This window comes from Ostrinia furnacalis, unplaced genomic scaffold (genome assembly GCF_004193835.3).
Source record: "Ostrinia furnacalis isolate ACB-3 unplaced genomic scaffold, ASM419383v2 OfSCF7311, whole genome shotgun sequence".
In the NCBI taxonomy this organism is placed as follows: Eukaryota; Metazoa; Arthropoda; class Insecta; order Lepidoptera; family Crambidae; genus Ostrinia; species Ostrinia furnacalis.
Window position 1 is genome coordinate 784877 of NW_021137550.1, and position 63978 is coordinate 848854.

General features: G+C 36.5%; 3 protein-coding genes across 3 annotated transcripts in view; all 3 read right to left on the reverse strand.

The window, feature by feature from the left end:
- LOC114363803 (putative mediator of RNA polymerase II transcription subunit 26) overlaps positions 1-5694 on the reverse strand; it is a 19873-nt gene extending 14179 nt beyond the window's left edge. The window contains exon 1 of the mRNA XM_028319628.1: positions 5586-5694. Within this exon, the coding sequence (XP_028175429.1) occupies positions 5586-5594 (9 nt within the window). The 5' untranslated portion in view covers positions 5595-5694. The remainder of the gene's footprint in view (positions 1-5585) is intronic.
- Positions 5695-12688: 6994 nt separating this feature from the next.
- Positions 12689-25439, reverse strand: LOC114363829 (uncharacterized). The gene is made up of 9 exons (XM_028319660.1): positions 25394-25439; positions 21544-21688; positions 18619-18741; positions 16502-16685; positions 15745-15818; positions 15582-15674; positions 14962-15506; positions 13230-13302; positions 12689-13124 (listed from the first exon to the last, which is right to left on the reverse strand). Exons 1-9 carry the CDS (start codon positions 25423-25425, stop codon positions 12966-12968), a joined length of 1428 nt encoding a protein of 475 aa, XP_028175461.1. The 5' UTR covers positions 25426-25439; the 3' UTR covers positions 12689-12965.
- Positions 25440-28944: 3505 nt separating this feature from the next.
- On the reverse strand, positions 28945-58989 carry LOC114363814 (decaprenyl diphosphate synthase subunit 1 qless). The gene is made up of 6 exons (XM_028319641.1): positions 58830-58989; positions 52258-52399; positions 35815-35904; positions 33497-33628; positions 31718-31912; positions 28945-30045 (listed from the first exon to the last, which is right to left on the reverse strand). The coding sequence occupies exons 1-6, from the start codon at positions 58883-58885 to the stop codon at positions 29824-29826; spliced, it is 837 nt and encodes a 278-aa protein (XP_028175442.1). The 5' UTR covers positions 58886-58989; the 3' UTR covers positions 28945-29823.
- Positions 58990-63978: the final 4989 nt, after the last annotated feature.

Here is a 63978-nt window from a genome sequence, read left to right on the forward strand (position 1 = left end):
GCTAGCGAGTACGTCAAAAATCTCTATGAAGATTTTGTTTCTTGAAAGTAGCCGCTAGGGGCGCTGCACAATATATCATACTATTAATGTCATTTTTTTACGCAGTCGCTAGCGAGCACACGTAACGTAAACTCATGGTAAGCACACTGAAGTATACGTACTACATAGTATGTTTTTTTAACAATTTAATAAAATAGTGTGCACGGGCATATGTAACAAACATCAAATCAATACATTACAATTTGATTAGCCACAGTCATAATTTTTTAATACTTATTTTACCGTTACAAAATTAATTTATTCATACCAGCCTACGTATTAGGACACGTTTCATAAGTCACATGTGTATAGGGCATTAATGTCGTAACTATCAATTAATTGGAAGAAATGAGGCTGATGAAAATTAGAGATAAAAATAACATGTCTTCTGCATAATTAATCGGTCGCCACCCAGTCTGGTGTCTCGCATTAGATTAAGCTCGAACAACCCATTCATGCCCATTCACAAACTCGTATTTGTATCTTTCTGGTGCTAATATCGACAGACTATTATCTAATCTGAAATCTGTCTTTCACTTCCTTAATGTCGCCACGATATATTTGAATATAGATCCGCAGACTCACAATGGTTGTGATTTGCAGTGTCGTCTGGGTCATTCAGACTTAAACTACTACTCGGAGGATGATTGGCGTATTTAGTTTCAGCTTCGTTTATAATCTCGTGTACGTAAGTTGTATTCTCGCAAGATGGTGGTTTGAAGGCATTGTTCGCTTTGCACGCTTGAGCTGGCGGCAATATCGCTTAGGATAATGTTTTAGCCCAAGGTAGAGTAGCATAAACACATGTTCACACAAATCGGATAGTCAAAGAGTCAGTAAACACATTGTCAAAGATGTTATTTACCATGTACTTTTACCGGATAGCTCAAAGACACAAAAATAGCACTTATTGAAACTATTTTAGAATCCACACTGTTTAGCTAAAATATGCTGTTGTCTGTAGTACAGACTGTACATTTGACGACAAAATATGACCAAGGTCAAAACAATACCTAGGCATTGTCCAGTGATTGACAGTCTCTAACAAGTGTGAAATCAAGTTATTCCGCTAATGGTTATCCAATGGATTATCCATGTCCGGTTCTCATCTATTTTGAATTAAACTGTTTTCCCATAACATATCGATCCACTTGTGATTCCATATTTTCAGTTTTGAGTTATAAACAAAAATCTCAACGTCCAAATTTTTTATTCACATCTGGGTTTAATAAGAAGATACCTAATAGTTACTCATTGCCGAGGAGAAATCAGAGGATTACTTTTAAAGTTTGTTATCGAATACTTCAATATTGGCACCCGCCCGGGGCCAAATTATTACATTCCTAAGGTGCAAAGATCACCTCGGGTTACCGGTCACGGTTTCAATTGAGAAATTACAACTAAGTACTCTAATCAAAGAATAGGCATCGTTTATCAATAAAATATCACGCGAAAAGGTGATGGTAATGAAATACGACATTAGGTTTATTTAATTGAAAAATTATTTCAATTAAATAAACCTAACCTAAACTAACCTACCTATTACGCTACAGCTGCAGCCTAAGAGTTACTTTTTGTGTTTCAGGTGCACTTATACAATCCATCATAGTCCATGCTGCTGGTACTGCATATAATACATTTTTGTTTCTGCATAGGTGGAAATTTCCATATTAAATTGTTTTATTATTAATTGAGGAATGTGGGCTGCACAATAAAGCAAGTTGCACAACTTACATAAGTCTAACCTTTGTAGTAACCGAAATAAATCAAGCTTGGGCAAACTTGTGAAGAGAAGTCCCCTCGGGCGTGTGGTATTTGGAGAGTGCTCCACAGGAAAGCAATTTGTAACGTTGGATAACCAAATCAGAGTTAGAAGCACAGGCCAAGGCTAAAATATACGTTGTTGAGGAACAAATGGTACAAGTTATTTATCATTGTCGAGTTAAACACATTAAAGTGCCTACTTCAATCTTCAAAGCTTTAACCAAATGCCATTTAGCGATATAATAATTATGATTGTCGACTAATTTAGAGTAAAAAAAATGAACTGATTATGAATATGATTGATGAGTTATTTTTAGATCGAAAGTTTTGTCTTTTTTTTTCTTTTCAAATACGATTATAGAAAACAGTTAACACAAAGAAACTATGCACAAATGTAAGTTAATCAGTGGTAAGAGATCGTGAGAAAAATATCAAAATTATATGGCTATCTCGGGCTTTCACTGTCTCACGGCAAGATGCTAGAAGAGTCGAGGTCTGGGAGCACGGCAGGTAGTTTTTACTATTGCGTCTATCTGATGTGCTCGACAAATTAGGCATTGTAATTAAAACCGTTTTTTGGTGGAAAATCCGTTTTATTTCTAGAGTTCATCTTTCATATACCTATTTAGTTTTCATTTGTATCTACCTACCATAGTGTACCTACTTATACGCTACAGTAGCATTTTCAGAAAATGATATCGCAATGTTTTCGTAGCAACAGTATAATTCATAAATTACTATTGACTATAAATTTATCATATGTTTTGAAAGATGTGTGAAGAACTTTATTTCTATTACAATCGTAAACATACGAGCATTTCAGTAAGTATTTGAGAGAAAATAGAAATGATAGTTTGTTATTAAAATGAAAAGCATTTATATCACTACGAAGCCCTTATACCTACTTTAGAAGGCAGCAAGGTTCAAAGGTAAGCCGTTAGCTTGAAGATAAGCTGGTTCGTTTAGTAAAGGCTTACTGGTTGCATTTCACCGAAGCTTTATTAGGTAACAGATCTCTACAATAAAGTAAGTCTCTCTTTTCTCGCTTAGATAGGTCTTCTATCAAATTTGAATGTTTTTATATGAGTGTCTTTCTCACTGTGTATCAAAAACAGGCATTTCCCTATAATTTAGTTCTTCAAAGTTTGCATTAGTATTCTATAATACCTGTTGCTATATTCTGAGGATAATAAGATCTCTTAAAACGTCACGAAGGTAGGTACAGAAAGCAGAAGTGGGACTAGGAAGCAGTAGTAAGTTCTACATTTTAGCAATTAAATAACATTTTAAAATTTATTTTAAACTTTAAAGAAAAGTTGATAATAATTCTAGAAACATCATTAGCGGAAACGTAAAAAGCTTTCTCACGCTTTATAGTTTGATACAAAGAAAACCATAAGTCTTTGTTATAAAATCAGCAAGCTATGGGTAAAAGTATGGGGCATTATATGCGTAGGCAGAATTAAGTCATTAAGTAGTTATAAATTGAAATCCAATTGTTAAGTGCGCAAGCTACTGCCATCATTATGTTGTTGTTGATTGTCTAGCCATTGTTTGATTGTATGTATGCATCTGCATTTACAATTACAACACTTTTCCTATTATACTCGTAGTACCAACTGTTCAAAGGCTTTTGTTTTTCAACAATCGCCTACATGACCAACATATTTTATTTGTTGATAATTATTATCCTTGATTTGTAAATAAATCTAGTCCAATGGAACTCCATTGAATATGCACTAAATATGTATAAACATTTTCTAACGTTTTACTAGAAAAGTTTTCATTAAAAGCAAATTAAGTGTTCGATCGTTTGGGATCTGATTCTGCGAATTCATTAAGTAATTTATATAAGTAAGTGTTGAAATGAAATACACGCGAGCGAAGTCACATGCAATCGCTATTTTATAAATAAAAACATACTACGAAACATAAACGATGAAATGCTGAAATAATACTACCTACTCGTATAATTACATTGACTGCGGTTATTAATAAAAGATTACTTAGCGATAAAAAGGCGAAAACTAAAGTGAAGACAGGTCTTGCAGATGTACTTACATAGCAATATTATTGCTGACGAATCCATAATCTCGCATTACGTATGTTGTCTAACGACAGGTAGGCAAGGGGCTTTGGGTCAATTAGTCGCATCCTTACATAATACGGCAAGTTGTCCTGGAGTAGGTCCTATCCGGCATGATGGCTACCAGTTTTGATTTACTGCTTAACGGCATATATTACAACCTACACGTAAACTTTTATGTGAAGAAAACTTGTTGGTATAGCTGGTATTATAGCATGAATAAAATCTAAGATTTTGTATAAAACACTATTTTATCAAATAAACTTGGATACTTTCGCCTAATATCTACAAAGAATTAGCTTACTCCATAAACATTAAACACCTTTAAATTGATTTCCTTAATTAAATTAAAATTGCATAAATGCACCAAAACACTAAAAATAGCTTGTCATCAAAGCTCATGTAAGAATCTAGTGTGTCCGTTACATAATGTACGATGTTAGTCAAATTACTTTTTATATTTGTTTATTTTCTGCTGTTCTTTCGTAACCAAAGAGATTAACGTTTTCAATAAATTCACGCATCGCTCGTACTACTCAGCTATGTCGTAAAATTTTATTTTACCTCCTCTACGGTTGTTCGGGTCTCAGTTGAGAATGAAATAGAGGAAGTCATAAGAGCTTTTTATTATACACTCGCTTAGTTTCGTTTGTAATATACACGCACTATAAGCTACTACAACCGGTACCTATCTGCTGCATTATAGGAAATATGATATGAAATTATAATGACAAATATACTCGTAAATGAATCGATTAATGGGACTCTACATTTTGGAAGATGTAATTTCAACCATATTGTATATTGCAACATAATTATGAGAAAAAAATTAAGTTAATGCATGAACATGTAACCTAGATAGTGCTAGCTTCAGATCCTAATACTTCATAGCGACTTCCGACAATTAATGCAAACGAGCAGATCGCATCATCACGTGCATTGCGTCACACGCGGGGAAAGTGCATCACTTGTGGATTTTTGATAAAAATGTCGTCAAAGGAAAAAACATAACGTCACTTTGGTGATGCAATGCTTATAACAAGCTCAACATAGAGAAGCTATTGTTTAGGTTTATCTTTGGGAAAATGGTCGAAATATGCAAAATAATTTCAAGACTTTTTATGTAATCACAACTTGCGAGTAAAAGACTTTTCTCTCAGATATGATCGAAGTTCTCACTTCCACATTCACGATTCTGTCAACCCTCCTTTGCCATTATCAATATCATAATGCACAAATAATATTCGGTCACCGCATCCATAAAACAATTCCGTAGCGACACTCGACCATGTAGTGAAAGGTTAAATTTCATTTGAATAATAAGCTATAATTTACTACGTGAGAGAAAACTCTTCGTCTCTTACAAATAGCCATATTAAAATAATAAAGGAGAATCAATTTACATCATTAACGAGGAACACTGTCGGTGCTTGTTCATCTTAATTGACTACATGTATTACCTAAAAATGTTAAATTAACAATGGTCCATAATCAGGTGCACTCCATAAACAATTTTAATTGATATTAAACAACTCTTGTAAAACACATTTCACAAAAAATGCGTATTGATAATTAATTAATTAAAACACGTTAACTCACTAATATAACATAAAAAGTCCAATTATGAACCATTGGGAATTAGCACTTAATGCTCACTATTATTAAGCACCTTTATGGTATAAACACAGGTACTCACAAGCCGCATGGTGTTGGTGTCGTCCTAGTCGGTAGTCGTTCCTGCGGTAAGCCTGGGCACCGTCACTCGCGCTGGTCCGTCGGTACGTACTGCGAGCCGCGGCCGCCGCCCCGCCAGCTCCACCACGGATTGTGTAAAATACCACATCCGAACGAGGATGTGACACTTTACACTGTTTACAAACCTGCCCCTCGTCAGTCATTGATGGTACGCGATATGTTATGTGAGGGAAACACATTAATTAGGTAGGTCGAGTTATACTCGTAGATAGAGGGGTCATCTCAAAAGCATCGTATAACCGAACCGCCTAGTATTCGATTTTTCAAAATACTCCCCAAACACACAAGTAAATAAAAAAAATGTAATACCTACTATAGGTATATTTTAGGTAATTACGAGTAAGACTAGTAATTAATACTACTGAAAACTTAAAGTTGCAATTTACAATGACATGATATACAAGTCACCTAGAGCTTAAAAAGTTTCAATCGCGAGTCATCTACGAGTAAAATCACCAAACATGTAATTTTACAAGAAAACAAAACAAGTGGCTTGTAACCAAAACTAATCAATTGTAAAACAAGAGGCTAAGAACAGTGAGTTAGCGCATTCACGCTCATTGAGAAAGTGTGGATAGAAAAAAACGGCCAGGTTCGTGAAAAAAGCTTACCTACATTTTTCAAGAAAATTAATTTTTCATGTTTCTTTCTGTCTTAAGGAAAATTGAAACTGATCCAGAACTGAGTCAGGAAATTAATTGGGCTTTTTTATGGATTTGGCTCTACACAACTTTCCTAATTTTGAGGGTTGTGACTCGTGAATTAGCTTGGCCATTTTCTCAACTTTAGTAACTAACTAATATAAAACAATTGACGATTTTATGTTTTCATTCACCTTTATTTTAATTTTATAAAGAAAAAAAAATATAGATATTTAACAATAAGTAATTCACACAGGACTTGACATGATATCCTTAGATTTTACCATAATAATTTCTGTCATCATGTCATGCCATAACATAAGTGCCCAAATGCCAAATGTTTTTAACCGACTTCAACAAAAAGGAGGAGGTTCTCAATTCGGTTGGTATTTTTTAAACTATAGAATGAATTGGAACTTGGCTATGAAATTACCTTGGTGTTTAGTCTACCGGGACATTCGGCACGCTCATGTAACGTCAACAGGTGCCGTGTTTATTCCCATGTTGGCAACAAGTCGGCCACTCGTACGAGCCGCGGCCAATCGCTGTGGCTAATAAGGCTGCACTTGATCGCCGTCACAGATTAATGAATTGCCGCAACTCTATCTGTTGTCGTTGCTGACGAGTTAAGCTTCTTATCGTGAATAAGGGCGATAAGGCATGATGCCATTAATTTGTCTTGGTGTTGACGGATTGACACAATAGTTAATGTTCTCTGCTATGGTGTATTTATTATGCGACATCTCTTACAGCAATATTATTTAATTTATCTTGGTGTCAAGACAATCGTGTAAAGTTCGGTGGATACTTATTTATAATTAGTTAGATGGTTCTATTTGGCACTATGGATTAGTTAGACATATTATCTGTTTGTTTATTCAGGAAATGAACGGCGCTACATTACCGATAGTAACCAATCACTAGTTATTATAATATTATATTATAGAGCTAACTAGCGGTCGCCCGCGACTTCGTACGCGTGAATCCCCTTTTACCCCCTTAGTTTCCACTCCATCCGAGTTTCGTAAAATCCTTTCTTAGCGGATGCCTACGTCATAACATCTACACAATCCGTCCAGTGGTTTGGGCTGTGCGTTGATAGATCACTATGTCAGTCAGTCAGTCAGTCACCTTTGAGTTTTATTTATTTATATTATAGGCTATCATAAAAATAAGACACAAGTAGAAAATAAACAGCACTAATAAAAAAGAGAAACATTAGTAAATTCTGAAAGTTAAATTTTCAAGTAGCAGCATCTCTGATTGACAGACCTGTTTACGTTTGTCGGTTTCTGAGATATTTCGCGTTGTGTGAGAAAAGCGGATGCCAATTAAGATGACGGAAAATTATGAAACGACAAACTGACACAGTAATGAAGGTAGAGGATAACTGGCCATTAAACTGTTATAATATCGGATACATAATAAGACACCTTATATTTTAAAGCAGTAAGACTTTATAGAACAGATCTTGTTACAGCTCATTTTGATGTCCGATTGTAAGTTTCGTAGTTCCGTCTCTTGCGGGCGCCGCACGATATTTCGATATTAGTCTCACTGGACCGATTACTTAACGACTGTCGTCTAGAGAATATTGCACTCAAAATGTTGATGTTACAAACCAAACCATAACAATGAGGTTTATGAAATACAATTATTGAAGAAATTTTAGACATATTATCGTAGTTTAATCAATTCGCGTATGTAGATAAAGGCACATCAAATTATCGAGGGGCAACTTCGCCATAAACTTACATACATACTTACTCGATTTTAGATATATAAATCGCATTTAAATATACCGGAAGGTCGCTACGTAATAAAGACTTCAACGCGTCACTTTACGACGTCAGTTATATTCTCTCGGACGGAACAAATTCATGTAATTACATTCAACTTGAGATGGATGTAGGCAAAATAACGAATTCTTATTCATCGTTACTGGCTAGTGGTCGTAGTCGTAAAAATTCGGATGTGGAATGTGATAAGCGTGCGAAATGACACGTTACTCAAGAAAGAGGCAAATTGAAATACAATAAATAAAAAAGTATACAATAAAATACTTAAATGAAGTGTGGTATATTGTGTTGGGGTCAAAGCTCAGCGACCGGTTCCCTCGTGGACTTTCTTTTCCTTAACCTTAGGCCACGCGCACACTGCGCTGCGCAGGCGCTAACTTAGCGACGACTCGCGTGACGTAACCGCGCGCGCGCATTGATCCGCGCTTTAATAACATCTCGTGGGACAAATACTCGGTGATAGTCCGCGTCAGTAGTGCCTTTAATTTTCTACCATTGTTGCGGTTTCGCTATTTTGCAAACGAGCTTTGAATACAGCAATTTGGGAATTAAGTAGTCGGTCTAGATAACTGGTGCTACCATAGACATTCACATTGTTGTCTGTTTTATTCAAACCAAGTTATTACAATGCATGTATGTAGGAATAAGAAATTTCAGATTTTGAGTGTGCATAATCGAAACGGTATCGACTTAAATTGAAATAGATGATGACTGTGATGAAATTCAAAATTTTTGATTGCGTAAGAATTGAAAATGATATAATCTGAGAGAGCCTTGTACGGATCTCCACAGAAAAGATTTTAATAGTAAACGACATGATTGTCTGCGGTTAAAGTTTCGTTTACGAAACAGATTTTGATATTTCAATTACACGAATTATTCTTTCATTGAACTGCACACGTGTTGCGACAAATAAATTATTATATTGGTACCGAAAGTATCGCTAATGAAGGTTTACGCCTATTAACAATTATGAGCCTAAGGCGAGATCGTGAACTTTACTGGCAATATTTCACAAGTAATATATTTTCGGTTTTATAGTCCAAAACCTGTTAATTTATTTTATGATCCTCGATGTTGTGTGAGATTTTCTTCTATTATGACAACCTTTATGTTTTGAATGCTATTGAGGTTATTGTGAAGGTAAAGAATAAATCGGAAGTTCTATGCGTAAGTTTGATTTGAAACTTGCACACATTAACAATATTTTGAAGATTGAAAAGTGTGTTAATGTCAGAAATGTCTATCTATTTATGCATGTTGCATTTGAAACATTTCTCAATTTATTGTGCATGCCTCAAATATGCAGATTCAAGCAAGTCTAGGAAAGAGCTTTCCTTGAACTGTTCACATGAAATTTTGAAATTGAATAAAACAGTCATAGCCGCACCCTCGACTAAAATGTCAGTTTTGTCTGTTTTATAGATGTCACCGGAAAATAACAAGACTCGTAAATTGATCAATTTTCTAGGTAGTTGATCAACTCTCGGAAAATAATAAACGGCATTTGAAATGTACTATTTAACGTATGTATTTTAGTAAGTTGATTAATTTACGGCGTCTTGCCGTTAAATCATCCGACAAAGGCAAGGTGCACGTTGATTGGTTAAAAGACTCACGTGCTTTTATACCGCTCCCCGCCACCCGCCGCCGCCATTACCGGTTTAAACGTAAACAAATCTATCTATTTTCTTTATTTACAGTAGTAAAATTAGCAATTGTTGTTTTGTGTGGTAATAATTCTCATTATAGGTAACGCGTCATTTTATTTATGATGAGTGAAATGGAGTCTGTAGTGGTAGAAATAAACAAACTTACTTATTATTAATATAACTTACAATAATAAAACTTTGAGCTCCAATATATTTTTTTAAACATTTTTCATTTATTACTATATAGCATAGACGAACTTTAATATCCCTATCTCTAAAATGTAAATATTAAAACAACATAATCTAAGTGTCTGTCGACCAATCAGAGAAAAGTGTATTAAGTGACGGATAATAGTGTACCGTCAAATAGTACACTGGGCAACGATTGGCCCATTTGTGGATGATTTTACTTGTAGCAATATAGTTAATTATTAAATTACGGCTAGGTACCGTAAGTTGACCAATTAGCGAAAATTCGATGCGTTAAATAGTACATTTCAACTGCCGTTTCTTATTTTCCNTAGACATTGCGTCATAATACGAGGCTTTCTCCTTATTCGGCATTTACATATAGGTACGCACTTTTCTGTTTGCTCTAAGAATTTCACCGTGACCGACCGTGGGCTGCGGTCATGGGGGCCGGCGGTAGGTAATTGGTGTCGCGGTAATTAACGGTTAGCCGATGGGCAATAAACACCTGTTAACGTTATTAAGTAAATAACCCTTTTTTAATTAATGCACAAGTGCATAACACATAACATCAATTAAGTTATGTTGTCAGATGATCGCTGTTTTTTATTACGAGTATGTTTGCAAAGTACGTAGTAGTCAATTGTTTTGCAATACTTATTAGTTTTAATTAATTACCGATATCTATTGTTTCATGTCATTACAATCTTACAACAAAAACCTCTTCAAAACACTTTTTTAATGTTAGAGGTCGTAATTACAGAACAATATTAATTTGATTAACAAAGAAAGGCTTAGAACACATGTTATCTCTAAGAAAAATCTTTTTAAATATCTTTACACGGTTCATTTACAGAGGCCATTGTCTACGTGTGTCAAGACGTCATAATGACAAATGAACAGCATACCAACCACTGTTACTGCTTACCATAAATCTTGCGGTGCTTTTAAAATTTCATAAAGGTCAAATATTCTTACACGCATTCCCTGGTAATGTACGAGTACAATAGGTCACTATTTCAGAAACACTGACACTGAACACCAATCAATAATATTCGACTAGAATTATGTTATTGGTTACCACCTCAGTTTAAATCTAGGTGCATGTGCAGAAGTTTATTTATTTATGTTTAATACGCTTAGGTATAAACAGTAGCCTTCCACATCTCTAAATTAAATAAGTGCCTAATTAAAGTTATGTATTTTTCGTCACATTGTTTTTTGGGTTAGATATTATTATTGCTGTGAGATTTCATATCTGTCTTTCAACATCCGAGTGCACAGTGAATCTCATCTCTTGTCAAATGCCTCACGTATCTTTTCACAAGTAACATACGTTGTTGACAAACTATCAATCAAAGTAATTAAATAAAAACTCGTGGAGATAACAGTAGTCCGAAGACCGGAATCGAGCTAGTCCATCGGGTTGATTATGCGAAGTGGCATGGTGGCCGTAAGATTCCATCGATGCATTTGGATGCAATTGCGCAACCAGCGCAACCGATGCGGTGGGTCGGCGGAATGCGCTGCCCGTTGCCACATCCTACAATACCAGTTCAAGGACGGCGTTATTATCAAATACAGTTTCATGAACGCACGTAACGTAAAGCTTTTGCGGTAACGTTGTATTAGATTAGGCGCTTAGTACCTACGAAGTGGAGATGCAATGTTTACACCAGACGTGTGAATGTGTTTAGCGCCTGATTTATTACTCTCGGGTAAAACATACAAGGTAAGTGTTAATAAGTAATATCTGAAACTTATTTCAGTTACCATTTTTTTTACTTTCGTAAAAAATAGTCAGCAATCGACCGAAATTACAGCTCAGGCGTTATCATAAAAAATGCTTTGCTTTCGCTTGTTTTTAATTACAAATCTGCCATGATTTTGCATTTTTGCATGCACAATCCTTTGAGTTTAAATTGTTTTTCGCAAGGTATCACGAAATAAAACAATTAAAATTGTGAAAGTTAGTGTAATTATTCCGAAAACATTATTGTCACATTGTGGTTACAATTAAGACATAATTCAACACAGAAAAGCAGTTGAGTATTATTAATTTTTAACTATTAATTCTAATAATTTGCAAGATTTTTATGTATGCTCGTGAATATTGTTTATTATGTGACTAGGTAAAACTCTGCAACATTAATTGGTATTTTTTACATCATCTCACTTTTATGACAGTAAGAAAGAAAAGTATACCTAAGTAATATCTAAGATATCCTAACTCTACCGCCATTTCATGAAGATTAATTTATTGGCACTATTATTATACTTAACGCTAGAGTATCTACAATTTGATAATTTATTCGTGATTGCAAAAAATATGTAATAGAGACATGTAAGGTGCTGATACACTTCAATGGTACCACATACATAGGTACCATCATAGAAAATTGTTCTGCGAACTATTTTATTGGAAAATAAATAAGTGTCTTTAATGTTTTTTTTAACTTTTAAGATAAGATAAGATAACATTTATTTCCAAGAATATGGTACAGTAGTTTGATCATAAAACCGGTTTTCTAACGTCTCTTGAAAGTGTGAGCTTTATAATAAACGCTAATTAACTAATTAATTATTATTTTTTGAATAATAAACCTTCTATAGCAATATACACGTTCCTATACATTTCATCTCAGTTTTATTTTATGAGCGCTTTAAGGGACAAGTTCGTAGCCGACTGCACGCAGCAGCAGCACGATACGTCACTTTCTTTGTATTTTTATGAAATACTTTCAGGCGACGTGTTGCTTACTACGAATGGTATTTCATAGAAATACATAGAAATCAGTAGAGTGTCGCTGCGACACGTCGTCTCCTGCTGCATCATGTCGTCCGCTTCCAACTAGTAAGTATCTTTAGTATTTAAAGAGATGCTTACACCAGCGTAAGGTTGAGTATGGTCTAAACCTAGAATACCTGTACAATAAAGAACTGTGCAAGGTTTCTTCTTACAACTTTGCTAGGCCAACCCTATAAGCGGTCAAATCCTAGGAGTAGTGGCGCCCTAACAGCCAAGCCATTGTAATGATATTTACTGGGCATTAGCAAATGGGACAACATAAAGCAGCTGCGCCAGATTGCTTCTTGCGTACTTCCCTCGCTGAGGGGCGCCGTGGCCAGGCCGGCCCCACAATGACTCCCAAGTCTCGTGGTGGCGTCGAACACTCTCGGCTGAACCCTTACGCTTTTCCTAAAAATATTGAAAGTGTATAAAGAAAATTGCCTAAAGTTCTGCAAGGTATCCGATAGTTTTTGCCCACAATAGAGATACTCCAATAGTAAGTAAATTATTTACCTCAATTTGTTCACATTTCACTTGCATTTGATGTTTCAAGTCTATCAAATATTGAGCGTCAATTTCTCGCCACCTGCAAAGAAATAAATATTAAGGTCTAATGTACTTAATGGGGATGTTGCCTGGGTCAAAAAGCAAGAGTTTTAATTAGTCCGTCAGTTAACTTATCAAAAAATACTCTACACGTATTTTTCACTTTTTCAAACTAATGAAAATTTAAAGAGATAAAGCGCCCCAAAGTTCATAAGAAGAGGCCCGTGACGTCAACGCTTGCTTAAAAATGCCGCACGTTGTGACGTCGTGCGCAACTTCAACGCACCATAACTATGTAATTATTTGTTAGATTGACAAATAAAAATATATGTGTCCAATATTTTTTGATATTAAACATTACGGACTAAAAAAATTTTTTTAGGCAATTCTCTATTCACATTTTAAACACCTCCCACGTACTTTACACGGCAATAAAACGGTAATAAAGAAAAATAACACTCTAGCCTCATCTAACCCATCAAATGATTAGCAGATTAACTTAAAACGATTAGTTTTACTACAGAAAAGGTCGGAAAGTTCAAACGGGTCTTCAAATCAGTATCATAATCTCCCAAATAATGTCAGTTATAGTTATCGGGATCCATCTCTCGCCGTCAAAGATCGTTATCTTGGAACGGTGGCGGATAGATTACTGTGTTAATGAAATCCGTAAATCTTCACATGCGGTATACCACGGTAGAAAGCTGTGACGCAATGCCATGTATCAATGGCGGTCGAACGTGACCACCGAGCGCTGGTGATGGTGGCCCGTCAATAACCGATGATTATCGGCGGGTCACGGTGACGAAAATGAAGTTCAAGTGATGAATGGTTCTGCTTTACACTTTTTGATTGCAGAATGAAATGTCTTAATGTAAATAATTAAAGCTAAACACGATTTCGGTTTATAACACCAACTGTACCTACTTCTTATGAATGTTAAGTTATTGATAAGAAAGCTAACAAACATCCGTAATGAGCGTGGGAGAGAGACATCGACGTCGATGACCCTAGTGTTTTAGTGTCAACTTGAAATAAATTCTTCGACAACGGCGTTTACGCAATATTTCCAAATTCATAGACCATGATTTAGAGAACTAAGCCTAGCGTTCACTAGAATTAGGCAAGACTTTTGACAAAAATTAATTTGAATTAGTTTTATACAAAGCCAGGGACATACTGTGAAAGAAAGATTTGCATATTTGCAATGTAAGTAATAATAATAAGGTTAAACTGACAAGGCTAATGTGTAAATATTGTTTTTAATATTAATATGAAATGGGTATGTTTGTCTTGTTATTATGCAAAAATATCTCAAACTAAGAGATTAAGCGACTCTGTTAATTTTTTTTTCTGAGTCTTGCTTAAGTTACATTATTTATTCGCAAACATGTTAGCTACTGGTACTATCTGAACTAAGCTTTAAAAGGCATGAGCATTATCAATTTCTTTTTTAATACGAGTACAGTGTACACTGGTTCGCATGTATAATCATTTTCTAAAAAAAAAGAGTCGCATCTCTGACCTCCGAGAATTAAAAGACTATTCTTTAAATTCACGTGCTTACATAGTTCGTAGGATTGCGCAAGGAATATAAATAGCGTGTCATATGGCAATTCTTTGAAACTGTCATCTAATGTCGTTTCGTCTCTTTTCATTTCATCACACGTTGTTTGATTTTTTATTGTTTGATACTTACTGGCAGTACTGGTCGGGAGGTCTGGTGACGTCACTCGACGGCAGCGTGCGCGCGCCGACCCGCCTTCTCCTCGCCAGGAGTGGCACGAGCTCCACCCCGCCCGTCACGCGAAGAATTGTCGCTTCTGGAGTCGGCTTCTTTTCTCCAACATTCACCGGCTCGACATTTTGACCCCTATCTACAACATACTCGTCGGAATCCTCGCTAGGCACAAACTTTTGGACTCTGTCTCCATTCGAGAGTCTTTTTACGAATTTGTTCTTCTTCGGACTACGTTTTCCTCTTGTTTTAACATTACTAGGCACTTCTTTTACCTCCTTTTCAACAACAATTTTCTTATGTTCTGGACTACCACTTTTTGAATGTTTGATCTCTGGCAACTTTTCTATATTTGAAGGTTTTGTATTTTCCTTTTCGGCTGAATCTCTCTCTTGTAGCTCTCTTGCATCATCGTCTCTCTTTACTTGAGGTAAAGTTAGCGAAGATCTTTTATAGAGTCTGTGATCCCCTTGAAGTTTTGTGAAAATTTCGTTATCTGTCCAACCCTGTAAACGATATGGAATATTAAAACTCTTTTAAGACTTTATCAGTGATAATTGATTGCTTTAAAATACCATCACCATAGACTTTGAGAAATTTAGACCAATGTCTCGGGGGTTCCTCCAAACTGCTCCGCCCGGGCCTGGTTTTCCCCAAGGCCCATCCAAGGTGTGCTGAAATTATTGTTATAATAATTCAGTATACATTTCACACACATAGTTTACATGATTTTGTTATTTTTACCATTCTGCGTTCGTAGTCCAGAGTCTCCTTGATTTCGTCTTTCATGGCTCTCCTACGGTTTTCAACCATCTCATCTAAAATCATTATTTTTAAAAACTTAACTTACAATTATCATAAAAAACAATAAAACGTAATCATTATAAATTCCGATGATTAGCAGTCCTCTATGGTATACGGCACGCCTACGAGCTTTCTTCTTTAGTAAATATTCATGGGCTTATTATGACAAATTGCTTTTAGCACAACATGGCTATTGTTATTTGATACCCAAAGGTATATATTTAAATAAACATATTTCAAGTCGGCTTAGAAATTTACTTGTATCGGTCACGTTTATCTACTTCTCAAAGAAAGAAATGTTTGACTTGTCTAAAGAAGAACCTTTAAAATTAATAGGTAATTTATTCATTTGTTATTATGAAACCAACATCCAGCAATGGACTTTTTGAGGCGTTGGATTTGTTTAAAAAATTTAAAAGTAAAAACTAAATAATGCGACTCTACCATTAATTTTATTTATTCGTAACTATTAGGGCTGCAAGATGCTCTTAGGCTGCTCTATTAAAATTACCGGTAGAGTTTAAGTTTGCTCTGAAACCTCTTGCTAAAACAAGAATGGGTACTTTTCTCTGGGATGTTTTCCCTCATAACTGCTTTAATGAATATGCTATCGTATTTCAGCGGCGTTGAAATCTAATGTATTAGTCCTTTTAGCCTAGTCTTGTTGCTCTCATTCTAGCCTTGATGTCGCATGTACCTAAGATTTCCCTGTAGCTCTGTTGCTGAGTGGGCGTCTGCTTGTACCGGACGTCGTTGTCGATGGTCTTGCGCAGGTTCTCGGCGTAGCACAGCTGCGGGTCTTCGCGCAGGCGCAGCGGCGTGCGGCGGTAGCGCCGGCGCGGCGTAGGGAAGCGACGGCACGCCTCGTACAGGGCTGTGCCCTGGAATATGAGCGCAAAATAGTCTTAAGCTGAGTTGCACCATTTTACTTTAACTTTGACAAACGTCAAGTCTGTCAAACTCCATACAAAAAACACCAGTCATCATCAAAGTTAGGTGGTGCAACTCAGCCTTAAGCTCTCAATAAGTTTCGTGGCTCAGCCTAGTCTTTTCCTTCTATGGGATCTGCCAAGTTATCGTTCGTTTCAGCTAAATTACGTCCATTGCTGGACAAAGGCCTCCCCCAAGGATTACCACAAGGACAGGCCCTGCGCTGCCTTCAACCTGTCAAGTTAATTGTATACCAATTTCGTATAATTGGTTTAAAGTTTAAATCGTTGTTGTAAAAATAACATACAAAAGTAACATGTAAAAAATGATTCAATTTGTGTCAAATACTTAGTCATTGACTGATGTGCGATTAAAAATAATAAACTTACAACCACCATCATAATCGTCGCTATGATGACATAAAACGAAGGGCGTGCAGCAGAAACTTTCCGCAAATAGTTTAGTTTGGCAAGCAAATATTAAATAATGTTATTATTAGGTACATACAAAAAAAAAGTGTTATGTCAACAATTTTCATATCCTCTACCAAGAATTGGTCGCTCAATTGCGCGTTTCTTTATTCATTGTAGTTACGTCACAATACGGAGCCTCCTGGTAGTACGCCAGTGACCCTTTACCATAAGAGATTTATCGCTTTCGCATATTTATGAATATACTAAGTGCCCATAAGCCAATATAAAGGAAAAGCAACCGCACAGGATGATCGATTACAAAAACTTGCATGTTCCACAAAATTATGAAGACAAGCAACATCACGTAATCATCTCTTGACATAAATAATGATGAAAGAGCTCTTATGTAGGTTTATTGAAAAGCTCTACCGATATCAATTTTCACGGTACCTAGTTTGCATGGCATGATTCATTAATACGAGTACTTATCAATAATCGAGCTTATATTTTAATAATGATATAAAAATCCGTTTAGTAGTTGTCGAGAATCCGTTTAGGAGGGAATACTACAATTTTGAATATCAAAAATTTAAATGTTCAAATAAGACCTTGACACCAGTTTTCACTTAATTGTAATCAATGTATAGAATCATACTGCCAAAAGTTATATGTGCATACTTAATGATCAATTAATTAATCCCCTTGTTCATAGAGTAGGTACTATAATTTATTCTCATATCAAGCAGTTAGTGCTTAAGTTCAACAAATGACCTTTCGTTACCAGCAATAGGTCAAGCATATCGATGCCATGTCATATCGGTTTCATTAATTTAATTCGACTCCAAATCAATAACAATGCATACTTTATTGGAATAATTCATCAAACCAATACCAAATTGATTTCATTCATCAAAAGTAAGTGAGTACTTAAGTTAGTCCGCGCCAAAAAACTTCGCGCAATCTTGTAAACAAATAAGGCCTCTTACATAAAGACCGAATTATCAAGGTGTATCTGTAAATCTAAGTCGTTAGATACGTTTTTTTTCCAGTAAGATAATGATGAATTTAACATTTCATACTTATATCAATTTAAAGTGGATTTTCTATAGATTCTATTCTTTGTACCTACTACAGTAGGTACTACGTCGTATGAATCTACTGTACGCCTGTTTCCCATATTCAAATTTAATTCAGTTTTAGATTAAATATCTACAATTTTCGTTGCGTTTACACTTTAATATTGTTTAATAAATAGTCTTACAACAATATAAAAACAAACAATATAAAATGAAAAAATATTGAAAACCGAAGATATTTGGACCAAAAACATATTGAAAATTGTCAGTTGACGGACGGATTTGGGTTAGGATTGAATAGAAATCCAGCATTAGTCGACAGTGCTTTGACTCTGTCATCATCTCTCCAACTTATGGATGGAAAATCTTGGGTAGTTTCGATGGTAAAAACCTACCCTAAGCTCGTCCTCAGGGTAGATGCCCCTGGTGCGAAGGTTGGTGAACCGGACGCCGCGTGCGTTGGGCGCTCCGCCCCCCGCGCGTCCCCACGGCTCATACGACGCCAGCTCTTCTCGGGCCTGCAACAGTCAACAAACATGCTTGTCGTGGGTGTGGGTAAAGCCTACATTACAATCTAATTGAGGAGCTGCTCCTACTACCTACACCCACTTAACTACAGTCAAGCGCTCATAAATATTATGTAGACAAAACGATCAGTTACGTTACTACTGGCAAGTTGTCATTTATATCATTTACGCTCGTGTGTGCTTGTAATTATTTAATTATTACATTATTTCATTGAAGAAGATGTCATTCATTATCCATTTTGAGAAAGATAAATTAGCGGGGAAAAAAGCTGAAGTCAGAATGCAACCTCACACGCTTTATAAAATTCAAGCTCTCCTTACTTGGGTTTTAGATTACTTATTTCGTTTTATCCGTTGTTACTTGAATATTACTTGCATCTAAACAAAGCCAGTTTTCTATAAGGAGTTGTTACAAAATAACTTCAAATTAGGTATACGTGTATTATGCACCATAATTTTTGGTGTAGTTTTAGGAACGCAATGAAGAAGTTGATTGACATCCATGTACGGAAGGAGTACCAACGCATTCCAACTCCAAGTGACACAGATTTAAGTGGGTCAAGGAAACACAAAGGGCGCGTGGTAGGTAGTAGGTACCTAGTAACAATCAGAACTTTACAACTGTCTTAATGTTTTCAAAGTTAATTAAACAGAAAATAATTTACTAAGCACATCGAGCACAATTACTTACTAATTATGAATTATTCGTATGCTTAAGTCCTTTTGTGTCCTCGTACGATCTCTAAAAACAATTTAGTTACACAATGGCCTGTAATAGAATAGCGAAATTGACTAGTGCAATGAACTAGTAAGCCACAAATTGCCAGCCTCTACCATGTACTGGATGTAACGAGCTGACATCACCACATTTCTCTGGTTTCTCTGCACGTAACGTGTCGTTAAAGGCTGGCGTCCACACCTCCCGCCTACGCAATATTAAGTGAATCTGCTTTATTATGGTGCCGTATGTTTTACAATTTTATAGAAGGAAATGTGTAATCATGGACATCTACTTATGTACGGAGATTATACAATATCAGTAATGTGCTGTAAATACTATGTATGTTAATGTGTGTGTGTACCTACCTCTCGTAGTAAATACTTAGTAAATTAAATGACCTTGCATGACATAATTTAAATCGTGCTCTATTTGTAAGCAAAATTATCATCACAATTTTGATCGTTTCATGGATGGCAGAATGTTCAGAATTGATGCAAAAATAAACGACAGTTACTAAGGCTGGGTTGCACCATTTTACTTAATTTTGATAAACGTCAAAAATCTGTCAAACTCCATACAAAATACACCGGTTATCGTCAAAGTTACGGTCAAAGTTAGGTGGTGCAATTCACCCTAAGACTGGTATGAAAACTTTTAACAAACGTTAAATTTTTTAAAATTAAATAAGGTAAACGGCTACTAGTTCGTGATAGTACGTAAGTTCGTAAGTTTTTTTTCTAGCTCAAATAATAAGCAAATGGAATATTATTTATAAAAATTCTTCATTACTACAAAAACTCTATTATTTAAGCTATCTAAAAAACCAAGTACCAACATTGTGGCGCCAAAAATGAGAGCAATACGAAGCTTCAAACTCTCAGAGAGCCAAAAACAGCCGTGCGGTGTGCAAAGGTTGCTCTCACCGTAAGGTTAGCGCTCCAACTTCTTAAGCTTATAAAAAGGCGAAGGAACGTCCATTTAAATAAAACTTGTAATAGTGGTTTCATGTGTTCCTTGACAATTGATTTGGCTTAGAAAAAAGTTATATGAAAACGTAGAATTCCTTTAAAATTGCGATTAATTGACTCACGAAATAGCGTNATCGACAATTTCACATAATTATTTTATTCTAAATTTTTATTATCGTTTTTAAATTTATTAAACCCTTAATCATTACTAAAATATCCTAACTGGATGCATAAAACCTTATCCCGAAATAGGGGACATGAGTTCACGAACTTAGAAACAGAGCAAAATTTTGTCACGAAACAGGATCCAAACTAGAGGTCCGCAGAACAATTAATATAAAAAAAAGTTCAAACTATATAACTATAAATTATGTATTAACTTACTGTCAAAAGACCAAAGTTTAGCATACAAAAGCTTTCATACTGATATCATGCTTGGTTATTTTTAAATAAAATGTTAAAGTCGTAAGAGCCTTAATATACCGAAGTAGGAGGCACTTACCTTATTGTTTTAAATGTGATGAAAAAATTGTCGTTTTAAACCAGTTGTTTTTTCAAGATTTTTCTCATTATTGGAACCTATTGTAGGTAAACAATGTGTTTTACGACCTCCAATGCTCCGTCGAACCAAGTTCCTCCTGTTTGTGTGACTTAACGCATCGTTATGAGTAAGCTTTCACTGTTGTATTGGCAGAATACACAATTGGATGTTGAGGTTATTTCCTTTTAAAATTTCTCTTTCATAAACTTTAGAGCACTAGTGTTTAAATGCCAACTATTGCCAACTAAACTATTTCAAACCTTCCTATCAGTTTGAAGCTATGAAACCATCTTCAGCTGTGAAGAAAATTTTACAATTTATAGAGTTCGTGCAAAATGGTGTTTCCGTTTAACATACTTAAAGTAAATATTCGACTCATAGCAGCTTATTTTGTGCTTTGGTGAACATATTATATGTCTATCAATATTTAAAACTAAACAACGCCATTTTAGAACATACTAATTGGTAGTACAATTTTCAAGGGTCACTTGCCCAGCATAGAGCATATAGCTTCAATTTGGAGGTGAAAATCATGTAAAAATACAAAATTGTTTGTACCATACCTGTCTCTGCTGCTCAACCTTATCCCGGGCCCGTTGTTCGCGGCGCTCGCGCGCGAGCCGCTCGCCCTCCGCTCGCGTTTGTTCGGCGCGCCTGCGCTCGCGAGCCCTGCGCCGCGCCGACCCGGATGTCGGAGCACTGAGCCTCCTAGAAATTATAATTAATTATCTTTTACTATTTAGTTACTTTATTCCGTGATAAAATACATTGCCTAAAAAGACATTAAAGTCCGCCTATCTCTATCTGCCAACGAGGTGAAGAAGAAATTGCAGCTCTATCGTGTTACCAACTCTTAACATTAATTTAATAGTGGTTCGAATACTAACTTGTAATTTATTTAATTAATATGAATTTTATTATAGTGTTAAAAGTTACATCTCAGAAAGCGATTTTTATGATTCAAATACCCTGAACTGCATTACTTGCAGCACCTTTGCGGTGGGGTGCGGTAAACTTGCCGACAAGACAGCCTTAGACAAATCAATATTTAAAACCGCGGCGGTATTTAAGAGTCGTTAGAAAAGTCAGAAAATAATGGGCGATGAAGTACTAAACCGTCATTAAATTTTGAAGTTGAGAGCCCTCTGTGCTTTTCTATGCCGGTGAAGTTGCATATGCCGCCTACATTCTATAAAGTGGCTGTCAGTCTTCACAGTCCAAAAATAACTTATTTCATTAATATTCTGACCACGACAATCACGATAGACAGTGAATAGTTTGAACTTTTACATCAGCATCAGCTAGGACAATTTTTGTCTTGCGTCTATTTTCATCCCACCACAAAAAGCTGGGTGCTACAATTTAACGGGTGCTGTATTGTTTGTCTGTTTAAATAAATAATAGCTAGGTAAAAAATACTGATTTCTAACTTAAACTGAACCTTTAATTAACTTAACTAACCAAAAGCTTAGACTTCATAGAGTTCACCATGTTTTATTTAGGTAGATACTACAGTCGTTTCGATAAATCGTAGAGTTAGAGCAATGATGATAGGGCTTAGCTATCACAAAGTACAGTCGACAACGCATCAGACCATAGGTACATTTTGGTTGCAAAATGGTACCTGTTCAAACTACATTAGATGCTATAGTGTTAATAGCTTTATATGCCGTCGTCTAGGTACCTACTGCCTAATTTCAACTTTGTATGGAATTCTAAATTACCTTCGAATGAAAGCGTCTAGACTCAGGCTTTGCGGCGTGACCTAGTGTTCATTAAGTACATATTTCAGTAGGCCTCGTGGGCTTTGTACACGGTGAATAGAATAGAAAAGAAAGGAGAAACATTTATTTACCGCACAAGAAACACTATCAACCGTTTCCAATCTTGTTAGCCTTCAATCTTTCATTATTTGGGCATATTCAATACAATACCGCTCAGACACTTATGAAAAGCCTAATAATAAATCATTCTGATGAAGCTTTTAGCTTAGTAAGACTCAAATTAAAACAATATAAATGATAATTCATATCGCGGTAAATTAGCAGTTTCCCAACATCAGTTTTTAATTAAGCCTACCCGTTATTAAAAATCATCATCTCATTGCGTAACATATAAAGGTTAAGCTGTCGTAGAAAAACTGTGACACCAAATTTTTGAATACGGAAGAGTAAATCTAACGGCAAATTATAGAAGATGTACCGCCCAAACCGGTATCCTTCCGTTTGGCCAAATTACTTTTCGCCAAATTTCACTTCGCAAACAACTTATCGCCAAAGTTTCATTTCCCAAATAAACTTTTAGCAACTGTACTTTTCGCAACTAATTCATTTGGTCAAATTAACATTTAGCCAAATTTTACTTGGCAAATGTTTATATAGCAAATGTTTTATTTTGCCAAATATTATATCCCAAATAATTTGCTTGGTCAAATTGACACTTCACATACTTACGAGTGCCCACCGTTACCCACAAATCAAAGCATAAGGCACATGGTCATGGTTTTCACAATAATTTTATGTAAAACAGAGAGATTGCAGAAAATAGTATGGTTGCAAAAAGTAGGTATTGTAGAAAATAGTAGGTTAGGTTAGGTTAGAACAGTGACCCTTAATGCGCGAAGGCGAGCGAAGCGTGCCGCGGCAGCGGCCGCCGAGCGCTAGAATCATCTCTATTGTTAATGAATCATTTGGAAATTTCGATAAAAAGAATGAAATATGAAAATTTATTTAGAAAAATTTTTATATTAACTACCCACTAAACAAAATAATAACCACAAGCTAATTTGTATTCCATTCTATGCATCAATCATATTGTTTTGTAAATAGTTTACCTATCGCGAAATATTTTTGCCAAATGAAACATTTGGCAAAACATACTTTGCCAAACAATAATTTGCTAAACAATAATATGCCAAAAACGACATTTGCGAATTAAAAGTTTGCAATAAGTTGTTTTGCCAAATGAGAATTTGCCAAATAAAAATTTGCGAAACGTTGTTTGCGATGTGATAATTTGGGAAACGTTTTTTGGCCAAACATTAGTAATCCGCCCAAACCGCTTACCTACGCAGCCGCCGAGAGCGCAAAGCAAACATTTAAACTTTGGTTTCACTTGTCCCAACAAAGACGTTCATATCACAAAGCCTGTTATGATGTAACAAACTCTTAGAAGAATGATGGGGAAAAAGGTGAAGACACTGAGGCAGATCATACTGCGGTGGGCTAAGCCGGGCGGCAGTCACCCGCTACTGGAAACTTCTGAAATGACTCGCGGCTGAAACTCGCGTGGCGTACACGCTTCGTTGCGCGTTTCCTAAAAGCTCTCCGGCACGGGAAAATGACGGATGAGTTGATATTATCATGTAGGAATAAAGGACTGTCGTTATTGAGGGCTGTTAGTTAGTTAAAGGATATCATACATATGTAGGCTCTACCAACTAAGTGGGTATCTTCATTTTTTCTGAAACCATCAAGAAGTTACTTTTAATAAGCACAAGGTAGGTAGGTAGGTACTTTATGTTTGTGTGAAAAGTACGAATAAAATAATTGACGTCTGAAACAGTTATTGTCACGCCTAAAATCTAAGTAATTTAATTTTCATAAGCCTAATTCCAAAACCTAATTCATTAAAATTCATGAGTTTGAAATAAACTAAGAAGAGCGTGTGTATAATAGAATGAAAATTATGGGATCTATCGCTATATAAATCGTCCACTAAAAACTTTGGAAGCAGAAATAAGAAACGTAAAAAAAAACGTGAAGTAACGGTAAAGTTGTGGCAGACTAAACATGAATTAATGTAAGTACCTAAGCTGGAGGTGCAAAAGAAACTTTGTTGCGGTACGCTATAAAGGTGGTTGAACGAAATTCAAACTGCAATCTACTTTTCTACAAATTCGAACTAGTGCACACAAATGCTATCAATCTAATTTACCAATGAGTAATACATTTTCTATAAACTTAATGTCGACGAACTTACACGTTTACTTAATGGTGCAAGTTGCAGTTGCTGCAATCGACACATTATTACTATTTTAACAATACATACCTACACCGAAGTTACTATCACTCAAATTAAGGCTTAAATATTTTTTATCTACTACGATTGCATGATGGAATTTAATTTTATCACACCAAATAAATCTATATAACAGTTGAGGTACTTTTGATACGTGTAGCCCTAACCACGGCGCGGCCGCTTTGAAGTTTTCTAGATCACGCCAACATTTTGCAAATCATGATTCATTGTCCTTCGTATTCGGGTAAATATGTACATTTATATGACTTCAATAAATGGTCGCTCGTAAGTAGGTAGGTCGTTGCCAGCAGCCTTAATAACATCGATACAAAAATGTTTTCAAAAACTGAAAAGTAAGCCAATTACAAAAAAGATGTTCAGGTACGAACTTACGTGTAATTCGGTAAAACGATTGTCTTAAACATGAGTTCACTTTTTAGTTTAATGGCTTAAATGATCAAATCACAAATCAAAGCTGAAGACATTGCCCACTGGTATTTTGTTGGAATACGAAGACGCACTGAATTCGCACAGCAGTAAAAAGCCGGCAAAAAGGTCGAGCCATATTTTATCGTAAATCAATATTGCAAAAGATAGCCTTGATTTCACAATTGGGGATTTGCATAGGGCGATGTCACCTTTTTCTCGTATTTGCAAACATTCATGGTACCCATTTCGTGTCATTTGATACTATAACTTCAGCACCAATTGTAGAGTCAACATCTCACTCTTAGAGTCGGTTTATTGAATATTTGTTTGAAATGATACATAAAAACCTAAACCTAGGTAAGTATATCTAGTTAAAGTAATCTTTCTATGTACTTTAGTCTATGATTGGATAAAAAAACTTACCATCCAATTTCTTTACAGTAAATGAAGTTCTGAGTCCGCGCTGTAGCGTAATTCGCCATTAATAAGGTACTATTAATTTACACTCCTGTACTTAAACTTTACCCGAAATTACAACAATACAGTGTTTGGATATACACCCAGAATATTATACCAGATCAACATTTTCAGAAACAGACTTGTGCCCTAGGTAAAGCGAAGAACTAAAGTAACATCTGAAGTCCTAGGTACTGAATGTGGTCTGACTAGGGAACTAACAGCGTAAAGCATTTTAATATTAGATAATAGTGCCTGCCTATCGCGTGAGCTTACGCCAGTAAATTTTTAATAATATAACAGCAGTTGAACGTAAAATTTATAAGTACCTACCGAACAAAGCCGGATTTGAAGGAATATAATTTGCTTTACAAATTGCCTTAGAAAACTTCCTACTGACAGAGTTAATGAAAATGTTCAGCATTGAGACTCTACAGCAATGAAATAGCAATTTTACTTGCGGATGTAAATACAATTCTATAAATAAATGTTAATAAAATAACAAAATGAACGACATCCAATATTAATAAATTCTGCTGACAAACGTAACAGAAAAATAAAGATATGACTGACCTAGTTTTATTAAATTTATTTTAATTCAAACTTTTTTAAAGTATATGATGTGTGGTAGGCACCAAATGGTGCGTCGTAGAGGCACTGCAGTCCCAAGCGAAACGAAAAGATTAAAGGCAACGATTTTCAGACTCTCAACTCGTGACTGATTGCTCTTACGTAACTTGAAACAACAAACTACAGGCATAGGTACTAGAAATACTTTTCATGGTTAGGCCAAAACGATGGGTAAGGGAACTAGCTAAAGGCAAAGGCTTCTGTCGTCATATTTTCGTCTTTATTTGGTATTGAAAAAGACTTTCAGTGCCAAAAACATTCTGTTCCTTAGGTTTTCAGCTATGTTCTAAAAGCTGTAAATTAATTCAGGATCGGTCAGTGGAGTTATTATCACCTACTTTAAAATAATTAGTGGTATATGTCAATCAACATACCAATTTGTTTTTCCTAATTACACCGATTCAAATTACCAAAAAAGGGCAAAGGTATACGTTCCCATACAGTTTTTCAGGTAGCAGCAGTGGTCCCGGCGGTGCCGGGCGCCGCTGGATCGATACCCGCGAGCACGCAGGACACATTCCTATTGCAATCATAACATGGACGGATGGGTGTGCGAAATTGGGTCATGCACGTTTGCGGAAACGATCGGAATTCAAGGATTTGATTATTGATTTGGAAGGTTCTTTGTTATTTGGATTAAGTATAGTAGCGTAGGTAAGTTTTATTGAATTATATCTCATTGGTTGCATAAAACAAGTTGAACTTAAGTACTATGTACGAGTAGAATACATAATACATAATGAAGTCGGTTGAAAAGCCGTGAGTACATCATCATCATCAACAGCCCTTTACAGTCCACTGCTGGACTATGGGCCTCCTCCACTATAGTGGAGGGTTTTGCCATAATCTCCACGCTTGGCAGGCGGGTTGGAGATCGCAGTTTAAAAGATTGATGTTTTTCAGAGAGCGCTGCTGCCCATTCTCTGTTTGATGTGTAGTCCCTAAGTCGCCTCTTACGACACCCGCGGGAAGAGTAGGGGTTGGTGACAAATGTATTCTACTCTGCCGTCACCACACGGCTACATAATGTAGTACGTGAGTACATAATGTAACTCATTAATAAACGTCGCGTTAAGACCCGTGTCTTACTATTTTAGAGATGTACGAGTAGAGCCTGTGGGTAGAGTTCTAGGATCTCAGTAAACGGGCTAAGTAACTAAATCTAGTATTATATTAGCTGTGCCTAAAAATATTTCGTTTACCTATGTCTTCTGCTGCTGATAGATATTAAAAAATAGTTATACCTAGTGAGAATCTTTTAAAAAAATGTGCCATAGGTCTTCCATTGCTGAAAACAGCCCCTCTACACCAATTTGTTATTGGCAGATTCTTCTGAACACGTCATGAGTTGTCCCGTCTTGCTGGAACGTACTTTGAAAGATAAGACCGTAATTGAAATTTCCACTTCATCAATTGAAGCGAAAACTTCGATTACGAAGCGTTTTCATGATGATCTTTTCACATTACTAGGATCAAATTGAAAAAATATCGTCTCTTTTTGGGGTTCCAAGTTTTGACGTAACGAATTATATTGCGTTTGCGATTGCTATAAGCAATATCTTAGGAAATTGTCATGAAGATGCCCACAATAAACTACGCGTTATACAGGATGTAATTTTTATACATGATCAAACAAAAAGGGTCGATTCTACTACTCAAATAAAACTACTTTTTCTACATAAAACCTGTAGGTATTTATGGAAAGGAAAATAAAAGATTGTCATTTCTGTATATTAGATTCTTTTTCATTAATTACTACAACGCATTTAGGAAAAATGTGATACGGAACGTATTGCCGATAAACTGCGATTGCAAAATGTACCTGCTTTGTAAATAAATAAATAGAAATAAAACAAGATTCTGTAACTAATATTTATATTAAAAATTATTCATGATTTAGCATTTTACAGAATAATAATATTTACAAACAATATGAGCTACGTACATGTCTACATACATATAAATAAAATTCATTGACTCCCTTTTAACATTTAATGTACAAAAATCATACATCTCCATCTCCATTTATTGTTTGGCTGGCACAATAACCGAGATACAATACACGTATAATTTCACCTGAAGTTCGTTGTACAATTAACTCCCTAATTTGAATTCGTAAAACTGCAAGCCTTTGAAGCACGAATAATTTAACTAATCTATCGCCCGAGCTCCTGGGCGCTGTCCGCTGTGGCGAGGCCTGGTGCAAGGCTTGGAGTTTTACAAAGGCGTACCCACATCAGTCATTGTGTCCGCCTACTCTAATTGATACCTTATTAATGACTAACATTTTGTTAAATAAAAAGAACTTCATGAAAAGTTTCAGAAATACTGCGCTCTTAGTGCATGTCTTGTGTACATTTCTGTACCGATAGTATGAATATATTTTTTTTATCATGGTCGATAGAACCTATTGTAACATTATTATTTATTTACAATTCTATTACTAATTTACCTAATAATGTTTATAAGTTCTTAACGGTTTAACAATTTTGCCTAAATATTGTGCGGCCTCGTACAAAACTTACAATTTAATACTACAACAGAACATATACACCTCTAGTATGTAACGTGTACACTAAAGAAATTGAGGTAATTGGTTTTGAAGATAAACGGGTAACTTATCCAATGACTCTCAGTATTTACACAGCATCAACTTAACAACAGCCGAACACGAGCAAGTGAAATCCACACTAGGATCAATTTTGTGATGAATCGATTTGACAATGTGCGCGAACACACAGGGACTCTACACTACACCTACAAGATTGCACGACTCGAGGATAGAGGAACGAAGGGAACGAAGTCGAGGAGACAGTATGCACATTACAACGTCATCAACATGGCTCGGTACAACGCTTCGGCGGTTCCTTCGAACCGGTCGCAGATAGTTCACGGTATTTCAAATACTTTCGTAGAAAACTATCTTAAATTAAATCAGGTCACACAAGTGAGGGATACATACATAAAAAAGTACAAACATACAATATAAAACTTTACACAATGCTATACGTACGTATATAATATAAATAAATATATGATACGTCGCGGGAGCGATGTCAGCGATCCGGACGCACGGGCCGATCGGTGATAGCAAAATTATATGTTTATACGAATATAATTCGTTAAATCGTAATATCAGGGCGCACGGTATAGCTTGACGTAATATCTAGAGACAATATCTCGCCGCGTCGGCGCCACTCACACGCATCGAGCGTCTCACTCACAGTCGCGGCACTCGCGAATGTCACTGTAAACGGTTCAAAAAGTGTCACGTGGGAAGCTGTCACGTGGGGTAGGCGCGTGGGAGGTTACTTGATCCGGTTGAGGACGAGGTCGGCGGTGACGACGAGCCCCTTCTGGTAGGGCGAGTCGGCGAGGTCGGCGGCCAGCCGCGCGGCCTGCGCGCCGTGCTTGCGCGCCAGGAAGCGCGTCTGCTCCAGCCCGCGCGACTTGTGCACCAGCTCGAAGGCCTTCTGCACGTCGCCTGGCTCCTGGAACCGCCTCATGATCATAGGGTTCAGCTCCGGGTACTGAAACAAGGGAAGGTGTTATGGGTTAGGCTAAGATCAGACACGCGACGACGTAAAAAAATCTTTACTGGTTCGTTTATATGATCATGCGTGCAATAAAATATTCTCACAGCTCGACCGATGTATGCCCGGGCTTCGCAACGGTCTCTTCCTACACTCGCCTCCTGGCAATGTGGGCCGCTTCTTATCTGCTTAAACTCATAACTCATCATTGTCCAGAACTCCTAAGGATTTGATGAGTGCTACTGACAACGCCACTCTTGTGGCGGAGTTTTGGGCTGACACTGTGTAGGTTTGTTGTCGACACGCCGAGCCCAGCTTGAGGTCGGCCGCGGTGGGTTTGCCCATGGCCTGCGCGGACGACACGAAGTCCAGCAAGTCGTCTACCAACTGGAACGAGAGCCCGAGGTTGCGCCCGTACTGGAAGGCGAGCTCGCTGGCAAACCGGACTCACGTGCAGCTTATAGCGCTCGATTGCTTTTCAGCTTGAACTCACAGCATCTCAGCTAGCGCTAGACTGTTTTTCAGCTAGAACTCGCAGCATCTCAGCTAACGCTAGACTGTCTTTCAGCTTGAACTCACAGCATCTCAGCTAGCGCTAGACTGTTTTTCAGCTTGAACTCGCAGCATCTCAGCTAACGCTAGACTGTTTTTCAGCTTGAACTCACAGCATCTCAGCTAGCGCTAGACTGTTTTTCAGCTTGAACTCACAGCATCTCAGCTAGCGCTAGACTGTTTTTCAGCTCAAACTCATAACTCATCATTCTTTCAACTCACCTTTTCGCAAGCGAAGAGAACGGGCGCAATAGCGAGCCCCAGCTTGAGGTCGGCCGCGTTGGGCTTGCCCATGGCCTGCGCAGACGATACGAAGTTTAACAAGTCATCCACCAACTGGAACGAGAGCCCGAGGTTTCGCCCGTACTGGAAGACCAACTCGCTCGCAAACCGGACTTACTTGCAGCTTATAGCGCTCGACTGTTTTTCAGCTTGAACTCACAGCATCTCAGCTAGCGCTAGACTGTTTTTCAGCTTGAACTCACAGCATCTCAGCTAGCGCTAGACTGTTTTTCAGTTCAAACTCATAACGCATCATTTCTTCAACTCACCTTTTCGCAAGCGAAGAGAACGGGCGCGGTAGCGAGCCCCAGCTTGAGGTCGGCCGCGGTGGGCTTGCCCATGGCCTGCGCGGACGACACGAAGTCCAACAAGTCATCCACCAACTGGAACGAGAGCCCGAGGTTTCGCCCGTACTGGAAGGCGAGCTCGCTGGCAAACCGGACTCACGTGCAGCTTATAGCGCTCGACTGTTTTTCAGCTCAAACTCATAACGCATCATTTCTTCAACTCACCTTTTCGCAAGCGAAGAGAACAGGCGCAGTAGCGAGCCCCAGCTTGAGGTCAGCCGCGGTGGGCTTGCCCATGGCCTGCGCAGACGATACGAAGTCCAGCAGGTCGTCTACCAACAGGAACAAGAGCCCGAGATTGCGCCCGTACTGGAAGGCGAGCTCGCTGGCAAACCGGACTCACGTGCAGCTAATAGCGCTGTTTTTAGCTTGAACTCACAGCATCTCAGCTAGCGCTAGACTGTTTTTCAGCTTAAACTCACAGCATCTCAGCTAGCGCTAGACTGTTTTTCAGCTCAAACTCATAACGCATCATTTCTTCAACTCACCTTTTCGCAAGCGAAGAGAACGGGCGCAGTAGCGAGCCCCAGCTTGAGGTCGGCCGCGGTGGGCTTGCCCATGGCCTGCGCAGACGATACGAAGTCCAACAAGTCATCCACCAACTGGAACGAGAGCCCGAGGTTGCGCCCGTACTGGAAGGCGAGCTCGCACGTGCTCTCGTCCGCTCCGCTTAGTAAGGCCACCTGGGGAATACAACGAGTCATCATAACCATCATCAGTCTGTGTACTTACCATGAGTTTATGTTTGAAGTGCTCACTAGGGAGTGCGTCAATAAAATCTATGAAGATTTTTTTTCGAGAAAAGCTGCAAGGGGCTTTGAACAATCTTCTGTCATTTTAATGAAATTTTTTTAAGCAATCGCTAGTGAGCACACCTAATGTTAGCTGATCATTTTAGTCTCCACGCAGGAGCACGACTCTCTCTCTAATTTACCAGCGGCAAATCAAAGATTTAGCCTACACTTCCCAAGGTGGCAGTATATTTGTTTCGTAGTCACCTTTTACAACTTTTACGATATTTTAAGAATGTGTGTGGTCATAATCTACTCTGCGGGCCACCACAACCACAAGATTTGACACGAGTGTGTGTCAGCCACGAATCAAATTGAATATTTGTGACGTAAACAAGGTTAAGGTTACAACGGATTGCGTTATTGTAAATGTTAACGCAATGCAATATTGCGTTTGACATAAAAATGTTACTCCTTTAAAAAGATCTTCATAGTGAAGATAAAACATGATGAACACCAGGTTCACTATTAATATTTTGATGAAATAAAATAAAATTTCCTGAAAATTAAGCTAACCCGCTATGGTGATTGACTTTAAGACACTGCTCTTTTCTTGCATTAATTTAAGTTCCGATAGATGTAAAATTAAATAAAAACATTATTTCAGCATTCATATGTGTGACGATTACAATAAATAGGTAAAATTACATTCAAACAAGGAAAACATTATGAAATAAGTTGATAAATTGTTGAATACTAGTAAGTTAATAGTCATGCTACATCCTTGTTCAGTCACCTTCGTTTTAGGTTATTCCCACATATTATTATGCATGAATTTAACACAAATTGTATTTATGATGCGAACGTGAATATCATTTTATAAAGGACAATAAAGATGTCGTGGTCACTTTTTTACTTTTTGCTAGACTGCTAGAGCGATCTTACATGATTACAATGTCAGAACAAGATCAAAGATTTATTTAATCAAAAGTAATTTAAAAATTAATAAACAATAAAAAGATATAAAAATTAAGAATATTGGTAAACCCCAACTAAACCGATTAATATCTTTATCAGATTGAACGGAAACAATATAAAAAATCAAAATAAAATAATCATGCTATTCAGTGATTAATTTAAAATTAAATGCATCCGAGTTGCCATGTTCTCTTTCATATAACTTGGTTCATGTCTCGCTCTACATCCAAAAAATATTTATTCATTACTTGATTTCTAGCATATGTTTTCTTAACGAGTACATAATTCATCTTATGAGTACAAGGTGTAAGTGTATGTAAGCATGAGTATTAGAAGACAATACCTAAATCATGTACAGTCAGTCGCACTGGAACGTATTAAACCTTGCTAGCTTACAATAAAGTTCAAATTCTTTGAAAATGTACATTCCCTTGTCTAACTGTACTAGATGATTAATAAAGAAAAATATTAATTAGGCAGCATGTTAGTCGTTTCCGTTAATTTAATTGGCGTTTGTGTAATTGCAAGTGTTAGCTATTGGTATTGGTGGCCAATTACCGCTTTAACGGAGTTAGCGATGAGTGACGCGGTCTTCCGGTAGGTCTTGGTGAGGTAGTGCGCGAATCGCTCGTTCTCTGTCTCCTTGCTGCCCAGCTGCATGAACTCGCCCTGAACTAGGTCTGTCACTACCTGAAACAATCACGAATATTTTTACAGTCGACTGATTTTTGGCAATGTCTGAATTTTGGCTTTTTAACAGAAACTTCATTGGGTCTATTTAGAAGTTTGTTTAAAATTGTTGCGCTTCATAATTATTAGTTATTATTATTAGTTAAGACCTGGTTTCCACCACAGAAAAGAGAGGACGAGAGTTGTGACCAATCAGATTTACGGACTAAAGCGGAGAGGTAATGTGGAAATGGCGAAATTTGATTGGTTATTCAAATCACATCTCTAGTCTCCTCTCCACTTTAGTGGGAACCGAGCATAACCCTACATGGGACGCTCTGACGAGTTCGACACTCCGACTTTTTTTGTAGGGTGACAGTAAATACTCTAGGCAACTCGTAGCAATTAAGCAAGTCAGTCAAGCAATAACAATAAATAACCTAGGTATCTATCATATTTAGCGATCCATGAAATATCGACTAAAAGATTCCGTTTTTCAGCTTTGTCTATCCTGCTCGAGAACCTCATAAGAGAGAGATAGAAGAAGAAACGTAACCATTATAAAGACTAGAGAGTCTCCAATGCACAATCTTACTTTATCACAGATTTGTATATCATGTCTAAAGAATTCTAAAGAAATTCGAAAAATGTAATAAATCCACGTGCTCATTTTTGGATGATACATAATCCACAATTTAAAACACGGTTTTTTAAATGCGGACCGCACACCCTGTAAGTAATATTGCCAGGTCTCTGTAACGATATTTTTCAGCTGTCGATCAAATCATGACCTAATGTTAAGTCAAGCGATTCGTTGCTTTTTAAAAAAAGTTCCTTATTTCTAAAAATAGACTTCGCGTGATAGTTATAATACTAATGAGTAGGTAGCGACGAAAATATTGTAAATGCATCCATAAAACTAAAATAAAAAATATTTGGACACATGCCTGCAATGCAATTTAAACATCCACGCTCAATTGACTGTAGAAATCTGTTTGGAAAGGGTAAATCATCCGATGACCGAACTCGTGGGCACACTACAATCAATATAATAAAATATAATAAATATTAGAGTGCCCTTTTCTACTAATGTGAAGAATTAACTCATAAAAAATACGTAAGTTACTCGTATTTACATCCGTCAATTGGCAAACATTGTTTGCTAATGAAAAACAAGACCTTAATTGGTATTTTATATTATCATTTATATGTTGAAATTACATTTTAGCTATTGATTTATTTTTATGATATTTTCAAACAAATCATACGTGCATCTGCATATAACAAACAAAATTGACATTGTGTATAAATGGCAACTATGTACACAGACAGGATACCTTGATTGCTTTGAATGAATATTCAAGCTAAATAGTAAATTGCAACATAATAATATGTGCGTGCACACACGCGAATAAGGGCCTGGTGTGTGTTGTTTATGTACGAGTATATTATTATGTAAGCAATTAATTAGTATATAATATCTAAAATACGACTATAAAATGGCAATTAAGCTGAAATACATCAATAAGGGTTATTATTTTTCAAATTTAGGTTTTACTAAATGGCATGTTTAGAACAATAAAATTGCAATCAATAAATTTAACATTAATTCGTACAAATTGCTATAACATTATGAAATAAATGATTTATAAAAAAAAACATATTATTATTGATTACAGCAGCAGTAATTATAGCAATTTAGAAGGTGCCAGGTAGGTTGTTGGATAATTATTTCATAAGTACATATTATTAATATAATTTAAATTAACCTTAAATATACTACTAAGGGCATATTGTTGTTTAGGCTTTAGTCAGATGGTGCACTGTAAATAGCATGTTTGTAAATCACGAAATATTTTTTTTACGTGCCAATTATTCCAAAACAATTACGAAATAAATAAAGTAACAATAAATCACTGTTGGCATAAGTTACAAGAATTCAATTAGGCGCTATTTGGCAACATAAAAAAATACATAAAGATACTGAAAGGTAGTGAACTGGTGTATAACACCCGCATGCTACGTTGAGAAAGATACCTTGAACCGGCTCGGTATCTCGTATATTAGAAGGAGGCAAAAAATAAAGCAAAGATAATTGTTTTCATGTTTTTTTTACAGGCTGAAAATTCGACATTCGTAATTGAATGCATTGCCGTCAAAGACAATGAGAACGTATTTATGAACCTGATGATTTTTGGTGACTTTACCTGACTGAGAACGAGTGTGACGTCATCGCTGCGCAAGCGAGCTATCATCATCGACGCCACGGCGAGGATGAAGTCGCCGGCCATCGCCACCTGAAAGTAAAGTAACACAAGAAATTATTTACTGCGAAACCATAGCAAAACTTACAATCAAGAATGACGTTTAGATATCGGTATCAATAATGATTGTTATAATCTATTATGAAATGTGTGTTAAAACAGATCGATGAACTCTACCAAAGAATGCTTAGGATTCCGATGGGAAGAGTTTTGTCTATTTTATCAAAATTTTCATCATCATCATAAAGGACATCATCCNAGTGTTGCTACAGCTTTGGTGCCATAGTAACAAATGCTAAGGCGGACGTATTCTGTCAGAACACAGCACTTTTTTTTTTATTGGCCGACACTTTCGATTTTGAACAAAAAATGTATGAATAATCGATGACTTTTAGATCTCAAATACTCGACGCACAGTGGAGCTACGGCTTTGGTGCCATAGTAACAAATGCTAAGGCAGACGTATTCTGTCAGAATACAGCACTTTTTTTTGTTGGCCGGCACTTTTGATTTTGGACCAAAAATATATGAAACGTGGATGATGTCCTTTCCTTGGTTGAAATTGGAAGCTAATTTCGCCAGGAATCCTTAACTGTAGAGGTACTGGCTGTTTTAACTCCAGTTTGAATTAATGTTGGTATAGATGAAATATGCATATTGTTTTGGTAAAATTATGATGTTTTATTTAATAATTTAAAAACGATTCTTAGCTAATTCATAAATCAGATAACTTTGATTAATAAGCTTACAGTAATAACTATAAGGAGTTTTTTTGTATCCTCAATCTCTCTCCTTGAGCATTAAAAAATAAAGTAATTTATTCCATATACCTTCTGCTTTAATTTGATGGATTAGCTTTTGCGAGATTTTTTTCACTAGCCATTAGTAGGTAGCGTTAATTACTTAAATCGACATATTTAAGTAGATCGTTGCAACACGGGCAGCCAATTCGGCGTGAGGCGTACAACCGCATTTGAAAATTCAGTTCAATGACGACTAGTTACGATAAAGTAGATACATTACCCAAGATTCTTTAGTATTTAACGGGTTAATAAACTGAGTTTTGTAGATAATATATTTGAAGACACGTTTTACTGTTTGCTTTACAACTAATATAAGGTATTATTAGGCAGTAATTAACACTTGAGGACTCGCGCCTTAATTTGTAACATTCATACTCGCTACCGGGTGCGCTGGACCCAGTATATAAAATCCTATGTATTTTTCAAAAACTCTTAATAAAGTGAAAACTACTTTATTAGAAGGATAATATGATATAAACAAAGACAAAATAATAAACCAAATAGTCATATTTATTGCCTTTTTCTAAAATAACAACTTATTTAAAAAATTGAAGGTTTTTTTTGGCAAAATGAAGGTTATTTATGAAAATTTTGTAATTAATTATTTTAAAAAACACCTTGTTTATTTTCGTAAACTACTATGATTTGCCTACTTATACCAATTAACAATTAATGAGAAATTTGTATAGAACATTAAAAAAAATCATGTATTTACCGGGTCAATTGGACTGAAAAACACATTTTTCGTCTGTAGCAATTACATGCAGTGGGCTATTTGACGATTATGACCACTATTGGCCGTGCTACAAAGTTGTGGAAAGGTACTAAGAGCGACAACATCGCAAACGTCAAACTTTAAAAGTTATTACACAAATATTGAAGAACTGGGTCCGTTAGACCCATTAGCGAGTCCTTAAGTGTTAACGAGTGATTAATTCAATAGTTAATACGTTTTGATGTTTGAAATACATCACTCTTGGTTATAATTAATAAATAAATATCCTTGGATATTTAACACTGCGCCTAGGGTTGCCAGGTGTCCGGCTTTAGCCATGTTTGGCTTTTTAGGGACTTGTCCGGCCAAAAATTATCTTGTCCGTCCTGTCCGGCTTTTGTTAGGCTTTTTATGTGGCTGCCTCGCCCAGTCAAAACCACACAAGCGCGATCAGAATGTTGGGCTACCGATACTAAGCAAAGCTTGTACTATAGGTGCAATGCATTTATTGTTGAAATAATGTTATTATAGTCACGTGAAATATACAAAACAATAATTTTGCAGGTTTATAAAAAGGTAAACAAGCATAATGCACGCATAACGACGTAAAGCATCGATTTGATTATAAAATGTATCGGTGGCGCTCATTTCTCCTGCAGCTGTCGGTAAGAATGTTGGGAAAGTTGTGATGCGGTGGTCGGGCGCATACTAATGCCGCGCGCGCACGTTTCGCCGGCCGCTTCCGAGCCCCCGCGCCCCACCCCCCTACGCGCCTGCTTAGGCCGTGTACACACGGAACAGGCTAAAATTAAAACTAAACAGCAGCGATGGTGAATTACGAACTGATTAATCAACTTCAGCTGGGTTTTATATCATCATCATCTCAGCCATAGGACGTCCACTGCTGAACATAGGCCTCTCCCAATGCTTTACATGTTGCCCGGTTGGTAGCGGATTTTAGCCTTGCACGAATTTATGTAAATATGTTGCAGTAGAGCGTATTGAGCGTAAACATAAAAATGTCAAATCAGGAAATTAACAACCGCTAATTGATTTGACTGTTCCAATTCATCCGCTCCGCATATACATCTACATAACGCCTACATTATAGAGACTTCAGAGACTTGGCTGATGTCAACGACTGTCGTAGCTGCATTTGAAATTACTGTACAATGTAGAAGTCGCACATCCAAGTATGTAATACAAGGACACGGGGAAGTACCAGCATACAGATACTATCTACATAATTTATACGCGCCCTTTACATGAATAAAGTTATTTCCCCTTTTATTCACAATAATAAAACATGAACTAATCATGAAAATATTGGGACTACAAATAAGACGTTTGATTGGGAAATCACCTCGCGTAACGGGATAAGGCGAGGCAAAAAAAGAAGAATAAAACATCAACCAATCGTGTAAACCAGGTCTAACAGTGGCACCCGCTCCGGGACCGATGACTCGGTGCTCATTAACAATCGCTGGACACTTGTTAGCCCACATCCAGTAACCGGCTTCCATTCACCTACATACTGCCGATACAGGAACAGGAAAAGCTGACTACCTCCGAGGAAGTAACTTGGAAACTGGACGGTACGCATTTGCCTGATAAACTTTTGGACTTAAACCGAATATTTGACTGACAAGGACAGCGAACATTTGATACGAAACATTGACGAAATGTGCTAAGTACAAATAACACATTATTTTAGCTAATTGTCTCTATGTTTATAATTAAGTCGCAACAAGCAGTACTTAATATACTTTTCTCTACAAATATTATTATTAATATAGTACTATTTTCTTAAGTTGCGTGGATGAAAATGGCCCACGAACGCATTTAATGTCATTAAACAAAGCTTGAAATGGAAATAAAAGCAATAAACAGCCCTATAATAGTTAGGTATTATTAATTAACTTAGGTTAATTGCGCCTAAGTTTCAACATTACTTTAAAATTGTAACTAGAACGATAACAAGACTCTACTTGTAGTGATATTTTATTGGGCAGGTTATTAAAAACGAAGCTCGCTCATAATTCATAATTATTAACAGACAAAAAACAGATAACATTTTTAAGGAAACCACAACAACCTCGTTCCATTTTCGACACCTTAATTTTATAGATTAGATTGGAATTTATAATAATAAAATTAAATTATAACCAGATTTCCGACGATTACCCTTCGTGGACCACAGCGTAACGAAGTATGACCTTTCTGGGCATAAGGCGAGTTACAGAATGTGAAAGCGGTTGGGTGGTGACGCGGACGCGCGAGTGTTTCTCCCATCCAATGCGAGCCTGGCTGGAGGCACCCGGCTGGCACACTAAATTAATATTACTCGTATACAAACTCAGAATGTTTACAGCCATAAATTTTTAACCGTGTCTACACGGCACCAGATAGAAATCTTCCGTCATTGATATAATCTTCGATAGTTAGAGCCAGTTTACACCTCATTACGTTACGCTGTCAGTTTAGCAACTTACGGCGCAGACCGCAGTTCAATGATCGTTCATTTTGATGAATACCTGTCGATTGTCAGATTAATGAGCCCGGTGTTTGCAAGCAACGGGATCGTATACGGGAGCGAGTGGTGGTGGCGCATATCGTATGCGGTCGGTTGCGCAAATCGCGCACGCATTAACACACTTTCCGCCGTCGACTAGCCGGACTAAAAACGCATCCGTTACACGCACGCGCCCCGCTCGGTGCCAGCACGAAACGCGCGGGCAACATCTAAGTAACCGATTGAATTCCAACATGAACAACCAAAATAATCTATCAGTACAAACCTGTTATTAGATGCCCTCATCCATTCAACAGTCAAAGCGTCTAAAGTCCATTTTTATGTTACCTACAACAATGGTACCCGCGGGGTCAACTTTGTTAACAAAGGGTTATAATTTCTTGGTTAATTCCGATTTATATCTACAAAAGATGCAACTCCCATAATAAGAGTGAAAGGCTTTCACATGAACGCGTCGAAAGTCAGCCCAACGTGAGCCACATGAATAATTTACCAGAAAAATCTCTACGATTTCACGCCAACTTAATTCTGAATGCGTTGTGGTTTCTATTCTGTAATTCATTACACCTATACATTGTAATGCAAGTTTGCACCAGGTTTGAATCACTAAGCTTATGCTGGTTTCGCACAGAAGACAACACTATAAATATTCATTTTCCTATTGAAAACTGTTGAGTTAAATCGTATGATGACGAACGAAAGATCTTTAATTATATTTTTTCAAGGCAGTAATGTCAATCACCCCGGATGATCGTTGGATTGTAACGAAATAATATAAGGATGTAGACAACGTTTAAAAAGTCGATTGTACTTTTTCAGTCATAGCCGTAATGAGAGGGGAATAACATAGTCCACGGAATGTCGTGTCGAACTGTCGATGCAGGCAGTGGGTATTTCATCGTAAATTATACGCGATGGTGCGCTATTGACTTTTTAATTTGAGTATAGGCGAAGGCCAGTATCAGAGCGGTTGCGACATTATTTTCATAAGGCAGTCTGGTGCGGGTAGATGTCCGCAGCGGCTGTGCGCGTGCGCCGGAGTGTCGCAAGCAGCCTTGACAGTGGGCGCGGGTGCCGGCGGGCGGCGCGGAAGGTGAATGGCGGGATGTTACGGCCGGCCTTGAATCCCCCCTTATCCTTCAAACCGCAGCCATTTCTGCACTGGCCGGAACTGCATCCACCTGCTTAACCATCGATACAGAACCAAAACATAGCTCTTCTGATATTACAGCTCTGAAAACCACAAAACGTTTCTAAGCTAATCTAAGCTGTACCAAGTATTGTTTTTTTGTTTTTCAATTCTAATATGTATGAAGTGTATAAATTATAGAGGACAAACTGATATCGGTTCACTAACAAACGAATATCACCTGTTTGATTGCTTTGAAATAAAATCCAACTAATTATTCATGCCGAACAATATGTGCATAAAATATTATATTAAGTAGGTATGTAGATTTCTTTGCCTACGTTTGCGGTTATTACTAAGTAGTCGCCCTTGGAGTTCGTTTAAACTAAAATGTTGACAAATGCTCGTGCGTGCTAGTATTACCTAATTACAAGCAGCTGATACAAAAAACTTAAAACATAACAAAATAAAAGAAGCTACTATAATAGAAGTTCATAACATTACTGGACAACAATAGAATTGGAGGCAGTAGACTACGGCACAAAAAAAAATATCGAAGGACGTTTAATTAAATGAAATAAGACCAAGGCATAATAATTTGCAGTTATTTTAAAGCAATTATGTGAATTATTATAAAATTGCTTTAAATACAATATTTACTTTGTATGACAAAGAAAATTACAATTAGGAGTGGTTTATAAATCGTTTATACCGACCTACATTCAGCAACCGGTCCAATGACATTTTCCGAACATTACAAATATTCGTTTTGCAATCCACACACGTATAAATTGGTACTTACAGATATAAGCAATCAACCCCATAAAGCATGCTATTAAGTGCGTCACTTATAAACACAATATAACCAGTGGATTCAAAAATACATGCAGAGTTTCCCACTCATGTTTAAAACAACCCATTACCTATTACTTATTCTGTGCCATTACATATTATTTTACTATTTTACAGAAGAGGATATCATACTTCCAATTGAATCTGAGAGAACTTGCAACACCCAAGAGATGGATAAAAATGTTGGGTTAGGTCGGGTACATAATCATCAGAGCGCAAATCTAATTCGCTCTTGGCTCGATTTCTTCAGTGATTACACACGGATTAAACAAATCAATCTAGAAAACAAGCCAGCGTGGTTTATGACCTAATAAAGTGCCATAAAGTACGTTAATAATAAAGAAGAGAGTGTAAGGAAAGAATATAAAATCTTTTTAAAACTAACATTAAATATTATACAAACAAGATTGATACACGTCGAATTGCAATCTATCGAACGCTCGTATCGAGTGAGTGGAAGGTCCGGTAGTTGCGAAACTCAGGGTATCTAGTGACGATTAGTGGCCGGGCGGGCCATCGTTTCGACATCTGTTAGGGCTCTTTTACATTGCGACTTTTTGCAGCGTAACAAAAGCAATTCAGTCGCGATGCAGCATCAATACAGTCGCAAAACATCTACCTTTACACACATGCGTTACTAGAAGCAGCGATGCAATCTGACTTTAAAAGACTCTCAACCGCGCGTTTGCATCGCTGCAAAAAGTCGCAATGTGTAAGCTCCCTTAGGGCGCGTATGCGCAGGCTAAACACCGGTTCTGCGCGTAACGTGCGTGTGCGCTGTGCTTAATTAATTAGTTACATCGACAGATTGTCCTAGTTGATTTACAGGTCTAATACTAAACGTGAGGCATTGTTGTTACATGCTTGAACAATAAACAATGGACGCGTTAGAAAACCATTTATTGAGTTATACAACTGTATTTTTTTTTTGGATTCTGAATTAAACGTTTTAGGCGTCTGCCACAAATAACACTCTATCGATAAAACCTGTCAGTGCCAACGCTGCCTTAACTGTAACTTGTGAAACACAGTATAAACATGTCACCAAATTAGTAGAATCTACGAGAAGTTCCGCGATTCACACATCTACCACGCCTCACGATAACGCAAGATGAAGAAGAACGCGTGACCTTGACATGGAGTCTCAAGGCTCTTGCCTCCTCAGAGTTACAATCGCTCTTGAAGTCAAATGTCAATAAGCATACAACTTAATCGCTGCACTGACGAAAGATCTCATTCATAGACCGAGAGGTGTGTCATCATCCTTCGATTACCAATCATTTGACTAATTTAAACTTATTTTTTAATTAACTATCATAATATTAAGACGTAATAATTATAGCTTATTTGCATTTAATTCCCGTTTATATGAAAAGGTACCGAAATATTTCTGAACCTTTTCTTATAAACGGGAATTTGCACAGGCTAATTCATCGATATCTTTTTTATATGTAAGTGCTATTTGAAAACATACTTCCATTATGATCCCAACTAAATATTTTCAATAGAGCGAAATTCAAACATGATATAAATATTTACAGAACTATACCAGGTTACGGCTACAAAATGGCAATATAAACTAACTAATTATACTCTTAGAAGGAGGTCAGTCGTTAATTGATTGAGCTTCGGGCGAGATTATACTAAGTAGATTGGGAGATAAACGTTTTATTTTAAAAATTGTAATTAAAGCTGACACTTAATAACATAACATAACATACTCATTCAATTACAGTTTTGCATGTAATAAACTAATTCAGCAAAGTAGTACTTAACAATAAATAACAGTGTATCATGTCCATCCCACGTTCAACATAAGAGACCCGGGGCGGCCAGTGAGCGGCGTCCGTTCCACATACAGCTCCAGCGGTTCCCACTTCTCACGAAACAGTTAAGCGACAAGTTTTACTTGAACTGTTTTCGCGTCGTATGCGTGTCACGCGAAGAAAGTGACCAGAACATTTTTACTTTTGATTGAGGACGAAGTAACAAACTCTTAAGTTGCATCATCACTGACACATCGTCGAGTATAATATTTGAACTTCTGTCATATGTTATTCTTTCATAAGATCACCGCATTTCAAGCGTGAGCACGTAAAAATAGTGCACGTCAACAGACTTGCAAATATTACAAGAATGTCGTAAATCCTCAAACTTGGATATCTTGAGTCTGTTCACACCAGTGGGTGTGCTTAGCCACAAGGTTGCAGGTGGAATGCCAGCGGCAGTAATGTCTGACCCACATCCCCTCCCTCGCTCCTTGTTAGTACAGTTACAAAGACCAGTTTTTTACTACACACTTTTATCAAATACTCGCAGCGGTGGGTCGTTTGAGGAAAGTGTTATACGAATTTTGCTTTCATCGGAACGTCGTCATACAATGAACCATCAATAGAAAGTAATAGTCCACCTGCTTTCATTCATATATTAATTTGTAAGCAAACAAAGGTGCCGGGTGTCTGAAATCGCAGCTTTGATTACATGTGCAAAGCTCTCCGTTGCTGATTCACACTTTACTGACCCGACGCTAAGAGGTGTGTGACATCTCACAATAGGCTAGTTTCCTAAAAAAATGTTTGTAGTCCGTCATGTTTAATATCAAAAAATATTGGATACATTTTTATTTGTCAATCTAACAAATAATTACATACTTATGGTGTCTTGAAGTTCCGCACGACGTCACAACGTGCGGCACTTTTATGCACGCATTGACGTCACGGGCCTCTTCGTATGAACTTTGGCGCGCTTTATCTCTTTAAATTTTCATTAGTTTGAAAAAGTGAAAAATACGTGTAGAGTATTTTTTGATAAGTTAACTGACGGACTAATTAAAACTCTTTCTTTTTGACCCAGGAAACATCCCTATTGACTTGCATCCGTAAACTATGTGTGATATCGCTTTAACAATCAGAGGTAATGAAGTAGCTCTACGCGTATTTTCTACGTCGCTACGAAGCTACGAACACAGCGTCAGTATAAGACATCAACGAGCGCTAGTATGAAAAGTCTATTATTAAAAATAAATATTTCATTTTAAAATTAGTATTACACAAAATAATGCTCAGCCACTGCTTAGAACAAGTCTATATTATTCTTCAACCGAGTGAAGGGTTTAGCTTCATACAGCCTTGATCAATAAATCTGAACCAATCTTTGGGTAGCGTGCGGCGGTAGCGCACTTCACAGGTGTCCGAAATGCACTAGAGGAAAGGTCAAGTTGATTATTATCGTTCACACCAAGAGAGACATTAAATTAAAATTTAAAACGAACTCCATATTTATTGCAATGAATAAATAAACGTCGCATTTACTTATCTGAAAAGTCAACGACCAGATCTTCTTACAAAAGAGTTATGACCTTAATTATGAGCTCTTTCTTCCGTACAACATTTACATATAAGTATAGTACACAATAATGCAACTCTTCCGTCTGAAAATCTTTTAATGGCATCACACAATCCGTCAAGAGTTCGTGACATTTAACATAAATATTACCAATTAATTGCAGTACAAGGCGTGTTAGCCGACGATATTCATCTACATCAGTACTCGACGTAGTCATCAATTTTCATATAAATACCGATTGATTACCCCGGGTTTAAGGTGATAGTCAAGTATTTTTTTACATTTAAATAAGTACATTAAAATATATGGCGAATAATGGCCATCGAAAAGCGTCCATAATTGTAGGTAAACGGTGAAAATTATAAGGGGTTAAGTACAAAAAGTGTATGGGAATCATCACTATAGGGCTCATAATGAAACGGGCAATCGCATCCAAATCCTTCAAAGATCGCGGTCAAGGCCCTAATAAGAAAAAATCGAGCCGAAGAGAAAGTCGAGGTGTTTGGTTATTCACTCGATCTTTTCCTCGGGTTATCCGGTTGCGTTCATTAATGTGCTTGTAGATTACTTCAGTTTACTTTTCGTTCAAAATATACCTGTTTATTTATTGTTAAAGTAATTACTGCTTCACATCTTCATAAAAGGATAATTTACTTTTTATATTATAATCTCTTAATGGAAGTAAAATACAAGGTATTATTATTTCCTATCCAATAAAGGTGCATTCGTTGCGTTGAATATTGTTGTGATACTTGTGATATTGAAGTCTCATAGTATATTTTAATTTGACAGATATCATTTATCAGTGTTTCTTACAAAAATACTGTCGAAAAAGTTAAAAAAGACTACGTTTCGCGGACACGTTAGAAAGTAATTGCGTAATCAATTAATATAAATAGAGGAGTAATATAGCGATATAATTTCGTAAGCTGCAAGTTCAATAACCTTGTCTCACATGTGAGCAAATTGGTATCGAGTCTATGACAGATGCGGTGTTAACGCACTTGACGCCTGGCGGTGAAAGCTATCACCGATCTAGCGCTCGCGTCCTTGCATCTTACAGACAATAAAAAATATCCATAAAATATTTTTTGCTGACGGTTCATCATTTATTATGTTTAATATGCGACCTGCAGAATACATTAATCATACCAAATATCAAGCAGTAAGATCAGTGCATTCTTGAAGTGTTACAGGAAAAATATGATGCATTTGTTCACATGTATATGAGCCGGTAGTCACAGTAATATTTAACTCTACCACTACCTCTGCTTGATACTATTCGTAAGACATACTGCATAACTGCAATAAAAACGCCTTCATTCAGTTTAAACTCGAGTCCGAAGACCTAGTTCTTTCCGCCGATAATTTGAGTGGGCTATATTAATCGTCAGCGGCGACTTGTTCTCACAAAGCAAACGCCGACATAATACGCAGCTGTATAATTACGTAACAGAGTAACGTTGCATACGGATATCCGCCGAATTTCATAAAGGTACCAGATTCAGACACAGTTACGTCAGAAATTATAGAAGAAAAATTCATGACTTTCGGTTGGTAATTTATTTTGCCTCTTATGTTTTCCGCCTCATCTGATTTCTGTTAAATGGATTTTTTTTTAAACATCTACATGTACCCTTAAAAGGAAACAAATTGAGCTCAATAAAAGTGAAAAAAGATTTCTTGAACTATGACACAATACGCGACTTGTCAGATAAAATTAATAAATATTAACAAGATAATAATTCATAAGATGCTTTTCTACTTAAAAATACTATTTTCAACTTCAACATAGCTTCTTCAAAGTATTAATTATAGTAGGAATAAATTATAATGTGCTATAATTTTAACAATTCTGCCCACGCACTCGGTCCTCATTTAAACTCGCTATTTCAAAGCAAAGTACAGACGGTAGAACAATAAGGAACGAGACATATTCTGAACAATGGTCGCAAGTACGATAGGAATCTGCAATACGCTGCTGACGTGTTTTTTGCATGATTTCGACCAACCTTGCCTATTGTGCCGATAACTAAAGCAAACGCACCTTTAATTTAGAACGAACATTCAAACGCATCACAGAGGTTGACGACCTATTAACACAATGAACTTCTTTACGTCAACATTGGTTAAGTATCTGCGTTTGCATATGATCCTGCTTTAAAAGCATTAATTATTAATTTTAAGTTTGTACTTAGCCTTATGACTTATGAATGTTAATCAGAGTCAATTATTAATTACCTTAATTACGTAACGAGTAAATAAAGTAAGATCCACACACGCACGTGATGTGTTAAAGTTAAACAGACGCGCCTAGAGGCTGGCTCCGTGAGATACAATATAGTGTACATAGAGCTAATTATGGCAGTAAGAAAATCGCCTTAACAAATAAAATCAACATTTGGCATGTTTGAAAGACACAATTCAAATACGGTCGGGCGGACATAGTTCAGTGTTGACGTTTCGACGCCGCCACATTCCAAAGATTCAACATCCGTAATGAGAAAATGCAAAGCATATGTACATCCAGGATAGTGACAGCCTTGAAGCATGTTCACTAGACGCTAAATGAACTAAAGGCACCGTTCACGAGTGTTAATCCACAACAATCAGTCGAAAATAAAAAGTTGAGAGTGACTCTATATTTTAACTCAATGTTAAAGTCTGTCTATGATGATGGCTTTAATCGGATTCTTTTGATAACTCGAGCTCGCGGGCAAATAGATAATTTTATTTTAATACATTCAAGTCAAAGGTCAACCATGAGCCAAATTGCACAACATTGAAGCTGCCACTAGCCTCTAGGCTCCTAAGCTAAGAGTCGAGCGTTAAAGTGTGCCCACAATCCGCGTTGTTGATTCACGCGGCGTTCCAAACTTGAGATCACAACGCATTGCCGGAAGATGTTATTGCAGCACATAGGCATTTTATACGCGAAGGACGAAACGCGTCAGGCTTACTAGTCGCTATAATAAACTCTATGACGATAAAACCCTTTGTATTGTTTAAACCATGATGACAAAGCATTTTTACCAACATTTATTTATTCTGTTATCGCCAACTCAACACTTTGCAATATTTCAATGAAACAAGAACGTTTGTAAACTCATGGGCATAGTGTAGTGTTACGAGATATGACAATACTGACGAATAACGCCTTGACCAAACTAATAGCCATAATGTATATAGCAAACATATTCATTTAGAGGATCCATTACACAATGATCGTGTCTCAAATGTTACTCGTACCTAGCTTGTTTACATGGCTCGTCGCACCTAGTAGGGACGACACCTTGCGTTCTACTTCAGAAACTCATAACAGTGTACGTATTTATTTTTGCCAACCAATCGACATTGCTTTTCACATTTGAAAAAGCACGAGTTTAACACGGCTACTTAAAGCTAATTAAACACGCCTGATATACATTTTATGGGTTACACAGTCATGTACCGGACTAAAACAAGTTGATATCAAAAATTTGTTGGGTGTGAGGCGGGGCGGCACTTTCACCTAGGGTCGCCCAGCTTTCGGCCTCTCGCGGGTATGTGAGGCGCGTCTCAGACTCGCCAGCACTCTCCACTACTACGTATGTATCGTAAACACCGGCCGCCGCTGTCTCGCTTCTTCGGCTGGCGAGAGAAAGGAATGATCGCCTGCCCACAATACGTGGTAGTAACCCCGCCAACGAAGCGATGACGCTACGCACTACTTACCACAGATTATATTTACTCTTTTTCGAGTTAGGGCAACAACCTGAACCTGACTCGATGACCCATTTGATGACTCTTTTCCTTTTTACAAAGTTAACGGGTCTGGTAAGAAGTCAAGCAAATGACTGTTAAATTAATAAAAAATTCGTTTATTCATTATCAGATTATAAATAAAAAGAAATAATCAGCATTTTTCGTCAGTAAAAGAATTCGTGATACGCCAAATTCTTGAGTCATTTACTGTCGTCATCACGCAAGTAAAAGTGATACCGGCAAGGAGGTCAGCAACATAGCAAAAATAGCTTTCTATGGAAGATGAAAGCGAAATTGAATATGCTAGCAGAGCTCCGCGTATCAATATTTATTCTACAAATGGGTAAATAGTGCGTGCGCGCTTAAGGTTCGACTAATATTGTTAAACCAATGATTTAACGGCGGAATATTTTAAACTGCTTTGCTTCTTGATTTTCAGGCAAATAAAACAACTTGCTCTCGCGGTGAGAAAAGCTGGTTAAAGCGTCTGCTCGGCGCAGTACAAATGAACATAAATTATTCAGATTCCAACTTGATGATTGATTGTTGAATAAATACACGAGGACGCACTATACAAGGCAACAGGTACACCACTTGTGTTAATGGAAATAAAATAGGTTTAATCTTGTAGTCTTGTCGTAGTGTCGGTGAGAAATCGTAACAATTCCACGATTAGCTCGAGAGCTGGCGCGTTTCATTGAGGCACGAGCTGAATGGCGTGATCTTAACCTACATTTCCCACATCCGCCGCAGACCCGCAAACACAATTGAAAATGTAATTGCTTTTTTACTTTAATCGTCTTTTATTGTAGGTCTTTTTCAATTATGCCAATGGTGTATTTTGCTCTACTTTTGAAGTTCAGCACACCGGCATGCAACATGAAATCGAAGATTTTAGAACTAAACCTATCTATACTGATTTAAATTGACTATTGAGAAACTATAACATCATTCATATCGGTATAAATAATGAATCATACATAATATCTATACAGTAGCCAGCTTAGCAACAGACAACCTTTAGGAATATAAAGTTTATAAGTAATAAGCTGACATTTTTCATTCTAGACATGACGCGACGCGACGCTAGAAGCATAATTAAATTTATTCGGGTTATTCCAGCAATGAGCCGTCTGTTCACAAGGAGAAATAGAACGGTCATATTTAGAAGCAGCATGAATGAAACGACAACATAAATAATATCCACTTTTCTGAACAGACTTGGGAGCTATTAAGATTAAAATGTTTTAATGATTCGATTAGGAAATCACGTTGAGTAATTTTTACCAACTGGAAATAGTAGACGGGAAAACTGTCGCTGTCAAACTATACATGGCTAGAATTTTATCAGCCTCAGCTCAAAGTCAGCATAAATCTAGCAATGGGACGTCTCTGTCTGCCCAATGAGATGACATCGAAAAAGAAATAAAAAGGACACACGAGTTTCGAATATCGAACGACTTCCAACAAGTGTGTCGCGCTCAAACATGCCAGTTATTTATTCAAATCATGGTACGACCGGAATTTCTTAATGGAGATGGTATTATTGTAATCCGGATTAACACTATATCGGTAGCCTTGAAATTTAATATGGATAGACTATAGAATTTGACAGGTTCGACCGGTTGAGTGTAAGTATGTGCCAACTGAAGTGTCTCAACAGTAATGTCGATGTTGGGCTGTACCTACCGCAAGAAGAACGTTATTATTTAACAAATTAGTTACACATTTGCAAATAGTTTTAATAGCATAATAAATGAACTGCTTTAATGGTTATCTGTGTTATTAATCACTTTTAACGACCATCTCTAACACCTGTACGACTTATAAGTATGTCGACACAGTTCCATCCATTTTAAAATATGTATCATCTAAGACAAATATCCTCTTACAACAAAACTTATCTTAAAAGTACGGAACTTTAAGTTACATAATCTATACCGGGAAATACCCATCTGTTTATTTTCTCAGTCTAGCATTTTATAGAGTTGTGTAATTTGTTAGATCTGGTTTTTTGATTATTTGCAAAATAGTGAAAAAAAAAATGAATTTCAAAAAGACATAATATTTCATCGTTTTTGAAATGCTGATTTTATAAAATAACGTGCATAAATTACTACTTTATGCAAAACGAAAAGTGAACGCTTATTCGATTATTTGCATGTTTAAACTGCATGGGATGCAAGCACATACTTACATCGAATATGTCAGCGATGATATAATCAATCAATACAACTGAGCCCTTATATTCATATTCTATGAGCTAGCGACTGTAGAATCACAATAAATGTATTATACACTTGAGCCCACGTGCTTATACTACGTATACAAAAATTTACATCACTTGTTCATAAACTTTGCATGTGTTAAATAGAGCTTTTATATTAATGTTCAACATACGTACGATAACTTCAATTTTTTGTTTTTACGGATACGTTTCTCGAATAATGTGACAGTAAAAAACATATCCATTTTTGTAATAATTGAATCTCAAATAGAAAAATTAGCGTCGCCTAACGAGTCTATTCCTAAATAGGCTGATTCAAATGGCTTGCGTAATATTGAAATAAGTAATAAAGTTAATGTATTATTCTACGTTAAGTTAGTGAGTCATTCAACAATGTTACCTTTGAAATCGAGTGTGGTTCTAATAATATGATTAGCACGTTGTATTTTCCGTGTTTTCAAATCCGTAGTTTATAACTAGGAATGACTAAGTGGAATAGCCATTTGTTATTTTTATTGCCAAGTAATCTAGTGCTAATTAAAAATAGAAATTGGTGAGATAAAATTATAATTGATAAATTAAATTATCTTTTCTCTCAATATTTTCTTGAATAGGAAACTAATGGCTTATAAACTTTATTTATTGTAGTATTTTTAAAAACATTAGCATTATTATTAATTTCAAAAACAGGACGGATATATACAGGGTGTTAGGTAAATGGGTATATGAGCCGACATTACAAGCCCATGTTAACATGGTCATATAAATGGCATGGTGAAGTCAGAAATTTGATATCATCATTTTAATATTTTTAATTTTCGTACAAAATAAATTTTATAAAATCCGATTTGTATGAAAATTAAAATAATTAAAATGAAGATATCAATTTTCTGACTTCACCATACCATTTATATGACCATGTTAATGGCTAGTGTCGGCTCATATACTCATTTACCTAACACCCTGTAGAAATAGAAACCTAAAATTCTGCAATACCGTTTACTTTTGGTTGTTTAAAGTTTAAAAATAACACATTACCTTTTTGTGGTTCCAGAGCACGTTGACAGAGGGCTTTCCGCGGCGGAAGTCACTCTGGTCGATGACGTCATCGTGGATCAGTGACGCCGAGTGGATCATCTCGCTGATCATCGCCACCTGCCGCTGGGACGGCAGCAGTGCACTGTGCAAACAGAAACACGCTATAAAAGATAACAAAGTAGATATGAAGGCAGATTTAAAGCTTATGTGACCATGATTTAAAGCTGAAAATAATAATGGCAGCGGATTTTGTCAATTTGTGATTGACCTCTTTATAATATTGGTATAGTTTCAACAATATTGTAATCAATCATTTTAGACTGGATATAATGACGTACTAAGTACACCTAGCACCGTCCGATAAACGTACTTTGGGCTCTGTATATGTAGAGAGAGGATTATTAGCATGTAGCAAGTATTACGGGGCAGCAAGGTTCTGGAATGGAGGCCGCGTACCGGAAAACGCAGCGTGCGACGTCCACCTACAGGGTGGACCGACGACATCGTAAAGGTAGCAGGGAAGCGGTGGACGCAGGCCGCTACCAATCGATCAACGTGGAAACCATTTGGGGAGGCCTATGTTCAGCAGTGGACGTCCTATGACTGAAATGATGATGATGATGATGAAGTATTACGTAAGTCAATGGAAGAATCATCCAATGCGTAAATAATCGTCGATTTTATCTGTACCTGATAATTCGACATGGAAAAAAAGTTATCGAACTTAAATTATCATTGCACTTTCTGACTACTCGTACTACACTGTTTGGCAACAAGTAAAATACTATAGGCAGCGTAGAATTATGCGATGCCATAAGCTGGTGTTTACAAACAAAAAATAAATAAAAATATTTTTCAAAAAAGTATGCCAGTCGGTAGCGCTATCACATGATAGCGACACGTTAGTGACTAGCCTGCACACCTGGCAGCCAGTTGTGTGATTTCATAAGATCCGTTGCCACTCCTTCCTGTGGCCCAGAGATCTACTTTGGAACGGATTCCACAAAACCAAAACCATTACACACATATTTAAAGTAAGATCTTTAAACATTCAATTTGAATTTGGCAATCCATTTTATCTCAATAATCAGTCCTTGATATATTATCTAACATCACACTCGCACCCAACAAACGGCAGGGCCAACGATTAGCAATACAAATATTAAACGTGCTTATCATTTAACTGTTACTTATCTAATATTAGGTTCGTTGGCAATGCAAGATAAAAACACCGTTATCAATAAACTGCGCTATAGACATGCTGTCATTAACTGGTTTAACCAACTAAAAAGCTGTGGGTATGCATAATAGGTAACCAGTCAAACAGTTGCATTATGCAGTATTTGTAACTATACAATATTATTTGTACTGCACTAACGTCTCCTTCGACTTGGTTTCTCCAATGTCAAGTTACAACAAATTTTAGGAGATTAGTAAAACCCTTATTAATTAAGGATCTCCTGTAACAATCGCCTCTATAATCTAGTCATTAGATTAGATTCTAATGGATAGAGAGTTTGAATATCTCAATCCAAAGATTTTGGGTTCGATTTCCATTTCTAAGACACAGTTACACACAGGGTACAACTTAAAGATCACACAAATCCGTGCAACACAATTGGAACATTGCTCGAATGAGCCAGTTCATGTATAAAAATAAGTAAAGTGAAGATCCGCCTTTAAAGGCAAGATTTTTAGATGTTTTTGTTTGAAGTTACCGCTAAAATAAAGATTACCAGTTGTAATCTTCACATAAGGCGTGATGGTACAGTCCTCTCAACTTAAGCTGAGAATTGCATTTGTGTGAGTGCACACCGATAGTTTAGAGTGGCAATCGGCTTGAAGCGCGGCGCGTCCCGCGCTTGGTTTATTATAGCAAGCGGCCTGAAGCGCGGCGCGTCCGCCACGCACCGCTTCCTTGTCGCTCACATACTTCACTTCACCCCCGGTACTGGTAGCAGATACGTGTAATTTTATATAATTGTGTTCCAAATATTAGTGAAATGGCTCCTACTGTAAGTGAATTTCCTGTACGAAATCCATTAAGCAGCCAAGTGAAAGAAATTTTATGCAAATTGAATACGTATTTTAAAGGTGTGAACGAAAAGTTTTTAGTCTGTTTTTATTTTGTAATTTTATAAAGTTTGTCTTTTTGTTGTATTTTGTAAGGCTGGCTGGACGCCCTCTCTATAAACGGTGCTCGCAGAATATCAGCGTCGAGGTACTTCGTGCCTTGGCATATGCTGAGCGAGGACCTGTTTTTATTTATTTATTTATTTAAAAGGATGTGTCAAGTGTCGTTACATCGGCCCAATTGGTAGCAAGTGTTTTATAGACTTCCTTTTAATAAAACATTAATTTTATTTNTGGCTAGACGCCCTCTCTATAAACGGTGCTCGCAGAATATCAGCGTCGAGGTACTTCGTGCCTTGGCATATGCTGAGCGAGGACCTGTTTTTATTTATTTATTTATTTAAAAGGATGTGTCAAGTGTCGTTACATCGGCCCAATTGGTAGCAAGTGTTTTATAGACTTCCTTTTAATAAAACATTAATTTTATTTGTATGTGTTTTACTAACGGTACTTTTGGCGATCACTCACACAAATGCAATTCTCAGCTTAAGTTGATAGGACTGTACACACAGGTGGATCAGGTCGGATAGGCGAAGTGCTATAACATTCGCTCATGTAACTAACTGCACATAAACAGCTGCCTTTGCGGGTCGTTACATGATGATAAAAATTGCATGTAATCAAACTGGAGTACAATGTACAGTCGCGGAATGAAAAGGTTCGTCACCTTAGTGTCGGTTTTCGCTTGCACTAGGTACTGTAAGAGTCAAACCTGCCAACATAACAGTGCAAGAAACAGTGCTGCTAACATTTAAATAAATGTGACGTTTGCTAACAAAGAATGTTTTGCTTATTTTTCTGTCCCATCAGTGCAATGTTACAAAATGTATTTATTTTTTTTAATAGAAATAATAATGGCAGGTTGAACCAACAAGAAGGTTTTAGTTCAATCATAATAATCTTCTTGACAAAATAAATGTCAAACAACTTTAATCTGAATAATTTTGAACTTTACTGACTAATAGTTAAAGATTATATTGTCTAACTCGAGATTATTCTGTAACATAGTTTCAAAAGGTAATAATATGTGCTCGCGATTCGTTGAAGGAATCAATTTGAAAACTGACGAACCTTTTCATTCCGCGACTGTACAAACGTACACAGACTTATCAATATCCATTGAACTACAATAAGTCAGTTTTTAAGTAGCTAGTTACGTAAATTAGTAAAAATAGAAAACCAATAAATGATAACGCTAAATATACCGCTTAAAAAGCGGCAGTCAAGACGTAAAAGCGGCAGTTAAGTAATTTGTTTTATGATGGCTATAAATGAGTGTTTTTTTCCAAGGATATTTTTAGTATGCATGAAGGATTTCGCTCATTTATAAATAATTCTGTTCGCAGCAGTAATATCGTAACGCACTTATCGCATCTACCAGTACTTTAAATATTCTCAGCATGTAAAGAGCAGTCAGCGGCGAATCACAGGGAGTGCGTGCACGTACTCTTCAATGGACAATTTGCTATTCATGTATTGAAATAAAAACGCTGATTATACAATTGTACTTATCGGGAGCAATAGGGTTTTTACAATAGTCTAGAGGAATCCCAGGCTATTTTAAGGATGTATAAGGAAAAAGTCTCGTGAATCACCGCAGGATAGGCGTGAGAAAAAGTAAATGTCTTTAAACTTAAACCTTTCAGGATCTTGACTTCTTTTAGTATGAATTTATTAATAAATAATGAACATTAATATTAATGTAGAGACCCTGAAAATAGATGGATTTAATATCGTTAGTTGGATATCTAATGAAAACCTTTGAAGTATGCCGCAAAACCTCGACTTTCTGAAGGCTATGTGCAAAAGAAGGTCATATCTGGCAGAGAAACGCCAATATATTATTATTAGCGTGGGTAATATAGCCAGACAAGTTGACGGCAGGTGGGACAAAAGCCTCAGCTAATGAGCGTAAGACTTATGTCACCTGCAGATGGGTTCATGACACCAAAGCAAAAAAAACCTGATTTGAGTAAATCGAATAACTTGAAATAAGAAATTTTCTTTTTTCCGTGGCACAAGCTTACGCTCAAACAAGTGGTTAATATCGATTTAAGGTGATAATAATGAAGATGCACACACTAAGTTGTCCATTGAGAAATTGTAAAAATATAGAAAAACGCAATAGTCGAAGAATGCTCAGCTAGACATTGAACTATGTTGACCGCAATCATATTGCTAAATCAAAACAGTTGGGCAAGCAGCCGCCGCGTGTTAACTAATATACGCTGGCTGGCTATTAATGCTAAAACAAGTTTGCCGCGAACTGTCTTCATTACAAATAACTCGGCGATTATACACGACTAGACTTCTATAAATTAGAGTTTTGTTTTTATTTCTTTTTGAAATAGGAAGTAATTATATGCAAAAATCACCTTCACACTCGGAAGTTAGTTTAAATATTTATTGGATGACGTTTAAATTCATGGTAAAATATTATAATGATAAGTAAAATTTTAAGGCCTTTGTATAATGCGCAGTTTTACTATGACTACCGGGTACGAGTATCATCAGCTGGATGTATGCATTACATAAATTCATATTAGGTATAATAAATAGGATATACTGAGTTCTATTGTATTACGCACGTTCTCGTGAGGTCACGTACAGTATTTTAAACTCAAGTAGTTTTTTTTTTTATTTCCAGATACTTATCTAGTTAAAATTTTAACAATGTAAGCTGTCAGTGTGGGCGGTCTCTCAATTTGCAAGCCCTACACTATTTACAGCTAATTTACATACGGTTTATACATAACGGGTTTTGAACGAACTAGAAGTAGAAGTTACGACGGACATTGCTGTAATCATTTTTTTCAATTATATGTGTATTAAAGGTCAAATATTCAATATGACCTTGTTCCTAATAACGTTACAGAAATCAGTATGACCCCGGCGATCAGTTTTTGAGGAGAAACTAGTTTGGTACAGTTTTTTTAATGAAATTCATATTTTTTCAATTCATTACATTGTGTCATTTCATTAGTCACTTAGCGATATATGAGTTAGATCATCTTCACACCTAGTTGGGATTTTCCAAAAAAAAAAGTCAACCTGTATTAGTCTTTTGTGAACAATAATAAAGCTATAGAATTTGTGTCAGTATCTCAGTGTCGGGAAAAGTAAAATTTAATTTACAGCTTTATGTATGAGAACTCTACTGAATGCAGGTCCATATACTTAAATAAGCCGGCCGTTTGGTGTAGTGGTTCAGAACTGACTACTATGCCGAGAGGTCCCGGGTTCGATTCCCGGCCGGGCAGAAATCGAAATGATGAATTTTAATTTCTGTGACGGGTCTGGGTGTTTTCTATGTATATAATATGTATGTATTTACAAAAAAAAATATAGTACAAGCTGTGCCTGTGCTTAGTTTGGGGCTAGCGGCGTAGTGTAAAATGTCCAAGGATATTTATTTATTTTTAAAATAAAAGGTCTGTGTTAATCTAGACGACTACTAAGCTATGTCCACGCCACTAAGTAATAAAAGTAGAAACCGAAAGACTACATGGATCTGTGAAGATGTACTGGAACAAAATACAGAATCGCACTTGAAATATAATGTCTTTGATCGGTTTAACTTTTTAGGTACAATGACCTCGCATTTATCGCTAGGACGAATCGAATGTGATATATGGATGACAGGTTATTTTCCGCACAGATTGAATTTATAATATTTAACGACCTTTGACTTCACACTAGTATTTATATAATACGAATATTATATATTATACAATTCTTGTGTAGGAAGGAAACCAGATTTCAATTGGAATTTCCAAACGGGTATAAAGATATCAAAATTATATTTTATTAATACAGGTGTCCTTGTCAAGGTTTTATTTTAGGTGATGACTTCTAGATTTGATAAAAAATATGAGCATTATTCTATGTATAGGAGTGTAGGTCAATTTAATTAATGAAATAATTATAAAGAAAATTGAGACCACCCGCTGAGTAAAATGAGAGACGAGGTAATATTATTAGGGGCGACGAAATCACTGTACGAAAAAGGTATGATCTTTATAAATTACTGAATTCTTGTCGACCACTCGGCATAGTGGAACGCGTACCATGCTAAAATGCCAGAGGTCGCGGGTTCGATCGCTGCACACAACAATAATTGGTGTGCAATAGCATGAACTTATTGTGTGAGTCTGGTTTTCTATGTATAATATCTATGCACAATGCACATATTTATATGTTTCAGAGGTGGAATTGTGTAAAGCAATCGTAATCATTTGACAGTTCATAACGTACGATTATGTCAGATAAACAAAGCGTTTGACAGAATAATCGTACGTTATGAACTGTCAAATGATTACGATTGCTTTACACAATTGCACCTCAGTTTGTTCGTATCCATTGTCCGGTACCCATAGTACAAGCTGCTTAATTTGAGACAGATAATGGGATGTCAAGGATATTAATTGATAAACTCTTACCTATTTTCACCGTAGACGTGGTAGTTGACGGCCCGCGCCATAAGTATCGCCACCATGGGCCTGAGCGCCTTGCCCTGCCCGTCGAAGTAGTATGTAGCTATGGTGTTCAGTTCCGCCTGGTTCGTGTTTTTCTCCAGCTCCTGTTAAGCAGACGGACTACAGTCGAGTTGGGATCCAGCCTTTGAATATTGTAAAACAAGAACACATATTCAGATTAACATAACTTATTGGCAGCAAAATGATGAGGAAAATCAAAATCGAAAGTTATAAACATTTTTTATTATTTTTATTTAAAGACTATTGCACACACAATAATGTTCTGTACAAAAAGGCGAGCTTAATGCCATTCGTCATTCTACAACATTCTAGAGTTAAAACTCCAACAGCCTTGAGGATAAAATTTTACTTGAGTATCGTTTGGTTGTGCCTAGCAACGACGAGAAAAACAATCTATTAATAAGAAAACCAAACCAGTTGACAACGAAACTTTTTTCTACATAATAAAACTTGTACCATTCTGTACGTTGACCCATAGAATGATGACATCAAGCTTAAAGCCTATTATGTAACAAGACAAAAAAAATGAGATTTGGAACTATTGTAACTGATGAGTATATCTAATATTGTCTTAACTAGCTGGAGAATATTAATTAATAATTATTATTAACGTTTCATAAAACCACACACTTTATTTTAGCATACATCAATCGATCGTCAAGTAACACACAGTAAGCATGGCACGTAGGTACAAAGTGTAAAGGTCTATTAAAATTTAAAAAGTTTACCACCTGTAAATATGTACACCAATAGCTATAATGCAAATACCAAGAGGCTTAAATATGAACGAAGAATTTTAAAAATACGTAAAATGTCACACTGCGCTACGAGTAATAAGTAACCTGCATACTCGTAAGTACATGCTACGAAATGAGTGTGTAGTTACAAAATGTCGTAGTTATCAATCGTAGTACTTTTGCTACGGTTTCGTAGCCCTTGCTACGGCATAATAAATCGTAAATGGTATTAAACTATGTAGATCTGCAACCAGTGTGATTAAATTTAAGTGTTGACGTTTAAAACATGGAGCTTGCAACACACTGTGTCATATGCATTTACTTGACGCAAGTCCTCTCGCAACTGTGGACAATGCGAATCTCGACATTAGCGTTGCGAAAAATTTACGAATGCCCATTATAGATGCTTTGCACTAATTTTATTGTGTTTAGCCGGATACGCGTTTGCATAAGTATACCTTCATATGAGTTAGTACATACACTGTATAATGCAATAAGATGCTACATTGTGAACAGTAAAGATTTCTTATATTTTTTAATGACACATTCACGTTTCATTTAGGATAATTTAAGTTTTATTGAAAACAGTAAAGTTAATATTTCACGTAATAAAACAGCAAATATCCGCGTCTACAACGCCCATAAACATTGCCTATATTATGCTAAGATTGGTTTTGTTAACGTAACTAGTCAAGCCACCGCGATATTAACTATTCAAATTACTAGTTTTGATCTCCAAATCAAGAAGTTTATCCTTATTAGTCATTTCTAAAGGCACACCCATTAACATCTGGCTTTATGACAGAACTACAGAAATTCTGTCTGTGCGAATACAGCCGCATTCTTTGGCTGATGGTCAAAACATTTAAGCACGACACGATTTCGCAAGGTGTCGTTGTCGTGTCGTCGAAAACAATACTCTCTTCGTAAACGTTGACAACAAAACGTAATACCACAACACTGCATAAGTAAGTATTTTCAATCTCTCTTGCTATTGTTTGGTGATTATATTGCTTAGTTTACTCTAGTCGTAATATAACAAGCCTCGCCTAGTGACAGTAGGAGGAATGTAATGAGGGCTATCGTTTTTATACTTAACAGTTGGCACCCCTGGCGATTGACAGGACCTTACTCTATAGTGGCGTCATCTTGATGAGTGCAAATGCGATAGTCCTCCTACCACTTTAGCGCTCACAAGTTGGTGCCACTGTCTTCGCGACTAGCAAGTGACAGGACCTTACTCTACAGTGGCGCTAACTGGTGAGCGCTAAAACGATAGCCCTCATTGAATGGATATGGGTGGGTACACCATAACCGTACATAGAAAACGCTTTTTTCTGTCTCTAATGAATTAACTTCTAAGCACTCTGTATCATTAATCAAGTTGATTTAGGTCTAAACACGCAGGCGCATTGCGAAACCCAAGGTTGGACGGTGAGATCCACCGACTGGTATGCTGACTATTCTCAGTTTGAGAGGCACTTGATATTTGAATACTTTGCACAGTACTAAATGTTATCAGATTGTGGAGTTGCACAAAATTGTGACCATTCTTGATTTTTATCTACACACACTTGAAATAAAAGCAGCTTAACGTCTTAATAGAAAGTGACATACTGTAGAGCCATCTCAAAAATATGTTAAAATAAAAATACTTGGAACTCCAGTATGCGAGATAAAACCACGAACGATGACAAACTAAAATGCGTTTGCAAAATAAATTATTTATTAGTGGTCAAGAGTAGCGTATGCAAATTAAACAGGAAGGTTAAATAGAAATAAATAAATGGTTTGTGTGCTTTACCAATCCGTCAGTGGATGCCTACCACTTTGTTCCGCTACGTAGTCTTTGTCTTTGCGGCGATAATGAAAATGTTTGTAGTATCGGTACTATCGCAACAGAGTTACGCAGTTTGTCTCTAGGTTTCGTACTTGTCTTGCGAAATTAGCATTGAATACTTTTTTATTTTGAAGAAAGTATCTATAGTTTTTCCTGCATAGCCTGGTGAGCAGTAAGAAGGTCAAAGCTCAAGTTTCGCGCGATTTCACACGGTGCACTTTCCATCACCGCACTATTACAAAGCCCATTCATTATAGTTTTAATTAATTCGGAACAGGAAAGATTTATCATTGATGATTACGATATTAAAGTTCACAAGATAATACCTAGTATTATACAAATTGTATTCGAAACGTAATTTAAGGAAATTGCAAATAGGTATTGTGTTTTTATACTTGGTGAGCATATTGTTTTCTACGGTGTCTTCCAAATTTTCGAGTAACACAATCGGGTAAAAAAGAAATGAAATAACAATAGTATCATAAAAACATACAATAAGTTAAAAGTTCAAATTAAGTTTTATTTTCTTAGCTACGTTACAGGTTGTCATAACAAGTACAATACAATAACAATGATAAAATGAAAACAATTGTGAAGCTTCGCTTCTCATAAATATTTAAAAACATTTTTTCAAAATCACATAGTTCGCTCGCATCGACAGATACCCAAAGGTCAAAAAATTTTCCACGAATACTATTAGTAAAATCCAAAAAACATCATAATAGGTAGCTATATCTGCTACACTGTTTATTACTAGTATAACATCGGATTTGATTCTAACATTAGTCGTTTTTATAATCTCAGTGTTAATGAAGTACCTTAACTGGCAACTTCCATACCATTCCATGTAGGAAACTGATGTGAAGAAATGTGCAACCACTGACCACGACGGGAGCCTAGTTAGAGACGAGTTTTCCAAACAGAAAGTAGGCGAGCAAGTGGCCGCCACAGCCGTGGTCAATACTGGCAGCACTGCGTTGGTACTTCACTGGTAATACAAGATTCACTTACCAGTTTGAACGTAAATATCTATCTAGGAAAACGTCTAGACTATACTATCCTGCAAGAAAATACAACTAAACGTTTGCTAATTAAATTCCACAATTCGAAAACTTCGGAACTTTAATCAGAAACATTTGAATTGAAAATAGGCATTTCCTAAACAAGTTGTTTTAAATTGTGTATCTTAGACACTATGGCATGAACATGAATAACGAAATTATAAACATGATTATCACTTTCTAAGATTAAGCACAACTTTCAATTGAGTAGGCATGAACGCGCAAATGATCGAGCTCAGTTTTCACATTCGTTAAGTTTTATTGTTAAAATGAATGTACTCTCATAATACTTATATTCGTAATGAATGCACAATCATCATCAAGACCGTGAAAATCTTTCTTTACGCTTCGAGTAAATTATTAACGATAATCTTTAACAGGAATCAATTAATACTCTTCGTTAAAATTCTTCAAGTGTTTTCCTATAATTAGCGCGATAAAAGCCCATATTATATTCACATTAACAAAAATTTGTAACGACATAATTCAGAACCAAAGAGGATAATAATCACGTCGCCAAAAGCCAATAAAAAACTGACCTTTCGTTCGGGTCATTAAGATAAACGACAATCACGATGCCGATCGGGTTACGACCAGATTGAAGTGATTACAGGCAAGTAGGTACCTTATTTTACTGCAATGAAAGATCAATAAATAACATTCAAAAGCTCGTAGTCACTGTCCAGTTAATAAATTTACACCAATCTGATATTATCTTTATCTATAAAGGAAATGCGAAATGCTCATCTTAAGTGAATTCCTCTTTTACTTTTCCTTTAACTCTTGATTTTGTCTGAAGCGGTCATTGAACTTTAAAGTTTTTAAAGCTTTACGTTTTTAATTACCGATTAATTAAATACGAACCGGTATTTGAGTGCATGAAATATTTCGTAAGCGATAATGTAAAAAAACTAGAAGGCTACAGGTATCATACTGGTAGGTATCCAAAGTTATTGATAAAGACACGAACCTGCAAGATTCGATACAGAAAACCCTCCAATGGGTTAGTAGTAGTTTCGCACGATTATCCTTTGCACGAATGTGCGAAACGTCCCCTTTCAAAAATATTTTTTTTTAGTAGGCGTTTCGCCCGGATGTAATAAAAGTATTAAAATCGCGTGCGAATCGACTCTTTTTTGAACTATTAGTATGCGATTACTAGTTCTCAAAGGGGTCGATTCGCACCCGTTTTTAATACTTTTGATAAATCCGGGCGAAACGCCTACTAAAAAAAATTTTTTTTGAAAGGGGACGTTTCGCACATTCGTGCGAAGGAAAATCGTGCGAAACTACTACTAACCCAATCCAATGAGTTATGGAAGCTCATATTTGTTTTCTTTTCTTTTTAATGTGCGAAACTCGGATCAAGAATCGTCCTTTCATATAATTTGTTTAGAATTTATTAGTCGCCGATACTTCTACTCCCAGAAGCGACCAAATCGCTAGTCGCAATT

Excerpts from the sequence above, each read along its gene's own strand:
- LOC114363829 (XM_028319660.1), bottom strand. The coding sequence starts at position 25,425 with ATGTTTAAGACAATCGTTTTACCGAATTACAC. Across the intron at positions 16,686-18,618 it reads ACCCTGAGGACGAGCTTAGG|GGCACAGCCCTGTACGAGGC; the intron begins GTAGGTTTTTAC and ends CTCATATTCCAG. Across the intron at positions 15,819-16,501 it reads GAGCTACAGGGAAATCTTAG|ATGAGATGGTTGAAAACCGT; the intron begins GTACATGCGACA and ends TAATGATTTTAG.
- LOC114363814 (XM_028319641.1), bottom strand. The coding sequence starts at position 58,885 with ATGGTGGCGATACTTATGGCGCGGGCCGTCAACTACCACGTCTACGGT. Across the intron at positions 35,905-52,257 it reads TGCTCTGGAACCACAAAAAG|GTGGCGATGGCCGGCGACTT; the intron begins GTAATGTGTTAT and ends CTTTACTTTCAG. Across the intron at positions 30,046-31,717 it reads TTCTCTTCGCTTGCGAAAAG|TACCCGGAGCTGAACCCTAT; the intron begins GTGAGTTGAAGA and ends CCCTTGTTTCAG.